The sequence below is a fragment of the Ostrinia furnacalis genome, unplaced genomic scaffold (assembly GCF_004193835.3).
Source record: "Ostrinia furnacalis isolate ACB-3 unplaced genomic scaffold, ASM419383v2 OfSCF5107, whole genome shotgun sequence".
Taxonomy (NCBI): Eukaryota; Metazoa; Arthropoda; class Insecta; order Lepidoptera; family Crambidae; genus Ostrinia; species Ostrinia furnacalis.
The window spans coordinates 255466-316413 of record NW_021135346.1 but is presented as its reverse complement, the minus strand read 5'-3'; the positions used below and the strand labels follow the sequence as shown (position 1 = coordinate 316413).

Below are 60948 nucleotides of genomic sequence, written 5' to 3'. Positions count from 1 at the left end.
CGGGCCTAAAGGAATTGGTAAAAAAGGTATTAGTATAGTTCAATCAATCAATCAATCATTTCAGCCATAGGACGTCCACTGCTGAACATAGGCCTCCCCCAATGCTTTCCATGTTGATCGATTGGTAGCGGCCTGCGTACCGGAAAACGCAGCGTGGGACGTCCACCTACAAGGTGGACCGACGACATCATAAAGGTAGCAGGGAAGCGCTGGACGCAGGCCGCTACCAATCGATTAGTATAGTTAAAGTTATTAAATTAGCTATTTTAAAGCTCATTGGAAATCATTGAAGAGGCCTATGTTCAGCAGTGGACGTCCTGTTGCTGAAAACAATGTTGATGATGAATAGCAAAAACAATGGAGTCTAAAAATACATTTATAAGGATTCCATGCCCTTCTTTCGTCCGTAGCGACGGAAAACAATCGAATGACGATGCGGGGTAAACAATGTGACGTCACCAAGATGGCTGCCGCGCACGCGCGATCGAAGTCAAATGTTGTGCCACACGGGGTGAAAATTTAAAGCTCTTAAAGGGATGAAACTTTTCATTTTCAAAGTAATTTAGGTAGGTTTTTTATTAGATCCATATTTAAAACAATTGCTATTTATTTATTTATACTTTAATTCCGTAAGGCGAACTTAAAAATTTTTTGTATGTTAAGAACTGAAAATGGGACCTAGAAATGCCCTGAAAAAAACGTCATAGTACCAAAATTGAGCTAAGCCACATATTTTGACTAAAAGTTTGGGTCATATGACTCATGTAAAGTTAGAAGCTTGGCTCTACATGAGATCTGCTGTTATTTTTTGTAGTGGTCATGTTATTATGGTCTCTTTTTGACAACAGGTATAACATCTATACAGGGTGACTGGAACTGAACCCGCCATAGCTAATACGCGTACCTATAGAGGAGGTCATTTGCTGATTATTGAACCGTACTTTCAATGACTAAAGTTTTATAGTTTAGGAGATATGTCAATTTTTATACTTTTTTCAGATTTTTCCGAAATTTGACCTAAAAACTGCTTAAATTTTTTTTCTCGCATGATTTTAGCCGATTTTTTAATTTGATACTAATATCGAATATGTCTTTATTCAAATAAAATAAATTTCTGATCCAGGTAATGATTGAATAACTAGTTACAAGCTGTCAAAGTCTAACACAAGACAAACCACGATAAAAAATTCTACTTCGATTTCGATTGAAACAAAAATTAATGGTGATAATAAATTGCCAATAATCTTAAAAATATCTCTAGCTTCTCTTCTTTCCAATGATGTATCACATGTTGTATTTAGATATTGAAATTTGTCAAAAATTCAAAGTTTATGGACGAAAATGGAGAAATGACGATTCGAACTCGAAAGTTTTTCGTGCTAGCCGTACTGGGTCCGCTAGAACTCTAGAATCACTATCGGACTACAATAACAGTGGTCGAGGGTGTGTCGAGGGTTCGATCTCCTCCTAAATTTAATAAAAAATACGTACTTACATCAGTTTTAACCTGCCCAGAGAAAATGTGCATACTTTACTTAATTCTACGGTTCTAATATTAAAAAAGTAAAAAAAAACCCTCCAAAAAAACCACCCCGTGTGATCCCTCGGCCACCCTAAACGGAGGGGTGAGGCGGTATGGTGACTTACCTACACTCGTACCGAACGAACCGCTGCGTATAGTCAAGATTCTACCTCCAGTCCTGAATGTCGTATCCCAAGCTAGAAAATTCTGTAAAACTAACTAGTGGCTCCCCAATTGATGTGCAAAGAAGTGAAAAAACTAAAAACCATCTAAGTGTTTTTTGTTGAAGTGCGAACCAAAGTGGAGTGATGACGTTATATGCCCTACCGGCATCAAATTACATGATAGAAGCGAGGTTTAAAAGAATTGAGTCGAGTGTGATGCCTTCTTTAATATTTCGCAATCGGTAAGTCAATCGATATTATTTACGCAACAACAAAAGCTGGATCAATACTCACTTGCGACTAACTTCACACTGTTTTGGTATAGATGTTTATGTTCAAGTACTAAAACAGTAAATAGCACTTACAAGGTTTTACGACTTGGTTTCGGGTAGTAAAGACCGTATTTTTAATGTTCTAAGCAGTATTTTCAAGCAGTTTGATTGAGAAAAGTTTAGAGCAACCTAAACTGTTCTTTATTGCTACTAAATGAGACACAAATTCGAATACATAGGATTACGAATACTGCAGGGTCTCATTAATTACATAATTAGCATCTAGGTATTTACTGTAGACAATTATGTTGATAAACAATGTTAAACTAAAATAAATACAGAAGTACATTCAAGCCTACCAACCTGTAGGCAGTTTTCGGGAACAAAAAAAATTTATTTCAATGCAATGATTAAGTAGGGAAGAGGTTAAAAGGGGAAATAGAAGGTTCAAAAAAAAAGTTCAAAAAGTTTACTATCGTCATGCCTTTTTAGTGCACTCTCTTGTAAAGAAGTTGAACTAAACAGTATAAAAAAGCAAGGTATATCTTAGTTAATCTATTCACTACTAGATGGCGCTGTAAATAATACAAAAATATTTTTTCTGAAGTTTTCATAAATTTCTTATAGCACAAGTGTTAATTAAGAACCATTTAAATTATTTTAAAGCGTAGTACAATTTTGTATTACAATAAAGTTAGTAGCTCTATGTAGTTACAACTTTGTATAGAACAAAACGTTTACAAACGTCATGCTGCGTCATAGTCGGTTGCTATGCGGCTAACTTCAAGAGTACGTTCACCACGTGTATTTTGTATGCGATCTGCACCCCGATTACGGTAACTTTTAACGTCTACAATCCAGACGCGTTTCTGATTCTGCAATACGATTGGTCAAAACAGCTGACGTACGCTGTTGAACGACCAATCGTATCGCAGAATCGAGAAGCGTGTCTGGATTGTTGACGTTATAAGTTACCGTAATCGGGGCTCAGCTGACCTACTTGCTGTAGTCGTTTTCTTTTGTGTAATAGTGATGCGATTAAATAAAAAAAAACATCGATTTGTGTTGGTTCTAAGCGATATCCGATAAAAAATGTATAAGCTACGTAATAACAATTCGTTGTGTAATTAATAGTATTACTGTACGTACAATATTGTAGTATGATTTGGTTAGTTACAACCAGAATATTATTTTAAAGTTATCTATCGTGATTTTATTAACTCATCACGCTTGTCAGACAAAAAATAAGATTAATTCAAGTTCAAAATTAAATCAAAACTATTATTTTTATCTTTTAAAATGATTGATTGTTACATTTTCGTTTAACTGCTTCCGATAAAATGCTTTACAGGGTGAAAATGATTGTCAAAAATAAACAAAACTGTAAATTTATACGTTATTATGATAATAATTGTTAATGTTTTAGAGGAAATACTTCATTAGTAACAGATACTACCACAGATATAATACTAACTCATACTAACAAGGATTTTCAAATCTTCTATGACTTATAATAAATCTGTAGAGAGGTCAATTTTGTACATGAAATATATTTTCAAAATAACTATCAGGGGGTAATTAGTGATCGATACTGATGCCAAAAATGCAATCAGTAAAATTTTTGTTCACTGTCTGTCTGTATGTTCCTTATAGAAACAAAAACTACTCGACGGATTTTAACGAAACTTGGTACAATTATTCTTCATACTCCTGGGCAGGTTATAGGATACTTAGGAATTCCCACGGGAACGGGAATTACCGGGAAAATCCTTTTGTATGAAAAATCTAAACCGCTTAAGTTAGACGCTTGAAATTTGGCATGCAGGTACCTTAGTAAACCTTTAACATGATATTGCAAAATTTCCACGGGAACGGGAGTTAGCGGGAAAAAAATTGTATGAAAAATCTAAACCGCTTAAGTTAGACGCTTGAAATTTGGCATGCAGGTACCTTAGTAAACTTAAAGCTTAGTTACAACAGGATATTGCTAAATTCCCACGGGAACGGGAGTTATCGGGAAAAAACATTTGTATGAAAAAATCTAAACCGCGTAAGATAGAAGCTTGAAATTTGGCATGCAGGTACCTTAGTAAACTTAAAGCTTAGTTACTACAGGATATTGCAAAATTCCCACGGGAACGGGAGTTAGCGGGAAAAAAAATTGTATGAAAAAATCTGAACCGCGTAAGATAGATGAAGGATCCACCATTATTACACATTAATAGTCGCCCACACACGAATTTGAGGAAATAAAACAAAACCGCTAACATGACGCTTCAGATTCCCGCCAAGAAGTCCTGACCAAAGGTTTTGCTTTGCTAATGAGCGAAGTATCCTATTGTTGATCTCTTTATATTTGATTTTTAATTAAACTATTCAATTGGTCTCACAATATTATGTTCAGAACATGTAACTTCATCTTGTCAAACTAGAATATAAAAGAAATAAAATGATTTTTATTATAATTTGCAGCATTTTTATTTACTTACAAACAGTCGACCCGAAAAACCCGAAAAAACCGGTTTAGTTCGGTTTTTAAAAATAAAAACCGAAAAAACCGGTTTTTCCACACCGCTCGGTTTTTGCATGCCCTAATTACGTAACACTAGAACGCCCCCTTAGCAACAAATACCAATTCTCACTTTACAAAAACGCTATTTTTGTTTTCACCCGCCAGAATGGGTGATAATGGGTAAAAACCGGGTTTTTACCCAAATCACCCAGTTTAAACCCAATCGGGTGAAATGGGTTTTTAGTAAATTAAAAACTTTTTACCCACTACCCATCTCTAGCGGCCGCTAGTATTTTAATAAGTCTGTTGTTATTCTTCTTGTTGTTATAATCGAATTCAGCTTCACATTAGCAACTACAAAACTGTTCATATCGATTTAAACAGTATCGAATATTTCTGTCCTTGGCAGCACTACCAGTTGGTTGACTAATCATTGTACAAGTACATTTTGCACTTTGTGGATTTCTTGCTGCGCATTTCGCTACAAAACCCTACGGTCGTGACCGTGTATTTCCCTCAAAGTTATTACAAGGCTTAACTACGTTTTATCAAGATGACGAAGTTAATACAACAGTTAAATTTTAGTAGTAGTATTAGTAGCTACTACGACGGATCTGCTATTGAAATTGAACCGAATGCTGCTAAGAAAAAGTACTTGTGAGTATCTTAAACATATTTTGGCTATTGTACGTGTAACGTGTTGATAAAAACATTAATTCTCGATTGTAATTCGTTCAGGTGGCAACTAACAGGTGCCTTTGTTTCCAATTATTTTTTTTACGTCACCATTACCATCGATTTTCGATTGTCACTTGTCTACCTACTTTACAACATGACATTTATAATAGTTCTCACCGTTTATTTGTTTTTCCAATTAGACTCTTAAATGAGTGACTAACGTTGTTAATTTTGTTTTGGAATTAACTTTAAAGTTATTTTTTAACCTAAAAATAATTTTAGAACGCCATGTTTTTATTGGCATTGAGAGTTTAGTTGCCTACTTACAGGTCTCTTTCTTTCAAGCTGAAAGTGACCTTATATTGTGTACCATATGGCTTAAATTGCAGTAAGGATTACAGTGTTTACAGCTAGGGTACCATGAAATATTTTTCAGTGTACTGTCACTAAAAAAATATACAATTTATTGCAACATGATTATTAAGATTTTCCTTGAAGCTTTTTTATTGGACTTAATAATATGAGAACCATTTGAATGTTATTTTTGATAAAAATTAAATTACCAAATTACTACTTAACTTTATGGCAAAGAAAAATTTTGAACCAATTATATTAACTACGAATTAGTTAAATTCTTTAAAAAATAATCTATTGAAACATCTTAATTTGTTTATTGATTGACTGATCTGTTGATAAACTTTCAACATGGCAATATGATATGAAAATCAATTCATTATTGTTTTGATAATATCTTTAAAAACTTTTGATAACTGAATATTTTAAATATTGTTTTTATAAATTAGGTCGTTACACTCTTTTGTCACTCATAAGTTATTAATTATCAAGTTCAAAATATTACTTAATCACGGTTAATAGTCACGATAAAGTTTCCATCACAGTCATAGGAATTACGTTCTTACGATGTGACGTACAGGAAAATTATTAATTCAATACATCTCCAATAAGACAAAACATGATATAAAATTTCCTTATTCGTTATTCTAAACTTTACCTTATCATTACATCATCATCATCATCTCAGCCATAGGACGTCCACTGCTGAACATAGGCCTCCCCCAATGCTTTCTATGTTACGGGTTACCCAATCATCATGATATAATCATTAATCATGATATAAAGTTTTTTTATTTGTGATGCATTTTTTCATGTGTGTAGGTACTAAAATATAATTTGGATTGGTCTATTTAACTTTTTTCTCCACAATGCTTTTAAAGTGAAAGTCAAAACATTTAGGCTGAGTTGCATCACCTTAAGTTTAACCGTAACTATAATTTTAACCGGTGTTTTTGTATGAAGTTTGAGTGACTGGAGTGCAACCCACATTACATTTTTCACAAAGTACTGAAATTAATGTAACTATTCTGAATGCGTATCAAAAATACATCTTTAATAATGAGAACGAGCTAAATTGGTGCTGATTTGTTCCATCGAGTACTTTGACCGGCCTTGTGCTATCATTTATGTGGCATTCAATGGGGAAATATGAACGTCATTTCAACAGCAAAGAACGATGTCTTATTCTACATAAAATAACATTTTCATGTTTTTATTGCTGAAATAATAAGCCAATTCGATTATTAAAAATTATTTATTTAAGTCTGAGATGCAACGCTAAAAAACATTGAATAACTTAAATTAGCAGTTTAATTAGAGAAAAGCATATAACATTATTTCTTTTTTGTTTGGTTGATATAGGTTTGTTTGTTTTTAACGAACTTTGAGAAATGCTAAGAACATTCCTGAATACAATTGTCATAATAATGTACGCTAATCAATTGTAATAATTATGTAGATGAGAGAGGCATATTTTATTACACCTATTAAGATAGTTCTGTTTACTTTCATCCATTTCTCAAATACAATAACTATCCAAAGACTTACGTATAATAAAATACAATATAGGCTTCACTTGAATGACTTGACACTCTAAAACGTTCTTTAGGTAGTCACAATAAGTGCTATTTTGAAAATAAATGCATAGCCCGATGTGCTGTCGACTGTACCACCTACATTCTTATCATCTCTGATAACATTCGTCTCGGTAAAAACCAACGATACCATTTCGCAGTAACTGCTCTGAGACAAAAGGCAATAAACTTGAGTACTTTGTGATTAAACATAGGAAAGATACTGGAAGCTGGATTAAGTATTATTAATGTGTCTAGGTATTCCTTTAAATTTATATGCCTTGAGTTTTCATACTGGTTAATTCAATAATAAAGTGGAGTACGCACCCGAGTACATTAAATTAATTATGCCCACGAACTGAAACCAAAAAAATACATTTTGGAAATCGGTTCATAATTCACGGAGTTCTGCTGTAAAATACCTACATAAAAAACACTCTAATTGAGAACATCCTCCTTTTTTTGAAGTCGGTTAAAAAGTCACTAATGCTCGGTAAATAATAAAGTTAAAATAATACACCAAAACAGAAAAAAAAACTAGTCACTTTAAGAAGAAATAACACTGGCTGAAAACGAAACTGCCACACCCAACGACTGGAGATTTTAAAAATAAAATGTAAACAACTTTCGCGCCAATTTCAGCACGTGATTGCGTCGTTTTTGTTTGATTTTTTTTTTGCAATAGTGGACGTGTGAAATAATAGTTCTTTCATTTTTTTTTCTTCTTTAGGGCTCTCGCGGATTGCGTTTAGCCAAAATCATAAGTAGGGACAATCTTTTTTTATCTGTTTTTAAAAAGTATTTCATAACTAGCGTGTTTCCGTTATTTTGTTTTATGTAGTTACTTCGCTCCGTGAAGCGATTTCGAGATTATAACTGTCACTTTTCACCACTTGCTTAGGGGGCTGTGGGATATGAAAACGTTAAAAAAAGAGGCATCAAGAACCAAAAACAGAACCGTTGCTAACGGTTTTAAAAAAAGTATCCAACTACGCAAAAGTTTTGAAGATAGCCATACCACAAAATAGATAGGGCCAGAAGACAATCTACATACAAAGTGCGCTCCGGCAACGCACAAATAGACAACGCTCATGGACACGATATCACCTATAATCGCAAACCAGTCTAAACCAGGGCCGATTGCGCTAATAATTTTCAACTGCAACGCAACAGGACGTCGAACGAAGTTGAACGAACATCAGGTGTTTTGACCAATCCGTATCGCGGTGTAGTTTTGACAGCTAGTTAGGTTCAAATTAAGTTGAAATGTAACGTAAACGGAGCGCAACTGCGCCTTACGTAAAAGCTGACAAAAAAGCTACTTTTTTCAAACGCATTACGAACATTTGCTGTGTTTTAATAATTTAAGTTTCAATAAATAAGGTGTTCAGAAATTTCATGGAATGTGCATAAATCCGTTGTTTGTGCATTGCGTTTGCGCGTGATCTTTACTTGCGGTAAAGTTACCAAATTGCATATCAGCTGGAATGAAAATGGAGCGTAACTGGAGTGTAGACTAGAGTTGAAACGCGAATGAATTAGAGACGTTACAAATTAGCGCAATCGAGGCCCATTGCCAGCGCGAATGCCGCCCGCTTGAGACGCGTCTATATGCCAAATGAAGTACATACAGGTGATTGCCTTCTGTTACTACCTATTTTGTGGCCGTACAGTCACGTATAATTCATTACTTTCGTTTTGGCAGCGCTTCGTTTCGGATATAGCGTGCCTATTTTGGTGCAATCGGGGATAATAACAAAATATTTCATTATGGCAGCGTTTCAAGACTCTGACGCAGGCGGTGTTATACTTGTTATTGCAATAATGTATAATTTTGGTAACAATTGCCCTGAGGTTTCTTGATAGGAGATTCTTTGAAAGTTTTACCCAAATACAAAAAAAATGTCATTTTAATTTTCACCAAGGTTTAGTGTCCCTACTATTTTGTGGGACAAAAGTTTGGTTGTTTTTTTTATCCACAAAGAAGAAAAACATAAAAACATAACCCTCCTGGCGCAGCCGGGTAAAAAGGCATGCGGGTTCGCTTGTTTTTATATCAAAAACTATTAATTTCTAACTCATAAATACGGAAAAAGACCGATTAAGTAGGGCAACACAGCCATTTTCTTTTTTCAATGTCATAAATTAGAAAGCAATGTTTACATGATATTTGGCAAGTATTTCGTTCCTAGAAAACGTTTGTGTGCCAGTCATAGCACCAATCATGTGCAGTAGTTGATCATCATCATTTCAGCCACAGGACGTCCACTGCTGAACATAGGCCTCCCCCAATGACTTCCACATCGCACGGTTGGTAGCGGCCTGCATCCAGCGCCTTCCAGTAGCTCGCTTAAATAATAAATGAATATAAACATAACCTTCATTTTGAGGAAGTTTTTCCCGGTTTCAACAACTATTTAGTACACTTGTGTGTTCATAGATGGCGTGAGTGTCGCTACCACGTGACTTAGCGAAAGCGTATGTCAGTTTCATGTATTGTAATATCGACTGGACGTTATCTTCTACGCCATAACACAGAAATTGTTTTATATTAACGTTAAGAATGAATAATGCTCAATATTTATGTTGCTTTGTATTTATCTCTTTAAAATTGTATTTCTCACTATAAAAACTACCATACCTACGTCATTTACCTATGATGGTTCTACTAGGTTCTGAGGCAATCCGTGATACCTATTTATTATTTTAACCTTCTTAATTTTAATAAACATAAATATTACAACTCCAGAAAAAAGATAACTTGAGTGAGCAAACAAAAATACACAATAAAAAGGTGCTTTAATATCTTTTAATCAGTTAACAAATCAGACATGACAGTATTATCAGAAAAATAAACATTCACAGATAAGTGAAGCCAGTGTAAACTAAATTTTACAATAGTAACGTTGTGTAGAAGATTATAATAACCATAAAATACACTGTAAAGTGACATTGAACGACACCAAAACCTTATCATAAAAATGAATAGTCCCTAAAACTTGATATCCAAAACATATTTATAAGTAAATAAATACTTTTGGACATGCATCTTGAAGAAACAGCGCCATCTAGTCCTAAAATATCTATAAAACAGCACTTTTAGGGCTCAAAGGGTAAAAACGGGTCCCTATTACCAAGACTGCTGTCTGTCTGTCACCAGGCTGTATTTATTTATTTATTTATTCAGGTACAGCAACATAATGCAAATCATGGCTTAAAAATAAAGTACATTGAACAAAGATTAACAATTAATTGCACTCTTCTCATGAACCGTGATAGCTAGACATTTGAAATGTTCACAAATGATGTATTTCTGTTGCCGCTATATTATTATCAACAAATACTGCCAACAGAAAAAAATAAATATTTAAGGGGTGTTCTCATACAACAACAACGTACGGAACTGTCTACTTTATCCCCCTTATTATTAAAAAGTAACACCCTAGTTGAACACTGTTTTATAGTGACATTGGCATACTAAACGTCATTTTAAAACAGGGTTCAGCTATGGTGTAACTTTAATTAATGAGGAGGTTTAAGGTTCGCTATACCGGCACTTCCCCTATGCTCGGAAAAAAGGATATTCGTGGTCGTTTTAGTGGATGGGTAGGCCTTCCCCTTCTGGCAGGGAAAGCCCCACATAACCCGTCGCCTGACCACAGCGGCGGGTATGCAGTTTTATGCATTTTTTCCACGTAAAAAAGGTACATACGTAAAGCCGTAGGCTACAGGTAGTCGATATCATTCCAACTATCCAACATTGTACCCCGCACCCAACATTATCATTACTCCAACCATTTATTTATGGATTTGGCAAGCAAGTTTCATTTTAATTCGGTCCAGACTTGTTTATCCGAATTCCGCCAGTAGCCTCTAGCTTCCCTCTCGAATTGGACGCCTCAAAAAACCGTAAACAAACCAAAAAAAGTCTCAAAAAACATACTATGCTGTATATGTACAGCATATTCTTCAAGAAAAAGTGGTCTGAAAGCTCAATAAAAACTTAGCGATAGCTTCTACTTTTTAAAAGTTATACATTCCAGTTTATTGTGATATAAAAAGTTGTTATTTATTTTTGATAGCCGTTAGTGTTTTGTTTTATTTTTGTTTTAATTTTTTGACAAAATACTCTCCAAGGGAAATGGTTGTGAAACTGAACTGGTGAGTATTTTTAATAGGGATTTTATTATTAATAAAATCGGGCAAGTGCGAGTCGGTTGTTTCCACTAAGGTTCCGCATTAGAGCGATATAATAATCCCTATTAGTATTAGGGTTCCTTATCATTTTGTGGTACAAAACAGTAAAAAAATGTTGCACATTATAACAACTTTATCTTATTCAGTTCAAATATGTAGATAAATGAAAAACACGGTAATTATTAGCAAGGCTTTCAATTATTTACAAACAACAAATCTTTCCTCTTTATATTTATTTTTTATTTACACTTTTGCACATACAACTGTACAGTGGCGGACTTAATGCCAGGTGGCATTATCTGCCAGTCAACCACAGGTCGAGCAGAGAGACTAAGGCGGTGTAATAAATATGACGTTTAATGAATATACTTACATAGCATTAGATAAAATAAATAACATACGAATACATATTAATATAATAGACATACACCTAGATACATAAACATAATAATAATATTGGCGTACACATAACACCTGTCAGAGATAAGAGAAAAAAAAAAAAGTTTTAGTCTTTGAAATAGTTGCGCAGAGCCTTTTTGAATGTAAATTTGGAGGTTGCTTTTCGCAAACTCGCCGGAAGGCCGTTCCAGAGCCGTACTGCTGAGACTGAGAAGGAGTTAGACATGAAGCCGGTGGTGTGGCGAGGGGTGACAAGCTGAAGAGTCTGATTAGAGCGAAGATTTCTATTGTGAGTAGAATGAAGGTACTGGAACATCTCTTTTAGATAAGGTGGAGAGTCAGGATTGAAGAGAATCGAGTGAAGCATACAGAGAGAACGAATGTTTCTACGCTGTCTAATGGGAAGCCATCCAAGCTGTGAGCGAAAAGACGAGATGTGGTCAAACTTACGGAGGCCGAAAATAAATCTGATGCAGTTGTTCAGGAGGCGGTCCAACTTGTTCAGAAGTTCCTGTGAGATGTCCGTGCAACATATATCACCATAATCAAGAATAGGCAGGATCAGGGACCGCACAAGCAAGGTCTTTGTGCTGGAGGGTAGAAAGTTTTTGAAGCGGTACAGTGCCCGCAGTGTGCCAATCACCTTTCTGCTGGTTTCCTTGACATGCTGAGACCAACAGACTCAGAGTGCTATCAATGACGAGTCCAAGATTTTTCACATACGGAGAATAGTTAACAACAACTCCGTCAAAGACAACACTGGGAGCCGATCCCAGATCCAATTTAGCCAGTTGCCTAGAGCCCCCCAGCACTATTGCCTGACACTTGCCGGGATTGACCCTTACTCCGAACCTACCAGACCAATCAGCAATACTGCGAAGATACCTTATTTTTGTACAAGGTAATTAACATACCAAGAAATTTTTCTATAGTGAAAAAAGTCGATCGGAATTTTTTATACAAGAAAATAAAAATATCGGAAAATGCGCTTATGCGCGAGTTTGACAATTAAATAAGTACGTCAATTGATTGTTGGTGGAAAAATAAATACCGTAGTCCGTAATCAACCTTACGACAAGTCAACCCCGGCGACTAGTCAACTCCTATGGCAAGTCATCCCATGACAACTCAACCCCTATAAATTCGTCAGGGGAAATGTATTGAAATGGATACCCACCGGTCCGGAAGTTCCGGTGGGCTATGTGGGGCTCTCCCTGAAGAATGGAAGGGCAGGGCTTACCTACTAAAAACCTGACGGGTCCCTCGGGTGGCGCTTAGTGGGAGCACGCAAGGCGCCGTTATATAAGTCGTGAACATGCGTACCGCCACGCTTTGGCCGCAGCCTCACTAAACTGTCACCCTCAGAAGGGCAACTCTCTCACTTTGGGCCTCAATGTTAGGAGGTAGGTAGACGACCCCTCGTCTACCTCCATGCGGAACGCCGTCGCGTGCCGGCTCGCTGCGCCGGTTGAGGGCAATCTTATCTTTTGCCGCCAGCATGATGTGCTCCACGGCCTTACCAGCTACTGCACACAACAGACAGCGGGGAACTTGAGCCGGACACACCTTGGCCCTATAGCCCTCTTCACCGTAAAGTAATACTTCGGAAAGTTCTTGTGTGCGTACACAAGTGTTTGTATAGTGCAGGGATCGAACCCACCCGGTGTGCAAAAATCGTTAAAAGAAAAGTCATTAAACGTGTTTAACCATCGTTTAACTGCAACTTTTTTTTGCTTTCTTTCTGGATCAACATTTTTCAAACACTGAGTTTAATTTGGTAACCTATCAAAAATTTCCAATTTTCTACAGCAGAAGAAACAATATGCAAAGACATAGGTAGGTACACAGATGAGTGNAAAGCATGAAAAAAAATAATTTTAACAAAAAAATTAAAACCGACGCCAAAATTCACTTAAAGTAGAAAATAAGTACGTCGTTATTTATTTATTAGGACAATATACCATGATTAATATTTTTGGAGTCGGTGCTGGTAAATTTAAAAGCATTTCTTGAGCTTGGCACTAAGATATGACCGACTGACAGCATATTTTCTAATTTTGGTGCTTTAATATAAATTTTGGTGTTCTCTTAATTTTGGTGTAAGGAAAATTTAAAAAACTACTGGATAAAATTTAATGTCTTAATCATTTTAGAAACAGTATAAGTTTCCAATAAATTTGATCTATAATTAAAGAATAAAAATACACAAATAACAATTTCCACCAAAATTAGGCAAAAATATGCACTTGTTGAAATTCACCCATATGGTAGGTAGCCGGCTGAATATTTGGTATAATTAGTCTTAGTTCTTGCAACTCACGAAGGCGAGTGAGCGTTACTTGTGTAAGTAATGTGTCTATCAAAACTTTTGAAAGACGAACAGTAGCGAGCCGCCACACCACACATGTGAAAGCTAACGCGCCTCCGTCAGTATACATCATGTTTTTGGTATAAGTAGGTATTCGTTCGTTTCAGCCGAATGACATCCACTGCTGGAGGCGGACTAAGGCCTCCCCAAGGATTTCCACAAAGACCGGTCCTGCAGCGCCCACATCCAGGCACCTCCTGGGACCTTATCCAAGCACCTCCCGCAACTGTTTATCCAAGCACCTCCCGCGACCTTATCCAGGCACCTCCCGCGGCCTTCACCAGATCGTCGGTCCACCTAGTGTGGGGCCTGCCCACACTAAGTAACGTCTTCCAGCTCGTGGTCACCACGTTTTTGTTTATAAAAAGATAAATCCCTATGAATGTAAAGGTAAGGTATTTTTGTTGTGTAAGTAACGTAAATGTACCTATAGTAGGCACCTAATACTTAGTAGCTATACTTTTCGATTTCATGCAAAAATACGATGCATACTTGCTCACATATGTAATAATATAAGCCTATGATTACTTATGTGGAACTTTTTTTGCTTTTCTGCACAAGTCTACGCGCAATCTCGCCGAATAATGACGTAAGCATAAAGCGTAAGGTAGACTTTTTAGTTAAAATTTCGGTTACAATAACTACAAAGTAGGTAGATAGGTACATTCAAATGAACACCTGTATCTAAACTTGGTAAAGTTAAAATTATTTTTATTTGAAACAACAACTACAATTATTTATTTATTTATAATCTTCTTACATGGGCACTAATGTATAATAACCCAAGATCTGCTACTTTAAATAGAACAACTAATACCTATGGCACATCCCTACTAAGGAAATTGAAAGACAGTCCAAAAGAATAATACATATGTAGATTACCGCATCATTAAAAATAATAATGTTCTTACTAAGCAATCGTTTATTATTCTTATGGCATTATCACACGTACTTGACAAACATTTAATAATAACGGGCGTCAGAGAGAGTTAGCTTGTTAGACATATTTTATTAGGTAATGTTAATAGGCGAATATAAATTATCCTACATATCTATCATCTTAACAATAATATCTCAATTTCATATTTTTTTGGATCACTTTCAATAATTTATACAAAGAAAAATTTTACTAGTTATTTAATCTTTGTTTCAATTTTGTTACTATACCATAACGTACTAGATCGGCAACGGCCTCACATTCACGCAGACCGACTGTAAACCCAACAAATTCGACAACTTTAAACGTTTATTTATATCTAATAATCTAAAGGCACATACACATAGCTTGACGTTAAATTATTGTACTGTATTATCTGTTTGATACAATTCAGCGTAAACGGCTTTGTACATCGCAAACCTAGTCGGAATCTATTTTGAGAAAATTCCATGCACCCGGCCGAATCAGAACCGCCCTGCTAGATCGAGGCAGCGTATTTACTAATCACTTCACTCAGTTCGATGGCGTCGGCGTGTGGCGCTTGCGTTTCACTGTGACGACGCGTCCAAGTCGCGCAGGCGCAGGTGGTCGGCCAGCGGGTGGGCGGCGGGCGCGCGCTCGTCCGCCCGCCGCTCGTCGGGCCACTTCACCACCACGTTGGTGCTGGGCGGCAGCGTGACCGGCGGCTCCACCACCACGGGCAGCCCGCCCTCGCGCTCCGGCAGCACGTGCCCGATCAGCGCGCCCACCCGCTGGTACGTGATCGGCAGCGGCTGGCGCTCGACATGCGGCGGCTCCATGCGCGCCACCATGATGACCGGCAGGCCCGGGCTCTCCTTCTGCGGCACGATGTCGTTGAGCGCGCGCATCAGCGCCGGCGCCGACGTCTGCGTGGCGACGCACGTGGACACGCCGCTCACGCGCGCGTTCAGGCTCTCCAGCACAGTCATGAGCTCAAACAGCCGATCGTCGCACAGCACTGGGTTATCTGTAACGCAATACGCTCCGTATCACGTAAATTGCTAATATTACAGCATTTTATTCATTTCATGCTCTGCAATAACGATTTGTTGAAATTTTCAGGAAACATTTCATGATGTAATAAACTTTGGCAGAATTAAATTAATAAAATCATATTTCGCATTGCTCAAAAACATTCTGCGTCACGTAATATTTCGCCTTGGCTAAGCTTAAGCATTTCTAAATAGGTCAAAGTGCATGACACTTTGTTTATTTTACTTCTTATAAGTATGGTACCTATTAAATAAATGCTAAATAAATTAACATATTTGTTGACATTATTACCGACTCACCTTGAAGATAAATCTTCAAAATACTGGGCACTCCGTTTATGGTGCACCTTGACTTTGAAACGAGATCATAATTCACAGATTGTATCTGGTTGTATGAAAGATCAGCCATGCACAGAGATGGCAGGCCATGGAAATCTTTATCCAGCAAAGTAATATTGTTGTGGTGAGCTAATAATTCTTCCAGAGAAGGCAAAAAGGTCTGAAAACACAAAAGAAAACCGATAAGATTCAGCTCAATATGCAAAACATTCGCTTTTGCATCATTTAACACAAAGAAATAACATTAATATTGTTCGCACTAGCTCGCTTAGCGACTTACGGGCTAATTTAAGGGATATTTATCTACAAGACAAACCTTCGACGTTTCTTCTAAAGACGTAATGTGATTATGAGAGACATCAAGCAGTTTTAACTCGTCGAGGCCAATCAAATCATCTGGAGAGATTTGTTGCAGCTGATTGTGGCTCAAGTTTAGTCTCAAAAGACCATGCAAGCCCATCAAAGCCCCTCCTAAACTCATTAAGTAATTATGGTCCAATCTTAATTCCAACACACGGGTCTCAACGTCCACCAAATTCTGAAAATTTAAATTTGATTAGTTTAAAGAACCCATTACAATGATATTGGTCTCCGTGAAACAATACTCACTTCCATACTTCCCGTTATATGAGATATTTTGTTGTGAGACAAGTCTATAACAGATAACCTTTTCAATCCCTTGATTTCTTGTAAGGAAAATTCCGTCAAGAAATTATGGGTCAAATTCAAATATCTCAACGATTTCAAACTTCTCAGCGAACCGTTTAAAGATTTGACTTGATTGTAAGCGATATCTAAGTCCATTAATTTTTCTGCTTCGCTAAATTCGTCTTCAGCCAACTAAAAATATAAAAATTGATTAATTGTACAGTACTACATTATTCTGTGCTTGTACCCTGATTGAGTAGATGTAAGTAAATTAGGTGTGAAACCTAAGAGCAGTGATATTATTAAGCATCTTTAAAGACGATGGTGTTTTTACGTTAAGACATTGTTTATGGCATTACTCTGTAAGTTAAATGCAACCATTGTTTTTCATACATATTATTATGTTACTTACGCTTTCTATTTTGTTAAAAGATAAGCCGATCCTTTGTAAACGTCTAGATTTTTGTAAAGCTCCATCGAGAGACTTGATCTTATTGCCGTAAAAATATAGAGACTCCAGTGATGGCATTTGCTTCATATCTTTTGGCAAGTTTTGCAATTCGTTGTGCGCAGCATGGATAAGTGTAATCTTTTTAGCTTTCTGAAATTAAAATGTCTTAGTACTTAAAAAAGTAATTACACAGATAAAGAACACTCCGGTGTCTGATATAGATTAGTGATAAGAGAGACTACCGTCTCAGAGTTGCTGGTTTCAACTCGTAGAATGATCTCGTAAATAATTCTGAATGTGTGTGTCTGAGATACGAATAATAAATTGAAAACCATAAAAGCTCATCGGATGGGACCATCGTCAATGTTTGTGTAAACATTCATCTCATAGGGACCGAACCCTCGGTTGCATTATACTCCACAACACGTATTCCTACTTGATCTAATAAGGTGGGTGGACCATGGAAGGCCACGCTCCTTTGAAGGCCAACTATCAAAAAGTCGTAGTTATTGACATGAAAATATATCGTCAGTTGCAGGTTCACTTGGGGTAACTGACAAAATACGGTTTTTGAGTTAAATATACAGTTTTTCTTAGTTTTTTCTGCTCTTTCGAATGGTATACGTAAAAAAATTCTAGCTTTAAAAAAAATACAATTACACGGACATTTTCAGGTGTGAACTTTTCAGATTTCCTTCACAATTTTGGTGTAACTGACATTGTTATAATTTTACCAGGTTGAATTGGTGTATCTGTAATAATGTAAAAATTTTGCTACAAAACTTTGCAATTACACTGATTTGCTAAGGTTTATAACATGAAATAAAATAGGAATTTAGAAAGTTTTAAGGCATATTACATTATTATTATACCAGCAGTATCGGTTAAAGAAGTTAAAGTTAGCTCAACAAAAAAAAATTGAAATTGAGCAACTATCCAGCCAACCAGGCGTCACTGCGTGTTGCTAACATTAACCTGTTGTTACTCTGTTACTTTTACTGTTGTAGTACTCATGAAATTAATTCAACATTGCTATAAATAGGTGGGAAATTAAATCCATTTTGTTTTCAGTTTAAGTTGCCCCGTAGAGCTAAATACGGTATTGGTAAGTCAAAGCTTAAAAAAATATTGAAATTATTTAGTTTCACAGTAATACTTTAGTAATTTCAATATTTCTGTCTTAAAAAAATTAAATACACATATTTTCTTGATATTCATGGCTTTTTTAACATTTTTTGATTAACAAAATAAAAGTTACTTCTAATAAAATTTAAAAAAAAATAAAGAAAACGACAAAATGTATTTTTTTTTCGTGAATTCTCTTATTTTTTAATACTTTTACATAAATTATACAGCAACTAAGTAAACAAAACCCAGCAAATACATCAAATTATTTTAATTTGGGCAGTACTTACACCAATTTGACCTATGTTTTTTCCAAAAGTATGGTTTAAAATTGGTGTAACTGTCAAAAGTACAAAAATACATTGGTGTAACTGCAATTTATTTCCTTAACTAAGACATATTAGATAATTCTTTTTATTTTATCTAAAACCGCGTAGAATTCTAAGCATTTATGTAAAAACAGATCCAAAAAAGGTTAAATAGGAAAAAAGTTATGTCCGATTAAAGACGAAAAAAAACTTTAAACGGCTCTACTGAAAAACTGTATTTTGTCAGTTACCCCAAGTGAACCTGCAACTGACGACATATTCCTTCGGCTATACACTAAGATCCATCAAACTTAAGGCCACAGATGCGGCGGCGAGTCGCTCGCGCCGCTATTGTGGCAGTGCGATCTCATGATTCGTGGACTTCGGTCATCGACGTTACAATTGTTATTCGCGCGCACAGCAAAACGTACGTTTTTAGTTAGATAACCTATTATTATTTCATATTTTTTTACTGTGAACTGTCGTATAAGGATATGTTTATGGTACTAAAGAAAAAAATAATAGTTTTGCCTCGATTTAAGTTAAAATATTGGTAGTGTTCCCAGCAAAGCCAATGGTTCCTTACAAGGCCAATATATTCTTAGTTATACGATGGTGTTCAAGTAATGTTCTTTGAGTTTTTTATAAATGATAAAAATATATTGAGCATTTAATGTTTTGCTTAAATGAAAGAGCTTATTATGTAGTTTTAGTAAAAGCGAATATATTAATTGTTACAACTCTATTTTTAAGTTGAACGACTGATGTATAATATTGGCCTTGTTTGGAGCCGTGTTGCTTGCAAGGCCATTTGGAAGAGCTTAACAAAACTTAAGTTTAATGAATACTGATTAAAGCTAGGTTAAAAAAAAAGTGATTTATATGGTACACAATAAAACAAACTATTATTTGATAATTTGTTTTTTTCATTTATCCAGTTAATAAAGGAATAAAAAGCGTTTACTCGTTAGAGTGGCCTTCCATGGTCCACCCACCTTATGTCATCATGATGTACTCCATATCGACGTTACGTTTTCGTTAAGTTGAATGCCATTAGCCAAGCGTACCTATACGAAAGGGCCCGTTTAACTTACAATAGGTAGTTCATTGTCAATAGATTTCAAGTTGTTGGCATTGATGAATATCCACTCAAGGTCGTCCAGATCTCGAAGGGCCCCGTTCAAACTGATGAGTTTGTTGATGCCCAGGTGCACGTGTTTCAGCGCCTTTGGCACGGCGTCTCTTTCAATCTTGGATATCTGATTGTCAGCTACCAACAGATGCTCTAGTTCTTGTATGTCCTGAAATTAAACAAATTTGAGTATTAGCTTCATCCTTAGGTCATTAAATTAGCCTTGACTGCAGGAACACGCTGCTGTAATCTACCAGAGGCAAACGGAGTATTTGAACTAATACGAGTTTATTATCTAGAATTCGGTTATTATTATATTCCATTTGATACCACACGGCCTGGTCAATGGCTAGGTATAAACACATTCTCAACGCTGACCAAAAGGATTGGGGGAAGCATCAGACTGGACGGATCACTCTCAAGTACTATCGAATGAATAAGTAGGCACGATTCACCATAAATATCTTCCAACGTAACTATTGTCTAACCTCAACAGAGATAAATCTCGGTCATCGCTCAGGAATACGACGTAGATGATGTAATTGAAGTAGGTTATTGGTCAGAACTAAGAACGTGTAACGTTAGGTATTTCAATTCTCGAGTTCGCACTTTCTCATAGTCTTGTAGTAACTCTTATAGAAATAATAGAAGAAGTAATGAATTCTTACTCTGAAATCATCTTCGGTCAGCTTCGTGATCTTGTTCCTGCAGAGATCAAGGGTCTTGACGTGCGGCAGGTGGCGGAGGACGTGTCTTGGCAGGTCAGCCAGCGAATTGTCCGCTAAGCTGAAGTAGTCCACGAGATCCAACTTCGTGAACACGCTCTCTTTCAAGTCACTGAAATCAAACACCGAAAAGTCACAACCATATTCTAATAATTCACTGAAAGTAAAGGCAGATAACTTCGAACAAAAATCGTTTTTGTAGATAGCAGGTACAATCAAAGTCTCATATCAGTTGACACCGAGAGCGCAGTCAACCGAAGGGTATAAAAATAATTTCTCAAGACAGATATAACTTTTATCTTTCACGATGTAACACGAGACCCTATTGTATCAAATATTATTTATAGTAGTGTTCTTTTAGTAACATTATATTGTTTTAGTTAGACGATCACTTTAATGATCACCCCATTTACGAAATGTTGTAAAGGCAACGCAAATAAGAACATTTAGATTATATTTAGAGGATTTATCAGAACTTTATGTGAAAGTTTTAAACAATATCTCTCATTTCTTATTCGGTACTCTTACCTCAGTGGATCGTTAGAGTTGTCAGAGACTTTTGACCCGTAAAATAAACATTGATCATCTAACATAAATAAAAATTGCATCAATCTTTTTAGGTGCTAAGTAAATCTACTTTAAATCATCCTTGACCTTATTCCCCTGATATTATAACTTGTTAGGAGGACTAGTACTCTATACCAGCTGAAAGACTACCTTGAACGCTGCAGGGCAACCACACCGCGGGTTTCATTCATGCAATCAATTATGCCATTATGCAGCTCTCAAAGGAGTGGCTCGTAGTAGTATGGATGATTAGGAGTACTTACCTACCCATTCATTACATTCTTGACACTATGTCTGATTCATCAATCAACTTGCCTTCGTGTACTGAACCTGAGTGTCTGACTTAGGGACCGTTGCGTTGGTCAGAGGACCACGGTAGGTCGGGGCCACGTTAGGACTTATTATCGGACTCCAAGCCGTTGCTAGTGCATTGCATATAAGCAAATTAGTACTGCCCACTAGGCAAATTGTCAATGTTTCATTGACTAACAGTGGTAGGTACTTATAAATTTTAATTAAACTAAGCGCCACCGTGCCACGGATAGTAGTTCAAAAGAATATTTGAAATAGTTATGAACTTTTATCAGAATTCAAATTTAAATTTTCAAATTTAATTTGTTACATGAAATACGATCAAATTGGGTACAGTAAAATAATGGTCGAAATATTCAGTTCTTCAGTCTCCGGTCTGCACTTATTATAAAGGACGTAGCACACCAATCACCCGGAAAGGGGTTGACAGAGCGCGAAAGCCGATGACAGCTCGCGAAAGACGATACGATGTTGATCCCTTTCCGAGTCTACTATAATAGGTAATATGAGCTTAAAACGATATTAAAAAAAATAGATTCAACCTCAGTCATATTTGTCAGTGATTGCTGAATTAATATTGAAAGTTGCTTATACTTTTGAGCTTTTTCGTTGTTGTTTCGTTTATTACTCTCGGGTAGATCACGAGGCGCACTTTAGAAGTAGAACCCGTCACGTGAACAACAAAAACTTTTCTCCATCCTGAAAGTCAGACCAACCCCGAAACGTGACTCCTTTGTAACTGAAATAGCATGAAAAAAGTTGTTTGGAACTCTTTCAGCCGGGAATTTTATTCGGCTTCCCATATTTCAACAGAAGTACACGTGTAAGTAAAGTTTTCCTTTTTAGTCCAGTCATTTGGTAGGCTTCCGGGAGTTTTGAAAATTGGTATATAGATTTCGATGTGCTCTTTCCGATTTTCAACTTTGCGACCTTCTATCGTTGCCGCGGGCGCCGACATACCTATTGGAAAAACTAAGCCTTATAGAAGATTTTGTTAAATATATTCTTCTCTATTCATATATCGATANAGGTATCGATATGATAAAAAGGATATAGGAGAAAAATAAACTAGAGAAAATTTTCTATATTTGATGCTCTAACAATTTTTTTGAGAAATCAATAGTTTAGGCGTAAGATCGCCGCAAAGTAACTATACTTCAGTATACATTATTATTCATTAAAATTAAAGACATCATTTCGAGGTATTTTTGACCCCCTCACAAATTAAAACTAAAGTAGAGAAAATTAGCCAAGTGCGTGTCGTGCCACGCGCAGTGTGGGGTTCCATAGTTGTCCGTCGTTAACATAATATATTTCAGCAGCAAGCAATTACTTCATCTAAAGTCACTTTTAATATTTTCTTATAAGGATTTTTTATTAGTTAAGAAATTTTATAATAAATGAGTTAAATTACTATTACTCTTAAACTACTGATCTATTATAACCGTTAGAGTTTTCCTTGAAAATTCATGAAAAGCAGTTTTATTATGAATTTTTCCAGATTTTTCAAGCCAACAGTTTAGTTTTAGAGGGGGGGACACCCTACTCGAACAAAATGTTTACTTTAAATTTTAATAATTTGCAAACGGAACTCTAAATCGAAAAATAGTCTTAGAAATCCCTAAGCCATTTTAAAAGACCTATCCAACGATACCCCACACGATGGGGTAGAAGATTTAAAAAAATCATTACCACTTAACATAATTATGTAGGGGAGCAACCCGAGCAACCCTAAAAAAATTTTTTTAAATTTATTTTACCGTTTGGTCGACGTGATTAATATACCTACATACTTCCACAAAATTACAGCTCTCTAGTGCCAATAGTTTCCAAGCAAAACCTAGGATTGGGTAAAAAATATCGATATATCAAAATATCGATATTTTTTCAGAAAAATATCGATATAAATTAGCGATATTTTTCCGGCGATATATCAATTTTCGATATTTATTTTCAGATATCAAAATCGATATATTTTAATATTTTTAAAGCTCTGCTGTCTGCTCATGCGAAACATCATTTATGTTTTTGACCAATCCGATTTCTTATATTTAGTAAATATGCAGTAAGCTGTATGGGTTTAGTTTCTTTGCTTCAAACACAAACAAAAATTACGCTCTATGACTTGCTTGTGATGTGAGACAAAGAGTGCTCCTGAGCCCCGATTACGGTAATTTTTAACGTCTCCAATCTTCGATTGGTCGTTCAACAGCGTACGTCAGCTGTTTTGACCAATCGTATCGCAGAATCGATGAAGCGCGTCTGGATTGGAAACGTTAAAAGTTACCGTAATCGGGGCTCTGATGTCAATATCAGACAAATACTGGTTTGAATAATGTTTTTTTTGTCAATGTTTAATTGCTCATTCGAAAAAATAAATTGAAATATTACAACTTGAGTTGAAACAGCGACATGTGTTTTCTTTAAAATTTAGATAATTTTGGCCATTTTTATAAATAATTGCAAATTGGGCAAAAAATATCGATATATCGAAATATCGATATTTCTTGGGCGATATATATGGATATATTTGAAAAATATCGATACGATAAATATCGATATTTTTTTTCCGTTTGCCCATCCCTAGCAAAACCTCTGACAGACAGACATATCGAAACTATAAGGGTTCCTTGTCAGGACTACAGAACCCTAAAAAATAATGCGAAAAATGTTGCGGAAACGGGAAATAATATTCAAACTATTTTCACGTGTACAAAGTTGTGGTAGTACTTATTATTATTCTGTGGTTGTGGGCGCAGCTAGTACATGAATAAAACTATAAGTAGGTAGGTAAGTAATAAAGTTAATAGCCATGTTATACCACCAGCCACCGGTAATAAGAAGTGTTTAAAAGCCCTTACTCATTCGGTATCATTGCCTAACTTTAAAATTTATTTAAACTGTTGTCTCACTGATGATTAAAACAAAAAATAATTATAAATTAAACGGTTGTCCGTAAAAACCGATAAGTCACTGTAGAAACAGTTACACAAGTGGAGAAATAAAATTGTCAAGATAAGTGATAAAGCTCTCAGTGTGGTGTGTAATGTAATTAATTAATTAACGAGAATTAAGCATGCCATGTTTTACATTCATTTACCAAATTATATAACGGCATCTTCTGGATGATGCACCAAATATTATTAGCAAATCAAATTAGTAACTTTGAAAACAATAATATGTTTTCGTTCAATACGTTTGTCTGAGATTTATATTATACGAAATTAGGCCCATAGTGTGTTTTAGGAATTCGTTCATCCAATTAAAATGACTGAACCCAATAGATAAGACGATCTACATGCAGATGTCTGGAAAGGAATTAGATACTGAAGATTAATTAACTAATTAATTAGTTTGTAAATGCACATTATTGATCCAAAGTGACCCAAAGAAGATAGTAAGGAAATGTGTGAAATTCACTTAAGTTCTGATTCCAATTTTTAACGAATCTCAGCGTAATTTGAGAGTTAAAAAATGTTGGAATATTTGCCTAGATGTTGTGAAGAAGTCTTAATATTTGGTAAATTAGCTGTGTCCGCGACTTCGTACCTACGCGTTGAATATTTCCGTTTTTCCAACATTTTTCTTTACTGCTCCGTCCCTATTGGCTGTAGGGTGATGTTATATAGCCTTTAAAGCCTTCCCCGATAAATGGGTTCTCCAACACAAAAATATTTTTTTAAATCGGACCAGTAATTCCTGATATTAGCATTAAATAAACAAACTCTCAGCTTTATAATATTGATAGGTATAGATAATTATGTATACGAGTAGGTATTTGTCGATCGGTCGTCGGGATTAACCTGACTTTTGCAGGAAGAGCGCCTAATAAGCGCTGGAGCCAAAGATCCTGGATAAACAAGAGAGAGGACCATAATCCTGCACTTCTGACAGGCGTTACATCTATGAACTGTGTTAGAGGCTTGTAGACTGACGTCATTTAAGCCCTTACGAATGAAACAGTTTAGATTTTAAACATGGAAGGTCTCTACGGTTGTAATCTCGGGGTGAACTTTCTTTCTGCGGTAGTAAAACAGTGAAGAAACTTACAACAGTAACTTAGTTTCCGCATGGGACAATATTTCGAATGCAACAAGTACGGCGTGGTGCACGTCTTATAAGTGAGTGTGACGCCAGTTTAGTAAACACTAATGTGAGGTCAACGTTCCGGGGTTATCAGAGTAAGGGCGGGCGGAGGCGCCGAACGGCGCGCGGCGCTCATCGCTCGTCTACATCTATCCAGCTGTACCCAGAATTCTAAGTAATATACTAATATACTACTAAACAAGTCACAAGACGGGTCTGCATTGGTCTCCGTCTCACTTCAAATCGCGTAAACAAATGCGCACCTACTTAATAAATTACGACGTTTTATCAGTTACCATGCTCAAGTGTTTTTCGTCAAACCTACAACTTTCGCTTCTGCTATTCTAGCTCGCTCGGAATGGACTAAAGGCTCTTTTAAATTAGCTATTGAGACGGACGGTTGTTGTCCGTTTGTAGGACCGCAAACGGAAAATTGTATGATAATTAAGTTGGAATAAATTGACAAGCTACTTACCTACCAACAGTAAGTGTGCAGACTTGCATACGCACGACAACCATCTGGCTTAAAACGTATAATTTGAAAGAGCTCTATGAGTTTGGGATAGCAATCACATCCTTTTGTGAATAATATTTCACTTCAGGATAATCTGTCTAACGCCATAACATTCGAGTCTACGACAATTTATGTTACATAATAAAATTGTGCTCATCAAACGACAAACTCTTTACGTAAAAATCGTGAAAACAAATGCTTCATACATTTATATCGTTAAGTAGTAAGACAAGGGCAAAGGTGAAAGATTTTTGATAACAATGTTGCATACAAAAATATGTTGTTCGAGAAGTAATTACATTCTCAGCCGCATATGACACACCTTGAATTCATAAACCTTGGCCAAAGGGTAATTGACTCTAGATAGCTGGAGCACTCGTACTTACTGCAACCTATTTATAGTTATAAAACGTCATTACCTGAAATAATTAAACAGAACAGATTCAGACAGAACTTAGATTGGCATTTCGATAGAAAACAGAAATGTGAGTTTGGTCTATAATAGCAAGACTAAGATAGTCGTAATTAAAAAAGTGTATTTTTCTCTTTTCTACATGGTACTTAAATTTTATCTTAAATACGTCATAAGTATATGTCTATTGTTTACTCGTATGAGGGACTGTTTTGTCACCGTATCCTACTAATATTATAAATGCGAAAGTTTGCTGCTCTTTCACGCAAAAACTACTGAACGCATTTTGATGAAAGTTTACAGTTTTTTTGTTTATAACCCAGAATAACATATAGGCTATAATTTATGACGATCTGTGACAAAAGAAATTTCACGCGGGTGAAGCCGCGGGCAAAAGCTAGTACTTAGATAATATAAGTTGTCGTTCCAACAGAAAGTAAAAGTATGTCGCTTGTTATATTAAAAACATAAGAAGTCGGTACAGGCGTCCCCAGTCGCGTCGCGTCGTGAGGCCGAACGGGCATAATTGACATGCTCACCACAGGCCAAAGGGTAATTAAATTACAAAACGGGACCAGCAAATACAATTCAACGGAGAGTGCTAGGCTCGTCCTGTCGGCACTGCTCATCAACTTGACGAGCAATCTTAGCTTTCATAAACATAACAATTTATACCTAGATTACCTCAAAAATAAACTTACTTAATAACATGCATATTATACTAGGCACAACAATCATTGATCCTCAATTGGCATAACGTGTTATTGGAACGGTAATTCGTGAATACCCAAATAATACATGTACATGACTAAAGGGACCTCGCCCGGTGAAATTCAGGCATTAATTCATAAAATAAATGGCTAAGCTTAAAATATATTAATGGTGATTTTGAATCAGAATGTCAGGCTGGTACTTTATGGCGTATTCAATAGGTACTCAATAAGTACATTACCCAAATACAGATTCAAGCCTACGATTGGTCGAATAGGTAACAATATTTAGAAAAGTATTTCTTTAGCATAAAATTACACTTGAGTGGATATTTGTCTTACTATAGGGCTTTAAGTTCACGTGGACGACAGACCACGTGGCACTGGGAGTTAGGAAACAACTTGAAAGTTGTACAAGTAGAAAGAATAACGCAAATTCAAAAAATAGAAATCAGGAAAATTAGGATAAATAAAAAATTGCCTTTTGTATTTGGTGGCCAAACAGTTGACGTTCAAAGCTAAAATTTAGATTCCTTACATCAAGGTGTACCTATCTAAATCATAGGAGATAGAGTTAAATTTGTGATTTATCCTTAACTATCACCTATGGTTGGTTTTTAATTTTTTTCTAACCTTTCCTTTAATGAAATGAAGTTAAGAACTAGGTTTGCCAATATTGGTGGGAAGTGGGGATGCATACGTTTGAAAGTGCTCGTCGCGGGAGGTGCGATTTATTTGATGTCGAGTGTTTTTACTTTTTAATGATGATGTTGAAGGTCCAATTGCTGCTCTCAAAATCATAATTCAAACCCAAAAAAGCATAACGGCAAGAACATTTTTTAGGAAAATGTATTCTGCAGAATGTCTGTAATAGAGAATCGGGACTATCATCTGCTGAAATGAACAAGGGGTTCCTAGCTCTACATAATAAGTTAAGGCTCTAAAGTTTGCCCGCTTATTGTTGCTAAACTATTATAGAGAGTTAAAGGGAATAAAGTAATTTTTACAACGTTATTAAAATTTCTTAGCGAATAGAGTCACTTCAAGGACATTGTCAGAAACCGCCTAAAAAACCGCCAAAAAACATTAACCCATCATAATTATTTTCTATTTTTTTAATACATTAAGCACCCTTTCGTTCTAATGGACACTTAAGCATTGAAAAATTAAATAAATAAGTCTTTTAACGTTTATTCTATAATACTATTACAACTTCCGGACGTTTTGGTACGTGGCATGGTCTAAAACCTATCAAGTTCCNAAACGACATATTATAAAATCGCTGTGATTTAATATTCTTAATCATTAATTTTATGGCAAGTGTCCATCAGGAATCATTGTTCTTACACACAGAATCGTATTATTTCGCTTTCGGGTAGTAATATGTCAAAATTGTTGGTTCTTAGGCGAACAATGTATGGAGAACGAACATTGTCCTTTAAATAAACAACTTGAAAAAATCGAAAGAAATGTCAATCCAAAAAAAATTTTAGCTGCACGTCTCTGTCACAAGCAAAAATAATAAGCGTGCTAACTACTTCATGCCCAACATGCATAGATGACTGAAAGGGTTGAGAAGAGATGAAAGCCATGTGAGAAAAAGAATAAGATTGAAAGATAATAATGTCAAGTATGAATTATTATTACTTATTGGTAAATTTGGATCGAGAGACGGACAAATAGTTGAGTTGGAGCTTGCTCAGATAATGTGCGGTTCCAGCACACATTGTCCAATGAATGCGACGAGCAAACAAATGATTACTGCCAGACATAGCCTACATTTTTGACATACCTACTGTTATCGAAATTAGCCCGGTAAAATTCGGTGTATACAAACAGATATTAGTTTTACACGACAGAACCCTATTATCAGTAACACTGTTACTTTGAACTCAAAACTATTTAGTCACCACAGCCCTGATAAACAAGATACCAATCGTCCGGTCCCACATAATATGAACTCCAAAGTGCGAAACCGTTTAAGATGCCCAGTTAATTACTTTTCTCCTGACGTTCAATGAAACAATGATAATGTAATTACTTTGTAACTTGTTATTCAAATGATATTTTTATTGTGGTCGTATCGTAAATAAAATCAGAAAGAACGTACGTTGAATAGTAACGCAAAATGTTTGTATTTAGATAGGTACAAGCAATTTACGAGTAGTTTATGGAATATCAAAACCGCTGTCGCAGTACGGTTCCCGAATATAATGTACTACATCATTTTAATGTTCATTTAGCGATTGCAATAACAAGAAATGATTTGATATAACGAGAGACTGTTTATATTGCAATATACGAGTAGTTCTGAGAAGTGGAGTCGAATGTAAATGAGTTCAAATGTTGTATGAACATTATTGTTTGTGACAGAATTTGGATAATAATGTAATGAGTGTGAATAATAATAATGAAGAATCTTTTGTTTTACTGAAAATATTCCTGGAAAATTAAATTTATGCGACGAGCACAGTTGAGGGAACTTTTTAGTTAAATAATAATTAAAAAGAACGTCTTTAAACCTTTCAGTTCCTTGCTGGTCATTTTATTAATATCTTCTTTAAGTAAATATTGCAGTCAAGAAATAAAGCTCTTTTTATGCACACTTTATTATTTACACACAGAACATGTTTTACACATGCTTTACACAAGTGTCTAATATTTTACTTTAACTTGAAATTAGACTTATATTTATTCTGGGTAGTGTAGGTACAATCGTTGATTGCAGTAGGTAATGAAAGGGAGAAATAACTATATTCCTTTGACTACAACAAAACTAAAGAATTAGCAAACTTTCAACCAATAGCAAAGTCCCCAATGAATATCGGTCTGTTTTTCACCATAAATTCATTTTATGTACGTTTCATTCACGTATCAGTAAAAAGTTATTGAGTATCTTATATTACTTTGAACCAAATATTTTTGCCAAACGTCTTCACAAAGGTTCTTATACTTTTATCAAACGTACTTCCTGGGAGTAAAGAAAGCTTCTTTATTTAATTTGAAAACAAATGTATACAATAAGGTCTCTGTGACCACCTACAATGGAATCCTCACAGTTTGAGAAGGAAATTATGTAAATATTTTCTCATCTCACTATAACATAACAGTCACTATACAAATACACGTATGTATGTATCTTAAATAGTTAATGATTAAATAAATATTTTGTTCATAAAGATTGATAACTTATTTAATCAAATGTTAAAAACTAATACTTGTCATTACTTATTTAAAGCTTTGCTTGGTCTACAAAGCTTTTAAAAGTACCTTTTGCATCTACTTGTCTTGTGCCGAAAAATACAAGAACTTCAACAAATAAAGATATGAATAGTAAATAATATCAACCAAACCTCATATTCCCATTTAATCTATAAAATTTATCGGTAATTTTATATGCAAAGTAACTATCCAAAAGATTACGTCATGTCTGAAAAGTTTGACGTCATAACGTCTGAAAGATTAAACAATCTCGCAAACGCGCAAGCGGCCGCCTAAAGGTTCGGTCAAACCAACGCGATCACACGCGATCATCAACCAACCGGCGTGCAGCGATGGCGATCAGACTTAAATGCATTGATCGCCATCGCTGCAAACCGGCTGATCACGTGTGATCGCATTGGTTTGACTGAACCTTAAAGTATTATATCGTGGAAAGCCCTTAAAATTGGGCGTCTCCTATGCCCGTTTTCACCATCGATTCCTAATTTTTAAGTGACCCCTATGAAAACAAATTTCCTGTTAAGTGTTCCTGTTAAAAATTAGGGTTTGATGGTAAAAACGGGCATTACTCACTTTTCATGTTTTAATACAATAAAGGTTTTTAGACAGTTTTTCCAAGAAAACAATGTTTTTAGACCAGTCAGACCCCATTTTAAGGCGGCCATTTGCGCCTGGGCGATATTGTAATATTGTATACAGGGTGGAAACGATAAGTGATCTCACTCGTTTATTTCTAAACTATACAAGATATCAAAAAACTGGATAGGTTTACCTACTGATTCTGAAAGTGCTTCACGAGCTCTAGAAATCGGTACCTATCAATAATATTAGGTTACAGAAAAAATTAGATCCATCCGAAAAATCGCTGTTTCCCTCTCCATACATAAGGACGCCTTTTCGAAAAATATTAGAAGTTTAGAAGTGATGATTTTTTTTATTAAGTAATAAACTCGTAAATTACATCCTTATTTAAAATTATTTTGCAAAACATTGCTGTCAAGCTGTACTTGTTATGGTGAAGAGATGAGTGCCATGTGGCTCACCTCGTCGCTTGCCTCTCTAACTGACGTAACTGACATTTAGCAAAATTTTCAGGCGATTAGACAGAACGATTCGTCTTGCAAAATTGATTAAGATGGTGTAGATATCTCAGTTTCGATAAAAATGTCAGATACGTCAGTTAGAGAGGCAAGCGACGACCAGTGTGTGGTCAAATGTATGGAATCTGGAAATTGAATTTTCGGATAGATCCAATTTATTCTGTAACCTATTATTGATACCGTTTCATAGAGCTTTCCACCCTGTAGAAAGGTACCTTGCGAAAATAATTAGATTCATATTTCGTTAGACGTCACATGCCCTCTAGACATTATTTACATAAGTACGAGTATGAATAGTATGTAGGTTGCTATAGATTTGTAGATGCTTGACGTGTATATTGGTGTAAGGTCGAACTCTATTACAGGGTGGAAACGATAAGTGATTGCCCTCAATTATTCTAAACTACTTATACAAGATTAGCTGACCTGGCGAGCTTCGTACCGCCAGTAAATTTAAATAACTCAAAGCTGACTGACTGACTGACTAACTGACATAGTGATCTATCAACGCACAGCTCAAACCAATGGACGGATCAGGTTGAAATTTGGCATGCAGGTAGATGTTATGACGTAGGCATCCGCTAAGAAAGGATTTTACGAAACTAAGGGGGTAATACGGGATCCACGCGTACGAAGTCGCGGGAGGCCGCTAGTATTCTATTCTATATAGCCTATGTTCATCGGGGATAAGTAATGTAGGATTCTTAGGTGAAAAAAATTCTCATATCGGTAAAGTAGTTTCGGAGCCTATTCAATTCCAACAATCAAATCTTTCCTCTTTTAATATTAGGGTAGATATCGAAAAACTGTTTACTGATCCTGAAAGTGCTTCACGAGCTCTATCAAACGGTATCAATAATAGATTACAGAGTAAACTGGATCAATCCAAAACTTCAATATTTCCAGTACANACAAGGGTACTATTCGACAAGGCCTCACATACGAGCGAACATTGACTCACGCACGCGTATTCTTGTGTATGATGGAAAAAAATAAAGAAAATGGTGTACTAAATACTGTGCAGTATTTAACTGCCTAAATAATAATAAAAACACAGAATGTACTTTTTTAAGTTGCCTCAAGACACTGAGAGGTAAATAAGTAGTTAATATTATTCATGATAATTCATGCTAAATCATGTATTTCCTCCGCCATTTTCTGCAGATTGGCACCTCACGTCACATCATTTTACCGAAGTCAGCCCTATAGCTTCGGCGCAGTACCGATCACTGACGTTTGTCAACAAAACTTCTGACAAACTTGCTTGACTCTTGAGACAAGCTAAATTACACCATATTGTTAATGACATTGAGCATACATTTTTTTAAATACCTTCGCGAAGTAATACTTCTTTACGTAGTACTTATTATTATTCTGTGACTATACTAGAACTGTAGAGCAAACTTTGATAAGTACTGCTGTAAAGATCTAATGTGATTGTCATTTATTTCAGCAAACTTAAACGATTGTTCAAGAGTTAAGGTTAGAGAAAAGTGTGACGGGATTAAGAAAATTTGCTTGTAGAAGCGACATAGCTCAATGGCTGTCGGTTGCGGACTGACCGAATAGAATCGAAATCCGAGGAATTATTATTATTATTTAAAACTTATATGCACATAGAACGGTGTACATAAGGCGGACTTAATGCCTTTCGGCATTTTCTGCCAGTCAACCTTAGGGCCAAACTGAGAATAAAGTAGGCGGTATAGAATTAATACGAATTTAGAAAAAAAAAATAATTACATAAATAACATATGAATACATACATAGACATATACATATATAATAATAGGATGGATGACAAAGGGAGAAAAAAAAAAGAGAGAAGGAAAAAAAAGGGGAAAAAAATGAAGGAATGTGGGTTCGAATCAAACCCCGTGGTTCTCTAGACTATTTACCTATTTATTTTAATTTAAACTGGTACATAAGGCGAACTTATTGCCATAAATACATTCTCTATTGTGGTGAACTCACTCGTAATACAAGTATTAATATGTAGGTATGGTTTTGCAATAAATATTGAGTATTGAATATACCTAAAGTATGTAAAAGAAGCTTACGAAATTAATGAAATATCGGTGTAAACTTATAGAAACTTATTTACTGGTTTTGGGTTCCTAATAATATAATATACTTGGCTCTACAATAAATTACTTGTCCGCTCGATACATCCCTCACTAACACGGAAGGAGAAGAAAACTTACACCTTTTAATCAGAGTTGCGTAGCTGATAGTCAATGGGAATAACTTCAATTAATTTTAAGACTTCAATTAAAGAGTATAGCAAGAATCATTCTAGAGATGTAGGTAACAGCATTATAATATGCTACCGATGCATTAAAATATTACTCGTAATCAACTGTTCTGACATGATCAAGTCTGAACTGGTTATCAGCAGAAGGACGAAAATCGCTGGGAAGACCCTGAGAGAGAACAAGATAACCTCTGCTGGCACATCAATAGTGATGAAACTTTCCACATAGCACGCTTTTTAAAGGAAAACGTTAATAATGTTCTGTTGCTGCATTGGAGAGATAGACAGTAATATTCTGTTTGCACAACAATTAACTTCAAATAAGCTAACGGTCACAACAACCCGCACGTCACTCATTAAAAACAATCTCATAACTACGCCAATATGAGAGTTCAAGATTATCTTCCACTCACTCCTGAATAAAGTTGAAATGTAAGAATACCGATGTAAAAGTGATAGTACATTAGTGATAGATAAATTACGAGCAACAAGTCCACAAATACAAATATTATTCATTACAAACAATGGCCTCTGTAATTTGTTAGTACACCATTAATGGGTAAATATAGTGAATACGACACGACCAATATGATATCATTCAATTTTATACTGCTTTAGAAGCGACCTGCGATAACCCGGGCAAACTATCGACGCTTTGCGCCTCGTCTCCTAGATGCTATACCCACTCGTTTTGTCGAGTTCATCAACAAAATATTACTATTTAACTCTATTTTACGTGACTCTATTTTTTAAACGACTTATCCATGCAATATTACGTCATAAGAACTGTTAAACCCCAGTCAATAATAAAAAAAAAATACAATTATCTCATGATACTCGTAGGTATTTAGCCCAGGTCTATCACTGGGTATATTCCACCTAGATACTCTTGGAAATGAAATCTTGCGTTTGGGGAAATTGTATAATTCAATTTTTCCGTAGTAACAATTAGGGTGACTTTAAAATCCTCAAAGATCAATTGAATGGTCAATAAGGGTCGAGTTCACAGGTCAGGGGCAACCCAATTGCTGCCTACTGAGACAGATCCTAAATATAAAAAATCATTTAGCAGTTTATTTATACTTGCCAACGATAAACAGCAATGTAAAACTCTACATAAGGGGAACGTGGACTCGTGTCCACGTTTCTTATGTTTGCGCTTACATTGAATGTATCTATGTGACACTGATAAGCATTATTTCAATAATAAACCCATTCCGAAGGGAAATTTACTGAGGAATGCTTGTGAACATCTCTCGGCCTGATAGGCTTGAACTGTATGTACAGACTCTGGCATATGCGTATTTCGAATTTTGTCTATGGGAAGCCGGTAGCCCTGGTGAGGGTCCGCCCACTCTTTCGATAATGACCCGATCCTCATCACTGTTGTACTCCTCTTATCACAAACTTGTTGTTTTCTCATTCAACTTACACATTGTTTAGATGTTTTATGGTCACAGTTCGCTAGCGCTGTATTCATAAACTAAACTAACACGAAAAATGCTTATACATCGCCGAACGCGGGTAGTTTGGACGACACTCATAACGAATACGTCACAAGGAACAAGCGTGAAGTCCGTATCCAGTTTTCAACGTATTAAGCTGCTTAGAAACTTGCCTTAAGTTGTCGAAATTCAGTTTGAGTCTCGTGATAGAGAGGCCGAGTTCTCGGAAGCTGTGTTCAGTGAAGTCTGGTAGGTTCGAGTAGGAGATGTCTAATCCAATCTTGGTCTCCGGGCTGAACTTGTTGGTGAGGGCTCTCGCGATGTCTTCGTAGGCGCTGATACGCTGACAGACGACTAGGATGGCGCCGGTGCCCTTGTCCTCTCTGCGGCAGGTGCAGGGCGAGATTTCTCTGCGCATGGCGCAGTGGAAGCTGGCGCCAGCGCCGATCTGGCCGGCCAGCGCGCACAGGAGCGCGGCGGCGAGCGCGTGCGGTTGCGCGAGCATCGTGTGTGCCGGGCGGGGCTGGTCGCGGTACTGCGCGGGCGCTCGGCGCGCAGCCTCGCCGGGACGCCGAGCACCCCGCGCGGGCGCGCCGGCCACCACCCACCCATCTGCACTCTGCACTTTCTGCTGACACTTCCAGCCCACGTGCATCTTAATCAGTTGCGAATTAAAGTTTGTTCAATTATCAACATTATAACAAGCGATTTGCTTCGGTGATGTTATTGAAGAGTCATCATGTTTCTATTTTTCAACTTTGTTATGATGCATTCCAACGAAAACATCAACAAAAGTAGAAAAACACAAACATTATCTCAATTAAGCATTTAAAGTTTTTTAAAGAAATAATATAATAACTACTTAACCAAAAATAATACGTTTATCTAAGAACGTATTTATAAACCTTGCCTTAGCAATTGCCGGGAATAACCCGTTTTTTTTTGTGGGTAGGTAATGCAGATCTTGCAGAAGGTAGATAATTTCAAAACTCTGTAATATTGGCCTACTGTGCCCACCTGAAAGACCTCAAAACTCGAATCGGTGTGAACTTGAGTGTAATTTAATAATATCTTGTAAGTTATATTTTCTGCATAAAATTTGACAACGATCTCCTCCTATGTTCTTCTGATTAAATTCGTTGCGGGTTCAAGACAGTTAACTATTCGCCGGGACTACCCAACCTTCACTGGTTAGGTTGCATTGAAGGCCAAGCTGTAGATCCTGGCTATACAGGAGTTGCAGTGGTGGGAAAGTGTGGTTATGGGAAAGACCCACCGTTGATAACGATTTCGAGTTTCTTCCTCCACATCTTCTCAGCATACACTCAGCAAGTTGATTAGTAACTTATTGTGTCTTTATCTTTGTGATATTACGTGAATGTCACTCCGGCAGAATCCCTAAAAAATGTCCCACCTAATAGATTTCCTGGCCTATTAAATAATATCCCCAACCAAATCAAAAAAGAATTTTATATTACTAGTGTTTACACAGTTCCATTGGGTGCTATAGAAAAACGGGAGAGCCGAGAGACTAAATGACTCGCCTTCAATCTATTTAAAACAGGCCACGGTCGCAAGATTGATCGCCGAGCAGAGATTTTTCGTAGTAATTTGTTGCAAGTGCAGAAGTTGCATCTTCATTCTTGAAAAGAAATAAAGATCATGATTCTTATTCATATTTATATGTATATTCCCTCTTTCCTGTTAATATTTAATAAGTATTTTAAATTTATTAAGAAAAGTAGGTACCCATAGCAGAACACGTAGACAATTTTATTGCAGTCCTACTCATAGATTTGATCACATGAATTTCGTAAATTTTAGGTAAACGTAGGTCTGATATTTTTATACAATGTAAGTTACTCTTTTTCTGGGTAAATTGAGTCGACTAAATCAATCGCCTTTATTCAACAAGAAATTCATTCACCCAGGTCTTCGGATTTGTTCACCTGGGTGAATTAATTCCTACGTGAACAAAGGCTGGGTGAAATGGTTCCCAGGTGAAATGAAGACAAAAAATTCCACTTTCTACACCCAGGTGATATCAACCAGGTGAACAAAGTGGAATAATCCTAACCAGAAGGTAGCAAAGTATGTCTTTATTATACACTAGCGGCCGCCTGCGACTTCGTACGCGTGGATCCCGTTTTACTCCCTTCATCTATCTTACGCGGTTTAGATTTTTTCATACAAATGTTTTTTCCCACTAACTCCCGTTCCCGTGGGAATTTTGCAATATCCTGTTGTAACTAAGCTTTAAGTTTACTAAGGTACCTTTATGCCAAATTTCAAGAGTCTAACTTAAGCGTTTTGGATTTTTCATACAAAAGGATTTTCCCTCTAATTCCCGTTCCCGTGGAAATTCCTAAGTATACTATAACCTGCCCAGGAGTGTGAAGAATAATTGTACCAAGTTTCGTTAAAATCCGTCGAGTAGTTTTTGTTTCTATAAGGAACATACAGACAGACAGACAGACAGACAGACAGACAGACAGACAGACAGACAGACAGATAGACAGACGGACAAAAATTTTACTGATTGCATTTTTGGCATCAGTATCGATCACTAATCACCCCCTGATAGTTATTTTGAAAATATATTTCATGTACAGAATNCGCTATTTATTATTATAGTATAGATTATTAAGAGTATCTTATTATCTGGCTTATCTGCATTCGAGTGTGAATGATAAAGGTAAATCTAAATTATACAACATTTTTAAAATAACCTGAAAAAATCGAATTACCTAAGGTGGGAATCAAACCATTCGCTTACTGGGCGACTGATCTCCCATCTGTGATAATATTTAGATCTAAAGGCGATTATTTACTAGGCTTGTACTGCCATTAAGTGCCTCTACCTACATTTATAAATAATAGAGATAGATGAAGGCCCTCGTTTCCCTTTCTCCTTTACCCCCTTTTTCCCTCTTTGATGTTACTGCAAATGGCTGAAATAATGATGATGATGATGATCATCTGTCTGTAGAACTGCTTAAGGGTTCAAACTATTCCATTACTTACTTAAGATAGAGTAGGTACGTCTTCATAATTAAGAGATGATATTGTAAAGTAGTTCCTTAAGTGTTGTATGATCATAAAGATATCAGATTAGTAAGTAAGATTTATAAACAAAAATGTTTTTTGCAGTCATGCTTACAATTTTATCTTCAAAGCTTAAAAACTCAACGCAAATAATATTCAGTACAATACTAGTCTTAGTAAGGGGACTGCTAAATAGCTTAAAAGCCATCTGCTTGTGTTTTTAAGGGTAAATTGCACTTGCACTAAGTACATGTAATTAGTTAGAAAGTAGTAAATAAGTAATTGCACAATCTAATGCTTGGACTAGCACTATCGCCTTGGGCTTAATTTGTAATGGTAGTAGGTATTAAGTATCCACCCACAAGGTGGACCTACGACCTCATAAAGGTAGCGGGAAGGCGCTGGATGCAGGCTGCCACCAACCGGCCATTGTGGAAATCATTGGAGGAGGCCTATGTTCAGCAGCTGCAGTGGACGTCCTATGGCTGAAATGATGATGATGATTAAGTGTCTTTTTATATATTGGTATAGGTAAAATAAAACTACCCATTATCCTTCATGCATTCCTACTGTTCTATAAATCCGAATGACAAATGAGGACACTGATGCGTGATTCTGGCCGCACACTTAATTACGCCGCCGTTTCCCGAAACAATCACCGGTGAGCTGATTCCACTGATTAATTTAATATTTACCCGCTTAATCAGTTCAGGACACTATTCTGGTGTCGAACGAGATCTTTCGAGCGATAGCTAAAAGAAAAAAGCAAGTGTTTTTCAAAAGTTCTCCCAAAGTTTGTATTGGGTAGGTACTCTTCATTTGGAAATTGGATACCGCTATGTGTAATTAATTTTGACGGTACCTACTTTGGTTTAGTTTGGTCAATCACCTGACTATTGCATTCTTCTTGTTATGCACTGAATATAAAAAAATGTTTTAAGTTATAACTATTGAAAAAAATGTGTTTTAGTTTTCGCTCTACAATTTTGATAAATAAAACAAGCATATCTAAATATGCTATTATTAGGTTCAGTATTACATCGATTCTATTTAATTTCTCCGTAATTTAGTACAGTCGCGGAATGAAAAGGTTCGTCACCTTAGTGTCGGTTTTCGCTTGCACTAGGTACTGTAAGAATCAAACCTGCCAACATAACAGTGCAAGAAACAGTGCTGCTAACATTTAAATAAATATGACGTTTGCTAACGAATAAGGTTTTGCTTGTTTATTTTTCTATCCCATCAGTGCAATGCAATGATGACATTGACCAATTGACAATAGTTTTTTTTATTTAAAAGAAATAATAATGACAGGTTGAACTAACAAGAAGGTTTTAGTTTATCAATCATAATAATCTTCTTGACAAGATAAATCGTCAAACAACTTTGATCTGAATAATTTTGAACTTTACTGACGAACAGTTAAAGATTATTTTCTCTAACTCGAGATTATTCTGTAACATAGTTTCAAAAGGTAATAAATATGTGCTCGCGATTCGTTGAAGGAATCAATTTGAAAACTGACGAACCTTTTCATTCCGTGACTGTACAAAGACTAAAAAGGCTGAGACTTGAGTTGCAACTTACTTTACTCAGTCTTACTTTAACTTTAACAAACATCAAAAATCTGTCAAACTCCATACAAAATGCACCGGTTACGGTTAGGTATAGTTACGATTAAAGTAAGTTGGTGCAACTCAAACTAATAATAAAAATTAATTGTTTCAGCATGATTGCATAATACAACCCTTCCATTAAGCTAGCATGTATTACCCGTAATGCGATTCCACTTTGGGAGCCTTGCATTTGAATGTCCGTTTCGCTTAATCCATACATTTCTCTATAACTACCTTATACGAGTATACTCGTCCTGGAACTGACATTACAAAGGATGTCTGGAAATTATGAAAATCATGGAGATCATGGAAATCTAGAATGGAAAGCATGTCTTTAAAAACAAAACCTTCAATTTCGTTTTAATCAAATCAAATCAAATAATCATTTATTGTGTTAGTTATAGGTAATACAATAACACAGATCTTAAATGTTTACATACAACCGCTATAACCAGCCGATTGGGCGTACAATATTATATTCATATAAATACAGTTACGTAGTTGTAACATAATTATAACTACATAACAAACAATATACACTTAACAAACTTTAGAACAAGTAACAATCTTACATTTTAAAATCTTGTAACTTAAGGTAGGCTAGTTAGACTAATTAAATAACATAACATCAATAACTAATTTTATCTCGTAAATATTCATTTAAGGAGTAATAACATTTTTTGACTAAAATTTCACACAGAGCTGTCTTGAAGTTTTTATAATTTAACTCTTTTAGGCTGTCAGGTAAATGGTTAAAAATTTTAGGTGCTACAACGAAGAAACTATTTGAAAAATAACTAGTGCGCGATGTATGATGGGGTAGTATATCTATTTTATTGCGAGTTTTGCGATGTAGTCTGGTTATCCTGGATTTAAAATAATATCATATTTTTTTACAAATAGACAAACTTCAAAAATATACAATGAGGGAAGATTGAGTATCTGCAGTTTAGGAAATCATTAGGTCAATCAAATCAAATCATCATTGTACTGTTAAGATTATTCTTCAAAATTAATCCTCCTGTGACTGTAGGTGTGTAATATTCTTCAGTGAATATTAAGCTTCAATTTAGTAAACAACTATAATCTACGTTTATTTTACCGACCTTGTCGCGACAAGGCAGACTTCCGTGCGAACCGGCCGTTTGCCACGCCTATTGCTGGCAGATAGTTTATTACACGTGATAGGTCCCTTAATTTACATCACATTATGGTGGTGTATACCTCATTCTTAAAAAGGTTTAGCCCTTTAAATACCCGCGATTCGAGACACAGTAGAAATCAATCGTTTCCGTGGCCTCATGTGACCGCTTAGTTTGATGGGTTAATAGGTATAGATCGTTCCATCCACGAAGGCGCGCCCCACCAATTTTTGGTCGAGGGAAGCGCGTTGTGCGGGGAGTTTGATCCGAGCAATCCGAGCGTCCCATAGTAAGTCGTAAGTAAGAGACGTGGTCGCTTACTATGGGCCTCATAAGAAGGCTCAAGGTCACCCAAAGGGCGATGGAGCGGGCTATGCTCGGATTTCCCTGCGTGATCGTATCAGAAATGAGGAGATCCGCAGGAGAACCAAAGTAACCGACATAGCTCGCAGAATTGCTAAAATCAAGTGGCAGTGGGCGGGGCACATAGCTCGTAGAGACGATGGCCGTTGGGGCAGGAAAGTTCTCGAGTGGCGACCACAGGCTGGAAGACGTAGTGTGGGCAGGCCTCCTACTAGGTGGACCGACGATCTGGTGAAGGTCGCGGGAAGAGCCTGGATGCGGGCAGCGCAGGACCGTTCATTGTGGAAAATCTTGGGGGTGGCCTTTGTCCAGCAGTGGACGTCATTTGGCTGAAACGAACGAAACGAAACGAATCCGAGCGTCATTATTGTAGTGTGCACTCATGGGTAATATAGCGTGTATCGATAACACTCAATCATTAGCGGAAGCATGGTGGGGCGCATCTTCGTTATGAGTTCGTCGGTCCACCTTGTGGGTGGACGTCCTACGACGTCAGTAATGGATACGAGAGGTGGAAATAGTCCCGAGTTTGTGGAAAGATATTAAATACAACTAACAAAAATTCTACATTTCATTTCTAAGACTATGTCTAGATAAACGATAATGTCTATGAGTGTTTTTGGTTATTTATATAAAATTAATGTTTTTTTTCTTGTTGCAGATTGAGCTTCAACACTGCACATTTTAAGGCGGTAAGTAACAAAAACAATGAATTAAATGAAACATCCATTTACTTATGTTACATAAATAATTAAAATATTCTAAGACTTGAAACAGTAATCAATCACGAATTCCACGTCTAGCAATAGTATAAATTAACTCTAAGTAGCTATAAAATGATAGAAGAAATTATGTATCGTGCTATGAAAGTAGATTGATATCGTCTAGAAAAGCATTTTTATGAGATTTCTATTTAGATAACGTAAATTAATTTAATGAGTGCACTGGTCTTCACAGCTAATCATAAATTTTGAAAGCTATTAAGAACATTAATAACATCACACACACAGGTTATTCCTAGTGTGGGACCCGCAGACAAAGCAATACATATAATGTTTACCGATTTAATTGTTACCATTTGTATCTGAAGGTCTATACGAAAACGATGTGTTTGCATAAATAAAATATTTGTATATCCTGTATTATGCAAAACGTCCTCTAAAGCCAGGAAAAATATGACACCGCGACTCAAGTACGGATAACGCCATCTAGGAGTGAAAATTCGAACTAACATTTCCAAGACGAGGCGCCATTATCAAATTGTAATACATTTTTAGCTTAACCTAAACAATTTATGAGAAGTAAATCAAAGAAAAGTTTGAGACAATCTTGTAGGTACTAAACAACTCCAAAAAGACGTTTAAGTTTCCCCGACAATTGTCTCGCAGTCAAAATTCATCCGCCTTTGTATAAACAAGTGAAACAAGTCGTAACTGCATTCCAAATAGGGCATGCAAAAACCGAGCGGTTTGGAAAAACCGGTTTTTTCGGTTTTTATTTTTAAAAACCGAACTAAACCGGTTTTTTCGGGTTTTTCGGGTTTTTTGGGGCGACTGTTTGTAAGTAAATAAAAATGCTGCAAATTATAATAAAAATCATTTTATTTCTTTTATATTCTAGTTTGACAAGATTTTGTTTTATTTCCTCAAATTCGTGTGTGGGCGACTATTAATGTGTAATAATGGTGGATTATTAACCATTGAGTGTTCGTGAACGTCCATGGGTGTGGGCAAGTGAAGCAAAACAGTGCATCGTGATTCTTCTGGTTCTCTCAAGTTGTCCATAGGAGGTCTCAGTAAAGCACCACAACTTTACTGAGACTCAAAGGGTGGGAAAGGGTATCATCTATCATCCTTCATTATATCATTACTTGATCTCATTTTGTAACTCGTATCACTTATATACTGGAAAATGGCACAAATCAAGTCGACCTCGACGTGTATTGCCAACATCATCAAAAAAGAAGAAGAACATTTGGTCTACACTCGCCAGCAAAAGTATGGAATCACTTACATGAAGTTGTTTCCACGCGATCTTGTGTACTAACCAATTTGTTAGTAACAAAAAAGTAGCACCATGTTAAAGATTAAACTTTTAACTTTAAATTGATACCAAATTCATTTAAATCACACCGGTATTTAAAAAGATATCCCGGCTGATGTGAAGAAGTAAGAAAAAAGACATGTACCAACTGTTTGATACGTCGCGAGTTGCGGCCTATTTACCTAGGGGGTACCTATAAAAGCACGTGTTTTCGGATTTTTGCGTTCACACGTTGATCCATACACATCTCGGCTTCTTTTGACACTTTACCTGGGATTCTACACCTACAGAAGCAGCACAAATCGTTGCACTGTTGCAAGAAGAGCTCAGCCAGCGGGCTGTCGCACGTCAGCTCCACATAAGCCAGTCCTGAGTTTCGTGCTTGTCGGTGACCTGCCGTCAGTTTTCAGCCTGTGGCAGGCCTTTTTGGAGTCAAATTTAATTGCTCATATCTTAGACGAACTGTCCACTCGCTAACAGCTATCCTACGAACATTTCTGAGCTCTTGCTGGACGTCGATGCCAGTCAAATGACGATTTCATATAGAGGTTGACATGAAAAAACGGTCATCCCTCTGCGATGTGCACCGGCGCTGTTCAGAACTTGGTCTCGGGATAAAGCCACCAGTCTCCCAAAAGCGTCTTAAAACTTTCGAAACTGTCTTTAGAGAAAAAACACTTGCTTTTATGGGGGGTAAATAGGCCGCAACTCGCGACGTATCAAACAGTTGATACATGTCTTTTTCCTTGCTTCTTCACATCAGCCGGGATATCTTTTTAAATACTGGTGTGATTTAAATAACACTTGCTTTTATGGGGGGTAAATAGGCCGCAACTCGCGACGTATCAAACAGTTGATACATGTCTTTTTCCTTACTTCTTCACATCAGCCGGGATATCTTTTTAAATACTGGTGTGATTTAAATGAATTTGGTATCAATTTAAAGTTAAAAGTTTAATCTTTAAAATGGTGCTACTTTTTTTGTTACTAACAAATTGGTTAGTACACAAGATCGCGTGGAAACAACTTCATGTAAGTGATTCCATACTTTTGCTCGCAAGTGTAGCTTTAGCTAGAAGATACATGGTACTTTAGTTCAATACCATAGTCATAGACTATACTCTACTCATTCACATTGCATTACAATAATTGTTTTTATTGATATGACTAAAGAAGCATGTTCTTGTATGAGTTATTAAATTATCTAAAATCGTAGAAGAAAAACCGAAATAACCGAAAAACCCGGTTTTATAACTGACAAAAACCGAGTTCCAAATTGTGTCGGTTATCCGGTTTTTCGGTTATCCGGTTAACCGGTTTGCATGCCCTAATTCCAAACTTGTTTCCATTCCCTTAATTGGAATCCCTGACTTCCTCGCAAAACTTCAAATTTCTTATTGCCTCCGTAGGATTTGTCACACAAAATATCTTTTCTTATTTCGTCTGGACATAATTCCTAAAATTCCATTATTCCAGGATATTCCATAAACGAATTCCAGGAATCCAATTCCAATTACCAGCTACTAACGGAAGGTTGGTTCTTATTTTTACCTGAAAAACTGCTCAATTCGAAAATTGCGATGCTAAGGACAGTGTTTATGAGTTGTTTGTGAGATTCGAGTACTGATTCGTGAACTATAGGGAATACTTTAATTTTAATAACTTCTATCACTATTGTAGGGGTAGTATTGTAATAACTGAGGTTACAAACACGGTATCAGATTTATAGCCTTGGGTAATTTGGGTATTTGAAATGGCTCAATTGGGTTGACGACCTAACGTGTTCTCTGAGGCTTAGCGAAACTGCGAACAAATACACAAAGTGTTGTATGAAGATCTTTTTGTCGTGTCGACAACAAACCTACACAATGTCAGCCCAAAACTCCACCACAAGAATGGAGTTGTTAGTAGCCTTCATTAAATCTTCCTGCGTGCAGTTGTTTGGGCACGCAGGGCACGACATCATGTTTGTGCTTCGTCAACTGGGGAACAAAACCACACTTGCACTCCAAGTTTGAGCCATCCAAGAATTCCCACTTGAACAGATTGTCATTACTATTGTTGTATGGAGATGTCTGGGAAATATAATTACCGCCTTCAACAATCTTTATTTGTGAAATAGTGTTTTAATATATCAAAACATCATTAGAAACCGGTCGTTAATCTTTACACCGGTAGGTACTTTACACAACAAAACCAACGGCATACCAACACAACGGCACTAAAAAGCTCAAACAAAAGAAACTTCTAATGCAACCAAAACTTCTATCTAAAGCCTTTCAAACGTGCTTCCACGTACTTTCAAAATCTAGCAACCATATTCCTGAAAAGATCCAAGTTACAAAACCGACTATCCAATTACTGACGAAAAACTGGCGTGCACGGAAAATGGCTGTAATGCTAAATCTCGATGCTGCTTTTTCACCTCAACCTGCAGAGAACAAAAAGCCTGGGCAAGTGCGAGTCAGTCGTGTGCGAAGAGTTCCGTACGTTTTAATTTTGTTACAAAATTTATACGAAGAGACGCATTGTTGAATAAATATTAAAAAGTAGATTCAAATAGACACTCAATTACAGTACTTTTACTACTGAACGCCTTACATGTAAACTCCAGTTTTCTTCAACTAAAAATTGGTAGGTACATCCAGCGTATGGTAGGTGTATTTTAAATATTACATTTTAGAAAGGACAGAACCTGCAAACACTGAAAATATTAATTTGTGACTTTTTATAGTTTTTTTTTTTCAAAATTTTACCTTCACATAACACATAATTGGGGCCATAAATATATATTTTTCACTAACAGACACCTACGTTTATTCTTACAATTATTTCAAGTAGGTACATCGAAAGTATGGACATACTATAAGTCAAGATTGCTTAGGAATAGATTAACGGCTAGACTTGTGAGTGATTTTACGAGGACCGATTTTCCATAACGTATGAGGAACCCTAAAATCGACACCTACACGCTCGCATGAATAGTTCTTCACTGTTAGAGTGTCATTGAAAACGACTGCGCATTTTGTAAAGGGAAATGAACTGTGTGCTGATGGCTGAGGGTCGTTTTTGGAAGGAGGGCATATCCTAATTAACCCGCGTGCAAAGAAGTGGCAAGAAGCTAGTGTCGTCACGCGACGATCGCCTATAATTGTATGGGACGATTAGTAGGCTTTTAGTGATGGGGCGTGATGGAACAATGTTCGATATTTTCAGCAAAAATAATTTGCGCTTAGCATAACTCACGATAATCATGTTGATGTAGGTATTATTTTTTCAAATTCAAATATTTAGTTACCGTTCGTTCGTATCCATTCATACCAAACTCCATTATTTTACTTACATCCTAATACAAAGTTTAAAGGTTTTTTCAGTTTCAGAATATTTAATCTTACATTCACTTTACAGAAAAATCAATCCCAAAAAAACATTTTCATCTACCAGTAAAATGTTGCTAAAACAATCCATGGGTATGGCTTGCACTGTGAAAGTGCTCATAATCTCATGTAGAGCCAAGCTTCTAAGTTTCAATTATGTGGCATAGCCGTTTCGTAATGAGGGTAAGAAAAAGTCGAACCACTTCGAGAAATGATAGGTAATGCTTCGCCTGGCTTGTCTTGGCGATTTAATTTCTTTTTCGAAAAGAAATATACTGCCACCGTTAATTTAACTATCCAGTTTTGTCGACTCATAACGAGTTCACCGACATCCTATTATTATCGATAAAAAGCACAACACAACTCGTCGACAAGCCACACACGCGTACTTGCACCCTGATTGTGCGCATATTTTAACGAGCAAGCGCTGTATTATACAGTGTGTGGCATTCTCGTAGGTGTTACGGAAGAAATATAAGACACTAGCTTTCCGCCCGCGGCTTCGCCTGCGTGGAATTTTTCGGTTTTTTATATGACACTGAGCAATAATGTGGATTTCTATTGGTGAAAGAATTTTTAAAATCGATTCAGTAGATCCCGAGATTACCTACCCCTTACAATTTAACAAATATACAAACACACAAACTTTACCTCTTTTATAATATTAGTATAGAAGACATAAGGTTTAAATTAGATAGAATTGTGGTTACCGTGTCAATAACATTTGTAATAAATTGCATTGTAAAGTTCAATGTCCAAATTGACACACGCACGGACACGTGACACCGAACTGTAATGTTTTAGTTAGGTATTATGAATAAATGAGTTGGAACTAGAATCTTGTGTTGATCACTTGGTTTCCCTGCCCTACACAAGACTTAACTACACACACGCACGAAGTACCCACATTGGTGACCCCGACGTGATTTTTAACCGACGTGATTTTTAACCGACGTGATTTTCAACCGACGTGATTTTCTCCAGTGCATCATCAAGCAAGAAAATTGCCAACGATGCCAGAGATACCAACTCCACAAGGCGTTTACCAATATCAACAGCAACANATACAAGCTGGAGCAGCTGATTTTGTAATTTTGATAACAATTTAAAGAAGCATTATTCAAGGTTACATAACAAAAAAAAAATTTGGAAAAAGTGAAGATTTGTGGCAACACGAGTAAAAGGACCGTCACCTGGAGTAGAATTTTTAGATTTTTTTTAAATGCCTATTATTTTGAAAATATGCCACATAGATTTTTTTTTATATTTTTCTGATAACCAGCACAACTTGCCTCAACACCCAGTTCCGTGTTGACGTTACATTACGGGACACCCTGTATATGTATATAAAAGAAAGTCGTGTTAGTTACACCACTTATAACTCAAGAACGGCTGAACCGATTTAGCTGAAAATTGTCAGGGAGGTAGTTTAGAACCAGGAGAAGGACATAGGATACTTTTTATCCCGTTCGAAATTAAAAAAAAAGTCTGCTTATTTATTGCCATTAAGGCGGAACAAAGTTCGCCGGGTCAGCTAGTTGTTGAATAAATATTAAAAAGTAGATTCAAATAGACACTCAATTACAGTACTCTTACTACTGAACGCCTTACATGTAAACTCCAGTTTTCTTCAACTAAAAATTGGTAGGTACAGTCGCGGAATTTAAAGGTTCGTCACCTTAGTGTCGGTTTTCGCTTGCACCAAAGAGTCAAACCTGCCAACATAACAGTGCAAGAAACAGTGCTGCTAACATTTAAATAAATATGACGTTTGCTGACGAATAAGGTTTTGCTTGTTTATTTTTCTATCCCATCAGTGCAATGCAATGATGACATTGACCAATTGACAATAGTTTTTTTTATTTAATAGACATAATAATGGCAGGTTGAACCAACAAGAAGGTTTTAGTTTATCAATCATAATAATCTTCTTGATAAGATAAATCGTCAAACAACTTTGATCTGAATAATTTTGAACTTTACTGACGAACAGTTAAAGATTATTTTCTCTAATTTGAGATTATTCTGTAACATAGTTTCAAAAGGTAATATGTGCTCGCGATTCGTTGAAGGAATCAATTTGAAAACTGACGAACCTTTTCATTCCGTGACTGTACATCCAGCGTATGGTTGGTGTATTTAAAATATTACATTTTAGAAAGGACAGAACCTGCAAACACTGAAAATATTAATTTGTGACTTTTTATAGTTTTTTTTTTTTCAAAATTTTACCTTCACCATTAGAAAATACCTAATTGGGGCCATAAATAAATATTTTTCACTAATAGACACCTACGTTTATTCTTACAATTATTTCAAGTAGGTACATCGAAAGTATGGACATACTATAAGTCAAGATTGCTTAGGAATAGATTAACGGCTAGACTTGTGAGTGATTTTATGAGGACCGATTTTCCATAACGTATGAGGAACCCTAAAATCGACACCTACACGCTCGCATGAATAGTTCTTCACTGTTAGAGTGTCATTGAAAACGACTGCGCATTTTGTAAAGGGAAATGAACTGTGTGCTGATGGCTGAGGGTTGTTTTTGGAAGGAGGGCATATCCTAATTAACCCGCGTGCAAAGAAGTGGCGAGAAGCTAGTGTCGTCACGCGACGATCGCCTATAATTGTATGGGACGATTAGTAGGCTTTTTTAGTGATGGGGCATTGTGGAGCAATGTGTCGATATTGGGGCAGCAAGGTTCTGGATTGGAGGCCGTGTACCGGAATACGCAGCGTGGGACGTCCACCTACAAGATGGACCGACGACCTCATAAAGGTAGCTGGAAGGCGCTGGATGCAGGCCGCCACCAACCAGCCATTGTGGAAATATTTGGGGGAGGCCTATGTTCAGCAGTGAACGTCCTATGGTTTAAATGATAATGATGATGATGATGATTTAATTGAAAGTAAAGGAATAGTTTGTCCTACAAGCTTAAGTAAATACTTTACTCTCAAGTATTTACTCAAGACAGCAAATAGAGATAAACATTTTGGTACCTTATGGAGTTGCAATGAGTGCAATTTTGCAACAATATAACATCATCATCGACACCAATAAATATCGATAAAAAGCACAACACAACCCGTCGACAAGCCACACACGCGTACTTGCACCCTGATTGTGCGCATATTTTAACGAGCAAGCGCTGTATTGTACAGCTGTGTGGCATTCTCGTAGGTGTTACGGAAGAAATATAAGACATAAGGTTTAAAATAGATCGAACAAACGTTTTTCTTAAAACGTGATACTGTTGATTTTCTTGGTGATAAAAATATGTCTGTCTATTTCTAAAGAAAATGCATTACTTACTGAATAATGGTAAAAAACAAACAGGGTAACTTATGTCTGCAAGCAAATGCTACAAGAATGGTGTATTGTTTTATGTTTCTCAGTTTAAATAAAGAAAGAAAGAAAGAAAGAAAATATTTTATTTGGCCCAACATATTAACCCTACAGTGGTCGCGCGGATTACACCCGTAATCTACTCGTGCAAATTCTCGATTATTTTGAAATCGATCAACGCGATCGTTTTGATACTTCGTGTACTTTAAGTTGCATAGTCGAAGATCACACTTAATGACGTGTGAGCGCTAGGTCTCTTGTGTATGTGTCGCAGGTGCCCCGTAAAGGCCGATGGCCTACCCGTGTAATCCGCGCGACCAATTACGTAAGTACTTTTTAAGTTACCTTTTTTACTTAATGTGTCTGTTTTTGCATTTTTCGTGTAAATTAATGCTTTATAATAAATAATTACGGCATAGGTATGTATTTACATTTGTGTTTTCAATAAAATCATGAACAATAGACAAAAAGCACAAATTGCAGAATGGCTAGAAGTAATTGACAATGAAAGCGTATCTTCTGGCGACTCTTCGGTTTCTGATGAAGAAGTGCACATTCTTCCACAAGATAACAAGTTTCTCAGACCAGTGATTAGCCATCTAACTCAGAACCATCACAGCGGAGATTTTTAGGTCGCTACTTTGAATGCGGAAGAAAGCAAAATCAAAGTACTGGAAATACTTGTAATTCGTGCAACAAATTTATTTGTCCTTATCATTCCATTATGGCCTGTATCTCCTGTTCAAAATATAATTAATAAATAAGTGCATTTAGTACTGAATAATTTTAAACTGCCAAAGTTGTCATTTTCTTGACGAAAAATGATGATTTTTATGTTTTGGTTAATTTATAAAAACTGAGAAGAACTGCTCGTTTGTTTGTTTGATTATTCATTAACTAATACATAACAATAAATAAAAAAAATAAAGAAACATGTTTTTAAAAAGAGATGTCTTCTTTTTTTACTCCATAAAATGGCATACGCATGTAATCCGCGCGACCACTAACGTAATATTTTAGAGCGCGACCACCGTAGGGTTAAATGATTACAGTATACAGCTTGCAATACTTGCACATTTGTGGACCAAAATGGCATCCGCTCAGCATTGTGTCCTGCTCTGAGGTAGAACCCAGAACAGGACGCTGTCAGTTATTATTTGTATTGAGAGAAACTGCAGCATCTTTTGTGTGTACAAGATATATTATTACTTCTAGTTTCTTTTGTTTGATTACCTTCACTGAATATTGTGAAAATAAAAACAATTTTGCATCATAATAATCCACCTTATTAATAATGACAAGAATTCAAATGAGATAATTACAATGGTAAGTAAAGTAATGATTTGTTTGTCCTAGAAGTTTAAGTAAATAAATAAATACTTTACTTAAAATACTCAAGACCGGTCTTTGATCCTTGGAGGAGGCCTTTGTCCAGCAGTGGACGTCTTTCGGCTGAAATGAACGAACGAATGAACGAACTCAAGACGGCAGATAGAGCTAAACGTTTTGGTACCCTATGGAGTTGCAATAAGTGCGATTTTACAACAATAGTCTGGTCTGTCGACTGTACACTGCTTAAACGAGTTTAAACTTTAGCAAAAGCACCATTAAGTTGAACTCCGTCCCTTCTGATGGCTGCACTGAAATATTGACACATCCAAACTTCACCCCAACAAATGGTATAGTCCTTCAAAGTTTACAAATACCAAGGACGTGGCGTCTGCAAATAGTTACCTACATCAAGTATCAAGATAATTGAGACGGAGTACAGTAACAACATCCACGTATCACAGTATAGTTGGACAGAGTAGCACCAAACGTAATTTTTATGGAGTAGATCTAAGTGGAGGGAGAGAGATAGTATTTCCACTCTAGAGTTCAGGGTTTAATCGCCAGATATGACACATAAATATGTATTCATTTGATACCTGGTTAAAAATGAGAGCTTGAATTAGCCCGATTGTCCGGAAAAGAACACTTAAAGCCGTTTGGTCTGATTGAGCTGTATCAGAAGCCTATTATTATATTATCATCAGGAGTTAGCCACTGCTATAGTCTGGTCCGTGAGCACGTGAGCTCGCACACTCACTGCGGGCGCCCGTCGCACAGTCGCGACAGCAATATAATTACACGGGAGCGAGAAGGATGGGTAGCTTGGGGTCATTGGACAAAATTCTACGTGCTCACGGACCAGGCTTTAGAGCACGTCCCGATCTTACCCCTACTCCTACTCCAGAGGACTTTACCTGGGCAAATGTAGTATTTGGCCTACACTAACCATGCTGGCCGGATGGATTAGGGAGGCCTGAAGTTCGAATTTTTATTCCTAAGTCATCTTTTACGACATCCACAGGAAGAGCGGCATAAATTGCGTATTTATGTGTTGCTAATTAGTGAACAGTATTAGTTCAGGGCCAGGTGGAAGGCAGGAGAGCACGCGGTCGATCGCCAACTCGCTGGATAGACGCCATCACAAAGGCCACTGAGTCCGCCATGGTCCAGTGTACTCGCGACGCGCGACGCCTCTAACCGTCAGAAATGGAAGCACATCGCCAGGAGAGCTACCTTCGGAGATGACATCGAACACCCTACCCTGTGCCTCGTCAGCGCAACCACTACCACTCTGACAAGAGTGCCCGACTAACGCTCGTATTCACAAACCATGATTGCTTAAGTGAAGCAGCAAATCGAACGCACAGCGTTTGATAGTTGATACTATGGTTAGTTCCTGTTTGTGTTCGTGTACGTTCGTCACCCTGTGCGTCCACGCGCACTGTGAGACCTCATAGTAATGTTTGTGAATACGGTCGTAAGAAGAGAATTTAGTGAACCTTCTGATGATTCCGACATTGGATAAGTATCAAAGATATTAGTTTACCAACTCTGACGGCACGGCTAGATATTTGCTTTCGTGACACACGGTTTGGAAGCGTATGATACTGATAGCTTGAAGGTAAATACTGGAAGCCTGAAACACTTGATTATTGAGGTTTGAATTATTATTTAAGATTTTCTGCAAGAGGACGTCACATATATAAATTCTTCCCGAATGTACGCGAACGTCTAACTAGGCGATGGTTAGAAATCGACCATTGCTCGTCGCAGTTCCTCACGGGACATGGCAACTTTAAACATAAACTTCACGAATTCAAACTAGTTCCGTCTCCTTTTTGCGAGTGTTCCACTGATGATGTCAGTCATGAGCAGTCGGCCCAACATATCTTGTGGGAGTGTGATCTTTGGAAACATGAACGTGATATAATGCTTAATTCAATACAACATACATCTGTTTCCGCAATTCTTGTCGCGACAAGGAAAAATTTCCGTGCTTTTAAGCGATTTTGTGAAAAATATTATTGGCAGGTAGTTGCTAATTGCTCATAAGATAGGCCCCCTTAATTTAATTTATTGTCCGTGGTGCATAATCTTTTTCTTAAAAGGTTTTTAAACCTTTGTTTGTCACCTGTCATCCGCTTTGCAATGGAGGGAAGTCGAACCTTTATTTCGAACTCCTCCTATGTTCTTCTGATTAATTTCGTTGCGGGTCCAATGACAGTTTAACTTTCCCCCAGGACAAACTTGACCTTCATTGGTTGGGTTTTTGTGGCAGTCAAGCTGTAGATTCTGGCTACACAGGAGTTGCAGTGGTGGGAACGAGAGGTGGGAATAGTCCCGTTTTTTCTGCAAGAGAATGAACAGCAGCACACTTTTTCAATTTTTCCTCCTCCTAAATACGTTCTTCAGGGACTAATTTCGTTGCGGGTTCAATGACAGAAAACTTTCCCCCGAGACAAACTTGGCCTTCTCTGGTAGGGTTTTTATTGGAGGTCAAGCTGTAGATCCAGGCTACACAGGAGTTGTACCGGTGGGAACGAGAAGTGGGGATAGTCCCGTTCTTAATTTTGCGAAGATCAACAGAAACAACTCTATGGACAATAATACAGTTCTGCTATCGCTTAGGCATCTTACTGCCGATCTAGAGGTCGCCGCTTCAAACTCTGTTGAGTGTCCAGCTATTGTGTTGAACTCACCACTAACAAGCATTTAGCTAAGTTAGTGTTACTGGGAAGAGCAACCTCTCGGCTAGTGAATAGTCATGAATTTTAATCCCACTCTATGGTGTACCTACGTTAAATACTTAAAGTATGGTGGCCGAATTTTTTATATTTATTTTAATACCTACTAGCGGCCGCCCGCGACTTCGTAGGTACATAGGTACGCCTGGATCCTGTTTTACCCCCTTTATGGAAACTCCACCCAGTTTCGTAAAATCCGTTCATAATGAGCACCTACGTTCTAAAAGGTACCCCCATGCAAAAGAGACTTTGTGATAAATGAGTGAGTCAGTCAATCAGTGACCTTTCGCTTTTATAAATATAGATATGATCACACGTTTGACAGACTTGAACGTTGTATATCACTACCGTGATTTTAGGCTGGAAGCGCCACGGTATTTAAACGCAAGCATCTAAGCTGATGGGTGTTTACCTAATTTGTTCATACGTAAATAGGGATGTGTGTCTTCTGTAACTTGACTCGAGTTTCAGAGAAAGGCAAGTTTACATTATACAGGGTGGGAACGTGATCTCGTTCGATTATTTCTAAACTATACAAGATATCAAAAAACTGTTTAGTGCACCTGAAAGTGTTTCTCGAGCTCTATCAAACGGTATCAGTAATAGGTTACAGAATAAACTGGATCTATCCAAGAATTCAATCCGAAAAAAAGAAATCTGGTACCAAACTGCTATGTCAGAGGTCGCGGGTTTGATACCTGTACGATACCTGTAATGTCTCGATACACAATTATGTTTGTGTACATCAGGGGTGGCCAACTTGATTAGACATAAGATCTACTGTTTATTAACGAAACCCTGGGCGATCTATCACTTACATACTTTTTGAAATCTTAAATGAAACAGCCTAATTTAATACACAATCATGTAGTATTTTTGCCTTACCACGATCGACTTGACTAATATTCGCTATCGACCGGTTGGCCACCCCTGGTGTACATGAACAAGTATCTGTTGACTTTGATATGAAAAAAGAAGCATAACACATAGTTATTATTTATAGAAAGAAACAAGTTCCAGTACCTAACTTATATTAAAATTTATGAATTCATGACTTAGGTCCCTTCTCAGAATATTGAAAGATCCATTTCAGAGCTTTTCCAGAAAAACTTAGATTGAAATCTTTTTTTTTTCGAAGGATTTCCAATCAATTGTACAATGAGCTTTAAAACCTGATATTTAATAAATCTATTTAATAATATCTGATTTTGATAATTGGACATACCAAGGATATTTTATTATTATTTATTTCATCTATCAAATACACCCTTAGGGCTCTTCATATAGACCCGGTAAGACATCGCATCGTGGGAATCTACGACGAGCAAGCGACACGACATCGTCTTCTTAAAATGACTCATTATTCATAATTTAAAGAAATTGTAAGTATCTTCTGTGAATCTGTTTCTTCTTTATTCTGATTTTATATCATGAGGATTACATCTAATGCGTTCCACTTTTTTGGGATTAACTGCGATTGACCATACACGAAATCGTGGCATTTCCACGATGCGACGTCGTATGGTGTTGTGCACAAGCCCTTAGAACTAGGCAAACAAATGCCACTTAAAATTCAACTTAATTCCAGGTCAATTCTAGGTCACTTTTTGCCATTGCATGTAATTTTGCATCGCAAACAAGCTGGTTTAGTACTGCCAATCTAGGTGACCTCTTATGACTCTTAAGCCTTGTTCACACTAGTCGAGTAATTTAGTAGAGCTACGCCTTTAATAACTCCACCCCTAATTTAGCTAAGCGTCCACATGTCGCACACATCGGACGTATCGCACGCAACGGATCGTAGTATTATTTATATAGAAACTCATATAAGTGCGTCAATTGTCCGCATCGTACGCATCGCACATCCGATACGATGTGTTTCGTACGATGCGTCCGTTGCGTACGATACCGACAAGTGGACGCTTAGCTTAAGGGGGTAAAACGGAATCCACGCGTACGAAGTCGCGGGCGTCCGCTAGTTTATTAATAAAACATTAAAGGTGGGCCCAGTCACTGGAAGAAAAACTATTTAAAAAATCAAACCGGTGATTTGGCCCGTGGACCAAGCCAAAAGTGGGCCAAGTCACTGGAAGACTCCTACTCGCCTGTTAAAATAAAAGACTAAGGGTGGGTTGCACCATCTTACTTTAGCTTTGACAAACGTCAAAAATCTGTCAAACTCCATACAAAATGCACCGGTTATCGTTAAATTTACTGTCAAAGTTTGATGCAACTCAGCCTAAACGATTTAGTAACTGACAAAATTTTTAGTATTCGGGNGAACTCACCACTAACAAGCATTTAGCTAAGTTAGTGTTACTGGGAAGAGGAACCTCTCGGCTAGTGAATAGTCATGAATTTTAATCCCACTCTGGTGTACCTACCTACGTTAAATACTTAAAGTATGGTGGCCGAATTTTTTTAATATTTATTTTAATACTAGCGGCCGCCCGCGACTTCGTACACGCCTGGATCCCGTTTTATTTATACCCTTTGTGGTTGAATTTTGCAAAATCCCGTCTTAGTGAGCACCTACGTTCTAAAAGGAACTCCCATGCAAAAGAGACTTCGTGATAATTGAGTGAGTCAGTCAATCAGTGACCTTTCGCTTTTATAAATATAAAACTCAGTAAAACTCATTTATTTCTGTAAGTAGGCTTTAAAAAAGCACTTTTACACGTCCCAGTATTAACCCTACCACTGCTTCGGGATATAGATATGATCACACGTTTGACAGACTTGAACGTTGTATATCACTACCGTGATTTTAGGCTGGAAGCGCCACGGTATTTAAACGCAAGCATCTAAGCTGATGGGTGTTTACCTAATTTGTTCATACGTAAATAGGGATGTGTGTCTTCTGTAACTTGACTCGAGTTTCAGAGAAAGGCAAGTTTACATTATACAGGGTGGGAACGTGATCTCGTTCGATTATTTCTAAACTATACAAGATATCGAAAAACTGTTTACTGCACCTGAAAGTGTTTCTCGAGCTCTATCAAACGGTATCAATAAATAGGTTACAGAATAAACTGGATCTATCCAGGAATTCTATATTTTCGCCTAACCTGGTGGTTCTGGTATCAAACTACTATGCCAGAAGTCGCGGGTTTGATACCTGTAACTACTAAACAAATGTTTGTGTGCATAAACGGACAAAATATCGTGTGCTTACCATGAGTTTACGTTAGGTGTGCTCGCTAGCGAATACGTCAAAAAATTCTATGAAAATTTTATTTCTTGAAAGTAGCCGCTAGAGGTGCTGTACAATATGTCATACATTTAATGTCATTTTTTTACGCAGTCGCTAGCGAGCACACCAAACGTAAACTCGTGGTAAGCAAACTGTTGGCATTTGACTGAAAAAAGAACCAGTTATTCTGTAATTATACGAGGCAATTTTTTATCGACCACCTTAAACCAGACTGCTTTGCCACAGGTTTGACACCTGTATGATACATAAATGTTTGTATACATGAACATAATCAAATCAAAAATATTTTATTTACTTTAGAGAGAAGCAATATTTCGGCACTTATTGTGATTATCTGTTGACTTTGATATGAAAAAAGGAGTATAATACATAGTTATTATTTATAGAAAGAAACAAGTTCCAGTAACTTATATTAAAATTTATGAATTCATGACTTAGGTCCCTTCTCAGAATATTGTTATGATCCATATCAGAGCTTTTCTAGAAAAACTTAGATTGAAATCTTTTTTCTTCGAAGGTTTTCCAATCAATAATTGTACAATAAGCTTTAAAACCTGATATTTAATAAATCTATTTNACGGACATGACGAAACTATAAGGGTTCCGTTTTTGCCATTTTGGCTACGGAACCCTAACAATGCGCCGCTCTCTGATATGTTTTAGTATATCTGACAATTGACTTACGCCCGTATTCACAAACATTACTATGAGGTCTCACAGTGCACGTGGACGCACATGGTGACACACGAACCAATCACAGAGCTCTATTCAACGCTGTGCGTTCGATTTGCTGCTTCACTTAAGCAAGCATCGTTTGTGAATACGGGTGTGAGTTTCTTGCACTGCTTCTTCTCAGCACTGGCAGTTGGCATACAGCTGTGCAATGCCAGTTTAGAAATACCTAAGAAAAAAGGAAAAAAAGATGACATGGCTGTTAATAAAGTAATCGACAAAAAAAGTGACATGGATTTGTTAGTTTTTTTTACGTGCAATCGCAATACATACTAAATTATAAATATCATTTGTTGTCTTATTTGATTATTAGCTAAATGTGATTTAAATAAATGATTAGAATATGTACTAGAGATAAAACGGATATTAGTGTCCGACCGAATATGGATTTTCAGCCGAAAACGGAAACGAAAACGAAGCTTCGGCTGCAGTCTCATTTTCGGCCGAAAACGAAAACGAAAACGAAAATGACCTTCAACTGTCAAATTTCAATCTGTTTTCGATTAAATATCCATAATTTTCGTTGCTTTTACACTTTTGAATTGTTTAAGTACTTGTCTTGTAAACAATATTATGTAAAACAAATATTATAAAATATGAAAAAACTTCGAAGACCGTAAAAATTTGACCAAAATATATTGACGTTTGACAGTTGACGGACGGATTTTGATAAGGATTCATTAAGAAAGCCGGCATTAGACATTAAAAATTGGAGATATTATTATGAATTCTTAATGGAATATTATTTCCGGTATATTGAATATTGTTTTTTTCAGTTTATTTAAGCAAGTGAAGAAGAAATAAATACAAATAAATCTAATGATAGTTTATCAAGACACGCGGCAGCGTGTTAAGCCAAGTTCAATTATTTATTACTAATGCAAACTGGAGTTTTTATTTTTTATAGGCAACGTCGTTTTAAATGACGCCCGTTTCACTCTAGGCACTCTTATAGCCGGACCCTTACATTCGCAACTACGCGAGAGCAAAGCTGGCATAAATCACCAGCGGATTTTCCTGCAACTTCACGGCGGATGTTTTTTTACAGAACCTGAATTATTTGAGGATTATTGCTGTAAACATTAAACTGCAAGCATTTGACTGGAGATATCTTCACAAGAAAAAGTTGCATGGTGTGAGATCTGGTGATCGATGCGGCTAGGGTATGTCCCCTGTATTTGCCGATCATTTATTTGAAAAAAAAAAGTCTTCAGTCTCTCCATCGAGGTCCTATCCGTGTGTGATGAGACAGCTTCTTTCTAAAATAGAGTTTTGTAGCCGGGAAGCAGTTTCAGTTGTGGTAGCAGACAATTTGCGATTCGTCGCATTTCAAATATTACTCGCTCTGTGGACTCCCAATCAGTGACTCAAGACGTATTTCAAATCCGCATTATTAGACTCCATTTTGAAACAATTAAACTTAATGAAAACTCTTTGACTTTATTTGTATTCAATTTTGAACTTGAAAAGTTCCCGCAGGACACAACGTAACCTCACTTCACAACTTCAAAACAGTGTGACAATACCGCGTCCGTTTAAGTCTGATTGGAACCATGAGTGCACCCTATTCACTTCGAAGATATCCGATCGTCATACGTCACCATGTTATTCACGTATTTTTGATATTCGGTTTGGCCGAAGCTTCGGCTGGTTTTTGGCCGAAAACGAAAATATGGCCGAATGTCCATTTTTTGGCCGAAAATGGCCGTAAACGAAAACGAAAACGAATATTCGGTCGGTCACTAACGGATATCCGGTAACTATCCGGTAGGCCGGATATCCGGCCTAAATTTACTATCCGGCCGGATACCGGATAGTAACTCACTATCCGGCCGGATACCGGATATTAAAAAACTACGACAATTTCCTATTAATAAAATTAAATACATTAATCTTTGAGGTAAATATCAATAAAATGGCTTATAATAATGACGGCTTTTATTTAAAGTCCAAAAAGTTATAAAAAAGCTATTCACTCTAATGACTAATACAATGACATAATCTGTTAATGTCGAAATATTGCCAAATAAAATACGCGACTTTTTTTTCACTGATGGTCTGTTGACATGATGCAACTAATTAAATTTTCACACTCACGGTTGCAACCGAAATTGAATTGATATGCCCCCTAGACAAGTGGCGAAATCTGACATTCTATTCGGACGGATTCGATTTTCAAAAAGTGTGACTAGTCTAGTCTACTAATAGACCCACTGATCGCGTTCGAAGCACCTGTGCGACGCTATACTCGTCACGACATGCAACGAGACAATGTACCAACTATCCGGCCGCCGGATATCCGGCTATCCGGCCTAGCAGCTGGCCGGATATCCGGTATCCGGTATCCGGCCAAACAACTATCCGTTTCATCTCTAAATTATGTACCTAATGGTACAAGTGACTTAATTATGATTTATAGAAATAAAACATATGATTCATATACTCATTTTTTATTTCCCACTTTAGGGTACCATAGTCAACAAGGAACCCTTACCTCCATCTTCCTATTATACTATGCAACATAAAATCGACTTTCGATATTTTGATCGTTCGATATTTTGATCGTTCGATATTCTGAACGTTCGATATTTTGAGCATTCGATATTTTGAACGTTCGATATTTTGATCGTTCGATGAAACGTATTCGA

The 60948-nt window shown here is 36.7% G+C and overlaps 1 protein-coding gene across 1 annotated transcript; it reads right to left on the bottom strand.

Moving 5' to 3' along the window:
* Positions 1 to 14944: 14944 nt before the first annotated feature.
* On the bottom strand, positions 14945 to 35845 carry ltl (leucine-rich repeat-containing larval translucida). Its single transcript, XM_028315393.1, has 8 exons — positions 35514 to 35845; positions 20662 to 20830; positions 19956 to 20162; positions 17390 to 17578; positions 16939 to 17169; positions 16646 to 16867; positions 16291 to 16489; positions 14945 to 15965 (listed from the first exon to the last, which is right to left on the bottom strand). The coding sequence occupies exons 1-8, from the start codon at positions 35843 to 35845 to the stop codon at positions 15526 to 15528; spliced, it is 1989 nt and encodes a 662-aa protein (XP_028171194.1). The 3' UTR covers positions 14945 to 15525.
* Positions 35846 to 60948: the final 25103 nt, after the last annotated feature.

What these genes read in the sequence shown, in the direction of transcription:
- ltl (XM_028315393.1), bottom strand. Translation starts at nt 35,845, where the DNA reads ATGCTCGCGCAACCGCACGCGCTCGCCGCCGCGCTCCTGTGCGCGCTG. An exon ending in CTGAATTTCGACAACTTAAG is followed by an intron (nt 20,831 to 35,513) that starts GCAAGTTTCTAA and finishes GTTTGATTTCAG; the next exon opens with TGACTTGAAAGAGAGCGTGT. An exon ending in TTGACAATGAACTACCTATT is followed by an intron (nt 17,579 to 19,955) that starts GTAAGTTAAACG and finishes TTTTAATTTCAG; the next exon opens with AAAGCTAAAAAGATTACACT.